Source organism: Palaemon carinicauda, chromosome 15, assembly GCF_036898095.1.
Source record: "Palaemon carinicauda isolate YSFRI2023 chromosome 15, ASM3689809v2, whole genome shotgun sequence".
Classification (NCBI taxonomy): Eukaryota; Metazoa; Arthropoda; class Malacostraca; order Decapoda; family Palaemonidae; genus Palaemon; species Palaemon carinicauda.
This window is the reverse complement of record NC_090739.1, coordinates 15,476,782-15,548,870: the sequence shown is the minus strand read 5'-3', so window position 1 is coordinate 15,548,870 and position 72,089 is coordinate 15,476,782. Positions and strand designations below refer to the sequence as shown.

At 39.4% G+C, this 72,089-nt stretch overlaps 2 long non-coding RNA genes across 3 annotated transcripts; one reads left to right on the top strand and one right to left on the bottom strand.

Annotated features, from left to right (window-relative positions):
• The first annotated feature begins 8,178 nt into the window (after nt 1-8,178).
• On the top strand, nt 8,179-31,506 carry LOC137654238 (uncharacterized). Its single transcript, XR_011046568.1, has 4 exons — nt 8,179-8,336; nt 24,317-24,407; nt 24,521-24,674; nt 31,259-31,506. It is a non-coding gene; the product is annotated as an uncharacterized lncRNA (long non-coding RNA).
• Nucleotides 31,507-36,152: 4,646 nt separating this feature from the next.
• LOC137654237 (uncharacterized) lies at nt 36,153-64,177 on the bottom strand. Of its 2 annotated transcripts, XR_011046566.1 has the most exons (4): nt 64,001-64,177; nt 38,543-38,780; nt 38,057-38,207; nt 36,153-36,192 (listed from the first exon to the last, which is right to left on the bottom strand). It is a non-coding gene; the product is annotated as an uncharacterized lncRNA (long non-coding RNA). The 2 variants fall into 2 exon arrangements; XR_011046567.1 differs by lacking the exon at nt 36,153-36,192 and having other exon boundaries at nt 38,052-38,207; nt 64,001-64,176.
• Nucleotides 64,178-72,089: the final 7,912 nt, after the last annotated feature.

Sequence of the window (72,089 nt, the reverse complement as noted above, 5' to 3'; positions counted from 1 at the left end):
AAAAATTCAGAGACGATGCGACTTTTCTAGGATCATGACCTGCGGGTGTACTGTCAGGATCCGCTCTGCGAATGAAGTAGGTGATTTTCGCTCTTAGTTGTTTCAGCGACAGGTCGCTACCCGATGTTTCTCCTTTGAAGAGTTGGCCTCCACCAAAGTCAGAAGTTCTACGAAGATAGACCTTGAGGCTCTCTACTGGACATAGAGAGGCATCTTCTTTCAGGGGGCAGATTCTCCAAGGGCCCCATCTTTTGGTGGGTAGTTCGTTTTTAGCGAGAAACGTCGGATCCGGGAAGAGGGTAAGGTCTCCTGAGTCTGTAAACAGAATGTGACCCTCGTCCCTTGATAATGCCACTATTTCGCTGACTCGGGCTCCTGAGGCAAGAGCAAAAAGAAATATAACCTTTTGAGTCGGATCCTTGAGAGGGCACGAATCGTTGTCCAAATTGGAGGCAAAATGGAGCACCTTGTCCAGGGACCAGGAGATAGGTTTTGGTGGGAGTGCTGGGCGTAGACGAGCGCATGCCTTCGGCAGTTTATTGAAGATGTCGCTGGACAGATCAATCTGGAAGGTGTACAGTAGTGGTCTAGTCAAGGCCGATTTGCAAGTAGAAATCGTGTTGGCTGCTAAGCCCTGTCCATGAAGGTGAATGAAGGAGGACATGCAAAAATCGATGGTGATTTCCGTAGGATTTTTCGCCTTGACGAATGAGACCCATTTTCTTCAGGATGATTCGTATTGCCGTCGTGTGGATTCGGTCTTGTATTCCTCGAGGAAGTCTAGACTTTTCTTTGAGATCCCAAACCTTTTCTTCGCGGCTAGGGAGAGAAAATCATGAGATGAAGGTCCCTGACTTTCGATGATGAAGCGAAGACAGTCGACTTCTGTACTTGCTGGGAGAGAACTGGGCCCGGGAGAGGGATCAGCGTGGGTTGTAGCTCCAGGACTAGGGGGTACCAGTTGCTCCGGGGCCACTTGGGAGCCACTAGGGCCGCTGTTCCTTTGAAGGTTCTCAGTTTGGAGAGGACTTTTAGCAGAAGGTTGGTGGGAGGGAACAGGTAGATCCTGGACCATCTGTTCCAATCCAGTGACATGGCATCCACTGCTTCTGCCTTGGGGTCCTCGTACGGGGCCACATATCGAGGAAGTTGATTGTTGTCGCTCGTTGCGAAGAGATCGATCTGAAGTTCTGGGACTTGGTGAGAGATGAAGGAGAAGGATCTTGCGTCTAGAGACCATTCCGACTCTATCGGGCTTGTTCGAGATAGAGCGTCCGCCGTCACGTTGCGGAATCCTTGTAGATGAACTGCAGACAGGTGCCATTTCTTCTTCTCTGCCAGACGGAAGATTGGGAGAAGCACCTGATTTATCTGGGGCGATCTTGAGCCTTGGCGATTGAGACATTGAACTACCACCGAGTTGTCCAGGGTTAGACGAATATGGATCGAGGGAGGCGGGGAAAGTTTCTTCAGAGTTAGAAGGACCGCCATGGCCTCCAAGATGTTGATGTGAAACGTCTTGAATAGGGGAGACCATGTTCCTTGAGCCTGTTTTTGGTGGGAGTGACCTCCCCAACCTTCCAGCGAAGCGTCCGTGTGGATGTTGAGTGATGGAGGTGGGTGTTGAAGAGGGATGGACCTTTTCAGGGCCTTTGCTTCCGACCACGGCTTTAGGAGTAACCGAAGTCTGTTTGGGAGCCATCTCTTGAGATCTCTTCGAGCGATGGATGCGGAACGTCTCCAGACTCCCGCGGCATCCTTTAGCTGTGCACGTAGCACTGGGTTTGTCACTGAGGCGAACTGTAGAGAGCCTAGAACTCGTTCCTGCTGACGTCTTGAGATCCGTTTGGATTTCAGCAGTCTTTTGACAGACCCTGCTTTTTCCTTCCTTTTCTTCTGGGGGATGGAAAGGCGGTGTGACTGAAGATTCCACTGGATTCCTAACCATTGGAACTTCTGAGCTGGAGAGAGGCGAGATTTCTTTCTGTTTACCTTGAATCCCAGGTGTTCTAAGAACTGGGTAACTTTGTTGCAGGATCTTAGACAATCTTCGGGCGATGGAGCCCAGACCAGCCAGTCGTCGAGGTAGGCCATCACCTGGACGCCGCGGAGACGAAGCTGTTGAACGATGGCGTCTGCCAGCTTTGTGAAGATCCGTGGGGCCACATTGAGGCCGAAGGGCATGGCCCTGAAAGTGTAGCTTTTCCTTTGGAGTCGAAATCCTAGGTAGGAGGAAGCGTGGTGGTTCATTGGAACGTGCCAGTAGGCATCCGCCAGGTCTATGGAGACCGTGTAGGAACCTTGAGGCAGAAGGGTCCTTATCTGTTGAAGAGTCAGCATCTTGAACTTGTTGTTTGCTATGAACTTGTTGAGGGGGGATAAGTCTAGAATGACTCTGAGTTTGTCGGAGTCCTTCTTTGGGATGCAAAAGTCTCCCTTGGAACCTGGTTGACTTTACCCTCCTTATCACCTTCTTGTTCAAGAGATCTAGGACATATTCTTCCAGAAGGGGGATTGATTGTTGGAAGAACTGCTGGAAGGTTGGGGGTGGTTGAATCCAGCTCCAGCCTAGACCCTTCTTGACGATGCTGTGTGCCCAGGGATCGAAGGTCCAACGATCCTGGAATTGGCAGTCTTTTCCCACCGGAAGCACTTCATTGCTTCTGGTTTCCCGAGGGTTTACTGCCTCGGCCGCTAGCTCCCCTTCCTCCTCTGCCTCTGGAGGGACGGCGAGATGCGTCTCTGCCTGCACCTCTGTTTGAGCCTCTACCTTTGGGACGAAAGGTAGTTGACTGTTGCTCGAAAGCAGGGGTGAAAACCGGCGACTGTGACAAGACCGGTTGGGTGACCAGCTGAAAGGTCTGCTGTGGCTGAGCTGCCACTTGGGGAGTAGCGGATCCCTGAAACTGCCGTCTCTGTTGACGTTGCTGAGGTTTTGGCTTAGTGGGTTTCCTCTTAGGTTGAGGGCCGTCGTCCTGAGAGGATTTTCTTTTCTTTGACATGCCCCACTTATGGAGAAGGTTCCTGTTCTCCGTGGCGACCTTGTCGGTGATCTCTTTCACAAGGGAGGAGGGAAAGAGGTGCTTACCCCAGATGTTGGAGGAAATCAGCCTCCGGGGTTCGTGTCTCACTGTGGCACTGGAGAACACGAATTCACGACAGGCTCTACGAGCCTTCGTGAAGCTGTACAGATCTTTTACTACGGTCGCCAAATGTGTTTTGGCGAGAACCATGTAGTAGTCAGGGACCCTAGTGTCACCGGCCATGACGTCGAGCTGTACATGGAGGGACATGGATGCGGCGAGCCTTTCCTTCGTGTCATGTTCCCGACGAAGGAGATGGTCATTAAGTTTCGGGAGGTCTTCGTTAAACTGACGGCCAGCGACGTCAGGTTCTAGTTTTCCTGCCACGAATGTATGCTGGACATCTTTCCAGTGTCTAACATCGGGGGGAGTAGTCAGGGAGAAGGGTCTGCACTCCAGTGCAGGGCAAGGTTTTCCTTCTTCCACTGCTTTATGTACCGCAGTGAAGGCCTTTTCCAAGAAGGGGAGGGTCGCATCGTCTGGTGCGACGTAGGTAGGGTGCTTCTTGCTAAGCGCCGGAAGTTTCGAGCAGGTAAAGCCCCTACTTTTTACTGTATTGGCCAGCATAGCCTGGGCCTTCGCGAGATCAAACACAATCACCTCCTTTGGTTCGGTCTCTTCTTTAGAGGCAGGTTCAGATTGAAGTCGGACGTAACAGTCCGGATAAGCCTCAAAGTTCGGGAAGAATTCCACTTCTTCCAGTACAATCGAGCCGATCTTTTCGCTGATGAAGATCTTGCCCGTTGTAATTGGCATGTGCTCGGCATACCTCCAGGGGTTGGTATCTGAGCATGCAGGGAGGTCCTTAACCGAAATCCTTTTCGGCTGCTTCGAACTTCCCATGTTGGACCTGAAGAACTCTTGTGTCTCACGGAGTTTCTTATCCATGAGAGCCTCGAGCATTCGGAACATCTCCTGGGCGGTGGATGGGGTGGGATCCGGGGTAGCGGATGTAGACGGGAGTGATACGTCCGTCAGTGTAGGAGTCGGTGTGGGGGTGGAAGGTGGAGCGACCTCCTGCTCCGACTCAGGGTATTCCACCTGGTCTTCCTCATAGTCCAGTTCTTCGCCCATGAGGTTCCTTTCCGTGTTCTCCAACACTTCCGACATACGTTCCGCGTTGTCTGCATCCAAACGGCACTCGTGCATGGACTGAGCCATGACTACATCAGGTTCCACATTTATCTGGACGGTGGGGATCTGATCCTTGGGGACCACAGAGTCTGGGGATGCCTTCGGGAAAAGCAAGGCTCTCAAGTCTTCGGTGGCAAGGTATGGTCCGGTGGCGTTCTTTTTGAAGCCACGCACCCACTTGCGTAGCTTCTCTCGAGAAGCGTCCCTAACCTTCGCTGAAGGAGGATTGTTGAACGCCTAGACCAGGCGGTCCTTGCAGACTGTACAGTTCTGCGGGTCCCAAAACTTCAGATCGCCTTTCTTGTTGGCGCAAGGGGCGTGGGTCCTACACGCCGTGTGCCCGTAGAAGTGCGGGCGCTTCACTCCACAGAAGCCGTGGTCGCATTTCACGTACTCCTCCTGTAAGAGAAAGAGAATATGAGTATGAGGAAGTCATACTAATGACTTATATTCCAAAGTTGAATATTAAAAGGTTAATTTTTAACTTAATCTTAAGTGATTATTAACATTATGATGTTAAAGAGTGGAGCGGGAAATGAAGTAGAGACACATACTCCGTGTAACCCGCCCGGCTGGTTACCGTAACCTTATCCATAGGCAATTTGTTTGTAGCCGAGGACACAAGGCAGAATTCTTCATAGATTGCCAGGGAGGCAAAGGGAATTCTAGTAGGAATTGCCTAAGATATAAATCTGGGACTGAGACCACTCAGACCATTAAATTGGGGGTGTAGAAGACCCCATAGGGTAACGGTTTCCGGCAACCAGCCGTGCTAAGATACACACAGCATGCTGGAAAATTGCGATATGCAAGAAGACAGCACGGCTACTGATAGAACGGTAAGACAATACCTATCTATTTATGTAGTCAAACCATCTGGTTGCAAAGTAGGGCTATCAGCATGGTGTTGATAGCTAGGAGAAGGGGTGCAAGTCTCTTGTCGCCTCCGGAATGCACCGGCAGACCGGCGGCACGCCGGAGGCCGCTCCAGCAGAGTTTCTGGCATTAGGGAAGACATATAGAGAAGTCAGGAGTAATGCCAGGATGGCAGCCGCCGGCACAGCAGCGGCGGCTTCGGCTGCCGGCTTGGTGACAGGGACAAAGGATAAGCTATAGCAAAACCGGACCGCCGGCACGCCGGGGGCCGGCCCGATGGACGGATGACCGAAGCTAGGAGGTATGAGGGTAGGCCATCGGCTGTAAACCGACGGGAGGCGGCAGCCCTCCGGCACACGGAAGACTGTCGGCCAGGGGGGGGGGACAAGGAATGTGTCACCAAGGGGGAAGGCGGTATCGCCGGCAGTAGAGGCGACAAGGGACCTGCACCAGGATAGTTAGAGAGACAGAAGGAGGGATGTAGGGGTAAGGACACGAACCCCAAGGCATCCCACCTGAATGGGTGTACCCATGATAGGGGCTAGCCCTATCACCCAATGGCAGTGGGCCGCAGGCGGCCGGGAGCCAGAGTAGCCCAAGGGAGGGCTAGGGAACACCCAAGAGGGGGGAGAACCCCTGCGGACAAAATGCATCCAGTGGCTAACCCCCATAGGACACTATGAAGGGTATATGTACCAGAGCGGACTGCACACAAGGACTCAAGATAGCCCTGTCACTCCACCCTAAGGAGGAGTTGTAGGACAGGGGACAGATGGGTATAGGCTAACCTAAGTATAGGCTAGGCCATACAAGGGATAGGTGGGGAGGGGAGAAGAAGCAGGGTCTTCCATAGGGGAGGCTCTGTACCAAAGCGGCCACCAAGAAAGGGAGGACGCTCCCTAGCCTAAGGTAGGCAGCCTGGCTGAGAACGGTGCATGGGTACCGTTTCAAGCAAGGCACAGAACTAGCTCCCCCCAAGGCCTAACCTAGAGCAGGGATGTTACACCCTAAGCTAGGAAGGTTGGAAGACTTATCGCAATTGCAAGGAAGGTCAGGTAACCTAACCTCAGCAATTGAGGAAGGGCAGGCCGTTCCTCATTCTCGGACGCAACCCTAAGGGGGGATCATTCCCTTAGGGAGGACAGAGAAGCGATAGGTACTCTGGTATGAGCTTGATCCCCTTACGTGGTAGGGGGAGCAAGGCTGCACAGAGGGAATGCCCTAAGGCAGGGGGTGAAGGGAGCATATAGGGGTCGTACATTTAGGTTAGGTTAGAAAGGCACACTATCAAACCTATCCCCTATATGGTCCCTGAAGGCGAAAACACTTGCATCACAGTAAACAGTAACATAAAATAATGCCACTATCTTCATAACTTAATCTAGGATCACTGTTAATATATCATGCATGAACACTGATGATAGGCGCTCTGGCCTAGGGGCTAAGCTAGCGACCTAGTATGGGGTCAGGCGATGACCGATAAATAAGCGTCAAAACACGATATATAAAGTTCCTAGCTATGAAGACTAAATAACTAATAGCATCAATTAGTTAATAAGGCCGGAATAAGCTGTACAGACTAGCTAAATAATGCATGCAATGTAACAGCGACGCCATAAAATGGCGTGTCCGGTAGCAGCACAGCTCTGCCAGAAAACATAAAATATCTCAAAGCAAAAGTTACTTTACGGTCAGAGCTTATTTAAACAATACTGGAACCTGGTACTCAACTTTCCAGAAGGCGGCGAGGCCGAGGGTAGAGACATAGCGAAGATGCAAGTCGATGAAATTAGCACAGGGAAAATCCGTCTTAGTAAGGCAAGCTACTATGAGAAGGATGAGGACGGACGTGACGTCATTTAGCAATGGCGCCCGTTTGTTTACATTTCGAGTACCAAAAGTAGCCACGGACGAGATTAGCTGTGGAACGGCTCCCCAGCTATTCTCCGCCCCTCCACATCGAAGTGTTAACTCTATTTGGGGTGCAGATAGCCATGTGGCGCATTAATACATGCGTCCCCTGTTGATATACGATGTCTTAAAGGGAAACCTTAAGGATACTCGCTCCAGAAGTTAGAATTCTGTGATAACCTGTGGTTAAATTCTCTGGGAATATCTAGTAGTTATTTACCCAAGGAAGCTACCAAAAATGAACCTTCCATCAGGACGCCATGGCTTGAGCCCAAAAAATGTAATTGTACTGTAATTAGTGTACATACACATAAATATACAGTAATTCAGTATATAAATTTGAATTATTCTTACAGTACTGTATTAAATACAGTAGTGTTGATACACATTTCTTTTTACTTGACAGGTTTTTGGAAGATTCTAACGAAGACATTAACTGTATTGCCCAGTAGGAACACAGTGCTCCCAGTTTTAATGCAGCAAAGGACAAGTAGGCTAACAGTGTATATTTTTGTCTAATTTAAATAAATGTAACCTAAGTTTTTTTTTGTTTGTTGCATGTCAAAATAGTTTACTGTTACTGCACTTGTGAAATATTACAGTAGTGTACTGTATGTTGCTTTAAATCCCATTCTAATAATTGTGCCATTTTGTCTTCCTCAGGTGTAGGCCTACGTTGATATAGTGCTGAAATACTGTGGGTCACATTCGGCCTGGCCTTATTTAAGCCAGCCAATCCTTGTGCACTCGTACGTTGCAATATGAAAATTTCTGTAGCCAGGGTGGCTGAAGGACTTTGCCGGCTAAAGATCTGATCAGTGGCGAATAGTGTATAGATACTGTACTGTGGAACTGCAGCACCCCATATTTTTACTCTGTATAACATTGAATATATTTCCCTTCATTCTTGTACAATTTATATTTAAGCCTAATGTCAAAACTACCCTTCACTTTATAAAAGTAGAAAATTGTAAAGAACTCTGCTTTTCGCAGTTCCATCTGTGTAGTGTTTAGCTGTTGTGTGCGTGCACTCATATGAAGCTGCATGCTAAGCTGAGAGGGGGAGAGAGCCCGATCTTCCCATGTGGAGGATGGCTTTTTCACTCGGTTCGTTGTGCTAGAAAATGGTGTTCCATATTATTGAATGTGATAGTGTAGAAATTGGTTATCCTACTTCCAACTATTCTATTTTTTTTCTATTTTACAGATTTGTTGGTTCTTGACAATTCCCAAGCATCATATGCAGAATGCAGTTTCAATGATGAAAACAATAAAAACTTCTAAAATGCACTATGAATGGACTAAGCTTGAACAGTAACAATTTAGGGTATAGTAAGTAAAAAAAGTTTGATTATGTTCTTTTAGGATTCTGTAAAGCTGCTGAAATTTTCTTATACGTACCTGTTTGTTTCCTTTTACATAGTAACAAAACAAAGGCTATGATTTTTCTGGAGCAGCAACCCCCTAATTTTAGCCACGAGACGCTACTTGTTCTGATGTAACTTTAGTGCAGACTCAAGAAAATTGTGAACTTAGCAAGGAAAGAGCCAGCAAAGGCTTCCAGGAAGTGGCTGAGGATGATGTCTTAGCCTTGATGGGCCTGATGAGGACCTGGCCTAATTAGTCCATTCAGAACAGTGGTAGCTAGTGTCTAGGCACTATGGAACTGCACCACGCCCTATTTTTTTATATTGGTAACATTCAATATAATTTTTTATTTCTTTCTTTATACTTGTATAATGTCTTTAAGCTTAATGTTGGTAGCACTTCCTCGGTTTATGAAAGTGTCCAAAAATCATTGTACGAAACTTTGCACTTGAAACAGTTCCAGCTGCATGGTGTTTGGTTATTGTGTGCTAGTGCACATGGGAAGTTGCCTGCGAGGCTAAGTTTGAAAGAACACTTGTTGCTCCCACAGTGCCGACCTTACCATGTTGGTGAAAGGTGTGTGTTTTTTTTTCATACTCCACATGTGCTAGAAAACCATGTGCCATATTTGTGAATGTGATTGTGTATCTAAATGGAAGACAGCCTGTGAATCGGGGTTTTCACACGCCCCTGATGTATACACGACACTCACGAGGTGCTCGCGCGAGGGTAGTAACCTCTGCATTCCATGCTTTCGTCTTTCTCTGGTATATTTGGAAGATTTATATCGGAAAAAGTGTAAAGGACTTTTTCACCGGGCGTCACAGGTCTCTCCCCAGAAATAGATTTTTCCTTTGTCAAAATCCTTTTTTTTTTTTTTTTTTTTTTTTTTTTTTTTTTTCTTGACAATTCATGACTACAATACATTAGACAGAATGCTGCTTTAACACTGAAATCAATAAAAAAAAAATTTCTAATAAGGGCAATGCATAAAGACAAAAACTCGAGTAAATGCACTTGAAGTACTTTCAGTGGAGGTTTTCTTCACTTGTCCTCCAAAGATCAAGGAAAATTGATATTTTTAGGCAAATTAGAATTACAATGGATTCAATTTTTAAATAATTGGATCAAGCTTGAACAATAACAAGGAAGGTTATAGCAATTAGAATTTTTTTCATTTTCTCAGAATTCTATAAATGGTCTGAATTTCTATATACCTGTTGGTTTCCTTGTACATGGCATATTGAAACGAGGCTACGATTTTACTGGAGCAGCACCTCCCAGTAATTTTAGCCACAAGCTGCTACTGTTTTAGAAAGTGAGGAAGAGGAGGACAGCAAGGCCAGTGAGAGAGGATGAAGGCATCACAATTGGAAAGCTGGCAGAATGTCACACATGGTAGTGAAAAAGGACAACAGCTTGGACCCCTCCGTCAATGGTTGAATGCCCAAATTTAATGCTTATGGACGAGAGTTCTTCAGCTAACAAATGTATCATGGATGATATAAAGAAGGCAGCAAAGCAGCTCCCATAATGGTCTTCATGCTCTGTGAAACGGCCAACACCTCCAAACAGATTTTCCTGGCCTCTTCCTTGGGGAGCTTCATTGGTTTCCAAAACCACAACCCCAAAGAAGGTTGGTAAAGGGTGCTGCTGCTCTTCTCATTTTTTTTTTGCTGCATTTTCTTTAATAACCCTGGATAGGCGTGGTGGGTTGTATATGACCTGAGGTTTAAAAAAAATTAAATAATTGACAATTTTTCATCCGTATTGGTTGCGAGTGATAACGACCTGCCAGACCTCAGTTCAGTGTGCACAGCAGTCGGGTGAGGACGCATTTCATCCCAGCTCTTTTCCTTGTGCTATTTCCGAGATGTCATCGGGTCGAGCTCGACCCATCAATACCTAATAAAGGTAAGTTGTGTAATATCAAATTTTATATAATTATCGAATGTGTAGTAGTGTTTAGGCGTGTATAAAAAAGGATTGTTGTAAAGTGTTTCTGAATGTCTTCTAACCCTTATGTTTTAATAAAATAGCTTATAATTTCTCCCATTTTTGTAAGTTTGTACCCTTACGACAACTTAATTATGATAATTTTTTTTTTTCTAATTGCAAAATAATCTAAATTTCATTCTATCTACCATAATATTTTTCTGCAAATCCTCGAACAATTATAAGTAAATGACTCGCTGATATTGACATATCTTTCTCCATTTCAGGTAGCAGATTTGACCTTCCAAGGTGATGTGGTTGGTGGCCATTTTGTGAGCAAATCCGACACTAAGCTGGCGTAGCTCTATGTATTCCTCTTTTATAAAATTTCTATTTTTATGCATAAATACCATGCTCAGCAATGGATATAAGGATTTGTCTTGAAAAAATCTATATAACTGCAAAAAAAAGCAAAAAAAAAATGCCCTTTTATAAAACATTACATTAAATATCCAAGAGCAGATTCTTTTACACATTTTTGTTGTACGATAATACAATATCCTGTAAAAATTTCAGCCACTAACTGTCATTTACCTACCACAAAAAATTTTTAAAAAGAGGATAGATTTTTAAACCAAAAGAACATTCAGTTTTTTTTCTCATTTCAGGAAACTTTCCCTTTTGGTTCCTCCCCACCGTGGATCTCAGCAAAAGGTGCTCAATTATCATAGAATAAGTGCTTAGAATAGTTTATTTCCATAAGTAGATTTTAGATGAATTTTTCTGTAAATTTTTTTTTCTTGTATTTTGTTTATTTGTAATGAATGTTTATTTTGGACTTGGCTTCTATTTACTTTTTTTTTGGAGATTAGAATATTTTTAAGTTTTTTTTTTTTTGCTATTAAAAGGATGTGAATTGATTTGTAAATTAATATTTTATGAATTTTTTTTGGACATCGGGTCGAGGTATTGATTTGTAAATTAATATTTTATGAATTTTTTTTTGGACCTCGGGTCGAGGTCGACAGACAATACCTATCTAAGGTGGTCAAATAACGATACCTATCCAGGATTTATCAAGTGCCCCTTTCAGTGGAAAGAATGTCTAAAGGTGACTTAAAAGGGTATGATTGGAATGGAAAGTGAACCTTTTTGTGTGGATTGAGGATCAGCATTGCAAGGGAATAGCCATAGTCTAGTTCATGATCTTGGAGAAAGCAGTCTTTGCTCCGCCATTTCACGAGATGAATCTTGGCCAACGTTGAACCAGTCAGTCCTATCTGCGCTGCATATGCCTTTTGAATTTTTTTTGGTCTGAAAATAACTGGCGAGTGCCTTTGCATACCACTAGGCAGCCTACAGTAAGATTGCCCTGCAGATCTAATAATATATCATAGAGGAGGGTTGTAAACCAGACCAATTTGGTGTATGGATGGAAATGGTGAGTTTCGAATATTTTTGTGATTGATTCAGTAAAGTATTAATATACATAACCCTTAACATAACTGTAAATGTAATATGCATACATAGTTGTACGTATAACTTTCAGTGGTCCCCTGCAGATCTTAATATATCATAGAGGAAGAAGGATTCAAACCAGAACAATTTTGGTATGTGGATGAAACTGGTGAGTTATGAACATTCTTGTGAAAATGATTCTCTATGTTTTAATATACATGATCCTTAATATAACTAAATGTAATATGCATACATAGTTGTACGTATAAATTTTATTGGTGTGCCATACAGTAATTTTGAAAGTTTACAAGTGTAGTAAAACTAATTTTAGTAAACTTTTATTACATTACAGTATATACAGTGCAGTACATATATATTTTATTGTTAAATGGTTTCTTTTGGAAGATACATAATTTTGACATTTGTTACTCATGAAAAATGCAGAGCTCTTGTTTCAGGGTAGGAAAGGACAGGTAGACTAAAAAGGTATACATTTTTTCGTGTCTACAATTGGAGTGCATGTATTTTCAGAATCTCTTAGTTCACTGCACTGGTCATTACAAAGAAATGTCTTTAAACCCGTACAATAATTTTTTTAAACCAATTATGTTTTATTGTGTGTGTAAATGCTGTGGGTCACATTCGGCCTGTCTTTCTTTACGAGCCGGCAAAGCACAGTGCACTCCAATGCTGTGACATGAACTAGCTGCCCATTTACTAGATACACAAGAAGGTTTTATGGTTGTCAAGTGTTCTTCCATAGCTGTTTTGATTAGTCAACCCTCCGTTATAGTGGTTTTGTTTTTTTTGGAACGCAAGGATCCACATAGCATTTGAATAGGTAACCTTTAAATACCGTATATTTCCGCGTATAAGGCGACCTTCATATAAGACGAGGTACAAAATTTGAGCAAATTTTTATGAATTTATCTCATATCGGTAGTATAAGACGACTGCTCAATCATAAAACCATCTGTGTATAGCCTAGACTAGCTTTTGCAACACCAGATATCTTATGGAATATAGGTTATGTAAAGATGATATTATTTACTGTATCCTTATAAATAAAAAATAAATGAAATAACAAAACAAATCCTTTATTGTTTTCCTAGAACACACGTCACGGTCGTCACCTACCCTGCATTGTTTTGTTTACACTCATCAGCTGCTCACATACGAAATGCCTGTTCCTCCTCTTTCTTCTTCTTCTATGTTCTTTGATGTTCTCTGCGAGTTTGTTATAAAAGCATAGGATAATGTAAAGGTGGAAAGTGTCATAAAATAATTTTAAAAATACAGGATCTCAAATGCCATGGATGGCAGTGAAGACGATTTATTGTATGAATGCGACGACAAAGCCAAAGTCGACTCGCCAGAACCGGACTGGAATCCTTACGATGATGGCGTATATGATGAATCTCGTGATATGTTCGAACAGCTTTCCGAAACACACTGATAACTGTGAGGAGTTTTAGTGGTGTTAGATTTATAAATGTCGCAGGTTTGATGTTTAATATTGATTGGAAATAAAGTTTTACAAATTTTTAGGTTTTAAATGCAATACTGTAATGTACCGTAATTTTTATTGAGAAATAAAGTTTGTACTGTTAGTAATCCAAAATTGTTATATACAGCTAAAAATAATTTTTAAACAAATAAATATGATATCCTATATGTTATTACTATCGTAATTAACACTAGCATTAAAATTACTGAAAGGTTAGCGAGAGAAAAAGTTGCTAACAACGCAACCAATACTCGATGTTTACATTTACGGTAAAAATTGTTTCATTACTTTCATTATACATTTATATATTAACCCTTTTACCCCCAGGCTATTTGGAAATTTCCAACCCTTAACTGGGGGTTAAGGGTTATTTTTTTCCCAGCGCATTTTGCAGTATATTTTTTTTTAAATTGCTCTAACAGACTTAATTTTTCTCAGAGACGTCAGGTTGGTCTCATTCTCTTGAAAAATGCCTGAATTTTCTCAAAAAAATATCAAAAATATGAAAAAAAATTTTAATAGTTACTTTGCAAGGACGTACCGGTACGTCCATGGAGGTAAAGAGATGGCTTTTGTGAAACGTAACAGTAAGTCCTTTGGGGGTAAAAGGGTTAATGTAAATCATTTCGTGTGTCGGTGGTTATTGCACCTCAACCTAGGCTAGGCTACTGATAAACCAGACATAGAATTCAAGGTGTGATTTTTATAACGGTAGTATAAGACGACCCCCCGTTATTAATGGTTAAATTTTGGAATATAGGGTCGTCTTATACGCGGAAATATACGGTAGGTTCAATTACTAGCGGTAAGGACTGCTGTGCACAAGCCAACATTTTTAAACTGCCCGCTCTTCTTTGCACCTGGCCTTTGTGCAATTTGCCTCCCTGCACAATGCCACTTCTGTCACACACACACACACACACACACACACACACACACACACACACACACACAGCATCTGTCATCACGAAAGTGTTTCCCACAAGTTTGTTCAAGTGCTTTTGTTTCATCAACTCCATGGCCATTAAGAGCTACTTCATCTTCGCAAGTTACCGCCAAGCAACAGAGGAAGGGAAGACTCTTAGGAAGATAGTTCTCAATAAGTGCAAGGAAGTTCTCTTAAGCAGCTGTAGGAGGACTTTTCAGGTTGGAAGAGAAGGTAAAAGAGAGAGAATTAAAGAACATTTGGGATGCCATGGCAGCAAGTGCCCCATGCACTGCAGAGATTGTGTCAAATGCGAGGGAAAAGAGCATGATCCAAATAGAAAATTTGTAGTTTTTTGTAGATCAAGGATCAGCATCACAAGGGAACATGGCTACTTTAATCATACGGAAAATAACCCACCATTTCGTGCAAGATGAACCTATGCCAACCACCAGTCAAGAGGGCACTTCTTCCGGCATATGCCTTTATAAGACTGTAAAGGCTGTTTTGAGAATTTTGAGATTTACATTGGAAACCTTGAGCGTTACAGCAGAGTCAGGCTTTAAGGACTCAAAGGCAGTGAAGGTTTTTCCATTGGAGCCCCTCAATATCATTAAGGAGTACAAACCAGAACAAATTTGGAATACGGATGAAACCGGTAAGAGCCCGATCTTCCCATGTTGTGGAGGGTTGATTTTTCACTCCATGTTTGTTGTGCCAGACAATGGTGTTCCATATTTTTGAATGTAATAGTGTAGAAATAGGTTATCCTACTTCCAACTTTTTTTTTTTTTTTCTCGACAATTCCCAAGCATCGGGCAGAATGCTGTTTCAATGGTGAAAACAATAAAAACTTCTAAAATGTGCCATGCATGGACTTAGCTTGAACAGTAATGATTAAGGGTATAGTAAGTAAAAAAAAGTTTGCTTTTGTTCTTTTAGGATTCTGTAAAGCTCCTGAAATTTGTGTATACCAGTTTCCTTTTACATAATAACAAAACAAAGGCTATGATTTTTCTGGAGCAGCACCCACCTAATTTTAGCCATGAGGTGCCACTTGTTCTGATGTAACTTTAATGCAGACTCAAGAAAATTGTGAACATAGCAAGAAGAGAGCCCGCAAAGGCTTCCAGGAAGTGGCTGAGGACGATATCTTGGCCTTGATGGGCATGACGAGGACCTGGTGTAATTAGTACAATCAGAACAAAGGCAGCTAGTGTCTAGGCCCCGTGGAACTACAACACGCCCTATTTTATATTGGTAACATTCATTTTTTTTTTCTTTCTTTCTTTATACTTTTATAATGTCTTAAGCATAATGACGGTAGCCATCCCTCAGTTTGTGGAAAAATATGCAAAAATCTTTCTGGGTCGACCTGTGACGCCCGGTGAAAAGGGTCCTTCTTTACGCTTTTCTGATATAAATCTTCCAAATATACCAGAGAAAGGTAAAAGCATGGAATGCAGAGGTTACTACCCTCGCGCGAGCACCTTGTGGGTGTCGTGTATAAAGCAGGGGCGTGTGAAAACCACTATTCACAGGCTGTCTTCCATTTAGATAATTCCTTCATCAGAGGGAAGGGCCATAACAGAGGCCCTAGAAACCACGCTTGGACCACGCCACCGACACCTAACGCGAGCGCCCTCTAGGACATCCTTCTGTTTTGGACTTGCTCGCTTGGTCGTATTTTTATGTGCTCTTGGTGTTTTTCCCGTTTTTGGATTTAATTCATCATGACTGAAGCTACTACTACACCTTTACCAATGTTAAGTACCATAGTTTGTTTTGACAGCTTTTCATAGTACCGGGCAGTTGTTCTCTTTCCAGTAGTGTGGTTTTTAATTATGGATCGACTTGCCCTTCCTCGGCGTCTGCAGCCATTGTTGTTTTGATTTGCCTAGCTGGAATTTCACGTTAATCTTGCCCATTTGGTACTCTGTCATCTAGGTTCTTGGTTAAGTCACTTACGATTTTTGAACCATTATTATTTTTATTATTGTTTTACTATGGTATTTTTGGCTAGCAAGTCCAATTTGGACGAACGAAGAATAACGTCCTTGGCTTTATTATAGTTTAAGTACCCGCCTCGGGAAAGCGTTCGTTAATAGACTATATCTTTATATTTTGTTACGCAGTCGTTATTCTTTGTTCGTGGTCATTACAATTTTATTATTCTTATATCATATTATAGTGTGTTTTTGGTTCTTTACAGTGTAACCATGAGAGCGTGAGCATGGAGTTCTCGTTTTCTGTTGCTACAGTCACGAGTTACCCTTTCTCTCGTTTTCTTTCTTAATCTCGAGTAGGAGATGTGGATTTCCCGTTTTCCGTTTTATACGCTCACGGGTTATCCCTCCCCCTTCTCCTACGGGTTTATGATATTTACGTTTTATATTATGTGGTTACTGATTAATATAGTTAGCATTATTAATAGGTCCCGTTCGTGTACGAGTCATTATTTTGGGCCAGCTTTATGCTGCCACCCGTAGTTCCGTCCTCTCCCCGCTCCGCCTTGGGAGTAGGTTCGGAACGTTCATCCTCTCCGCCTTGTTCTACTCTGCCATAAGGGATACTCATTGAGTTTGGAACCTATTCAGATATTTGGAGTGCAACGGTGACCCCCTGCACTCGGACTCCGGCTTTGGCCTTATGCACACGAACCTTTTCATTATTAATCACAATTTCATTATTATGGACCTTTTCACCGGACCTCCGGCTTCACCGGAGATCACCCAGACGATCAGCATTGAGGTTACCATTAACTTACCGCTGCTGTTTATAGTTACATATTACTTGGTTACAGACCTATCACTGCATCCTCTGCTTGTCCGTGGTTCCGCAGTGTACATAAGTTTATTTTGATTTTGTTTTAATATATTAATATGGAACTCTAGCTCTCAATTATGGAACCATGCTATGCACACATATTTAATATTATCTAGACTCTTTTGGTTGATCTGATTACTGACCAGTCTCTTAAGGAACATCCAGACTTATGTCTCCTTTCTTTTACAGAAAGTCCGCTGCGCTGCCAAGGGCTGCCCCGCTGCCTTTAATGATCCCGTGGGCCATGACCTATGCCGGTCCCATGCGCATTGCGCCATATCCTTCTCTCGGGAACCGGGACAAGCCTCCTACATGGTGTGGTTCCCGGAGTCGTGCACGCTCTGCTACGAGCTGTCCTCCCTACTCCTGAACGATGATGAAGTTGGTTCTAGTTTGTTCCTTTTTATCCTTTGGCGATTTAATTTGTTCTTCATATATGTATACATCGCTTATTGCGGAGAACGGTCTTCTCCTTCATCACTAATCCCCTCACCTCTTTCAGGCTAATGATGACACACTCCGGGCTGCAAGAGCTGCTCTCCGTCCTTGGGTGTCAGGCTTTGGAAGGAATGCTCCGTCTGGCGCACCCTATCTCCTCGACGTAGACATGGCTTCTCGTCTGTTCCCGGGCTCTACCACTGCAGCAGTTCCGCCGGAGACAGCGGCCCCGTTAATTGAGGCGGTTAGAGCAACCATCCCAACGGAAGAGGAAGCTTTATTGGCGGGGGACGTGTCCTCTCTAGATTTGGACATCGAACCCATGGACGAGCAGGTAGGTGGTACTGAGTTGGTGGATCCCCTTTTATCTCACTCCTTCCTCTACCTCTTCCTTCCTCGGCGCTGATAAGCCTACGGCTTCTCCTCGGGATCCCTCCGTCCCTGTACGACCCAAGGTGAAGCCACTACGTACCTTTAAGCCTTCAGCTTTGCCATTATCTGCGTCACCGGTCCCCGGACCATTAAATGATCCTGATGTTCATATTACTTTACGTAAAACCGTGACTGCTAAAAAGACAGTCAGCTAAGTCCAAGGCTTCGTCAGCGGGTAGTGCGCAGGATCCCTCCTTCCCCGTCGACCTGATCAGGGATATTGTTAAAGAGCAGATACAACAACATTCTAGGGCAAGCCAAGGAGCTATGACGGAGCTCAAAGATATGTTGGCGAATCTGATCCGTTCAGGAACTCAGATGCCTCCTCCTTAAGCCCCAGAAGCGTCGAAGTTACCCCCCTTCAATAAAAACAACCCATGGAGGTTTGCCTTGCATGCTCCATATATAGATGGTACCATAACTCTGGATGGCATAGGCATCCGCCCTCTAGAGGACCTAGAATTTTACCCTCCGGGACTAGAATTCCCTTTCAACGGCTTCGTCCGTTTGAAAGAGCATGCCTTGGTTAGGTTGGACAAGGTACCGAAGGAAACGGTAATATTTCCTAAAGAACAGGCCCAAGCTGTCTGGGCCAGGACGATGTCTGAATGGGGGTGCGCTAACTCCAAGCTCACCCCACACAAAGGGGCCTACATATTTACAACTGCTCCTGCTATTACCTTGCCTATTACGGATAAATTGACAGATCTCACTATTCAAGCTGTCAAAGAAGGTTCTGCCATGCCGGCTCTTAAAGAGACGGACCCCACCTCCATGCTCATCCCGAGTACCTCTACTACCTGGGACGATGCTTCCTCTACTTTCACAGTAGGGAAGTTAAACCCAGACTGCGCCTCTACTCTGTTTAACGAGAAGCTTCCCAAATTACCGGAGAACCTTCTCAGGACTGAGTTTGAGGCACGGAATAGGTTAGCTAGGTCTCTCCACTCCATTACCTCCGCAGAGTCCCTGGCCTCGCTTTATCCAACTGAGACCTTGTTTCGGATATTCACGAAGAACCTGTCTCTGTCTACCAAATCGACCTACATGATTTCTGGTTGGCTCGGGTTAGTTGTAGGAAATACGTTCTGTCTGAGGCCTCTATCAGACATGAACCGAACAGGCTGATAGTTTCCTCCTGCTGGGGTAAAACCCTCTTTCCTCCGGAGGAGGTGAACAAAGTTCTGCAGGACGCTGCGAGAGCAAAACAAAATTTGCAAATAAGGTGGGGCCTCACTGCCAAAAGGAAGGTCGAAGCCCAAAAGCAAGCTTTCTTCAAGAAGAAGCAGAGATTTACCCATTACAAGACGAACCGGGGTCGCTACCATCAATCGTCAGTTACCCACTCGTCATCACAGTCTCCCTCTGCTTCGACGTCTCAGCAACCGAATCCCCCTCAACAGGTGGTCTACCTCACTGCTCCCCCAGGTACACAACCCAACCCCGGTTGGATGCCCTCTCCTGCATACAACCCTAGTTACGAATCCTCAGGTTCCTTTCGTGGACACCAGAGAGGAAGCTACAGGGGTAGAGGACAGTTCTGCCAACGAGGTGGACCTAGGACAAGGGGTGCTCGGGGAGGGAAAGGACCTAGATTCACTCCCTCGTAATGATGTGGTCCCGGTAGGGGGGAGACTTTACCACTTTCGAGACCATTGGACCCTCAGTCCGTGGGCTCACAGCATAATCTCCAAAGGTTTGGGTTGGAAATGGTCACAGGGTTCTCCACCTCCACCAGTGACCTTCTTCCAGAAACCCCACTCCCATCCTGAAAGAGTACACCACAGAGTTACTCAAGAAGAAAGCAATCAAACGGGTTCGATCACTGAAGTTCCAAGGCCGCCTGTTTACAATTCCGAAGAAAGACTCGTCGGCATTGAGAGTGGTCCTGGACTTGTCAAAACTAAACTCTTACATTCTCTGCGACAAGTTCCGGTACGGACCTTACTTCCCCGTGGGGCCGTCACCACCTCTATCAATCTTACCGACGTCTATTACCATGTGCCCATAGCTCGAAACTTCTCTCCTTACCTAGGCAGGAAAGCCTTTGCGTTCAAAGTCATGCCCTTCGGTCTCAGCATTGCTCCCAGGATATTCACGAAACTGGGAGAGACAGTTAGAACAACTCAGGAACCAAGGGATACAGATCATAGCTTATCTGGACGATTGGCTCATTTGGGCTCGGTCGACCCTGGAATGCAACAGAGCTACGACGAAAGTACTTCGATTTCTCGCCAACCTGGGATTTCAGGTCAATCTCCAAAAGTCCCGCCTCCAACCATCAGGCCACTTCGAATGGTTAGGCATTCAGTGGGACCTTTCAAAGCACAAGCCATCCCTTCCTTCCAAAAAGGTAAGGGAAATAGCTTCAAAGATCAGGAATTTTCTCAAACACAAACAGGTGTCCAGAAGAGCCTTGGAAAGAATCCTCGCCCTTCTCCAATTCGCTTCAGTAACAGATCTCCTATTAAAAGCCAAACTCAGACATCAATCGAGTTTGGAGAAAGAGAGCTACAGTACCTTTAAGAGACAAGGTCTCGAAGATCCCCTCTGTCTTGAAAATGAGACTACGCCCATGGTCCGAACCGAGGAACCTCTCCAAATCGGGTCCTCTACAATTCCCACCTCCGCAAGTGACAGTTCATACAGACGCGTCTAAGTGGATGGGGGGGTTACTCCGAACATCAGATGTTTCAGGACTCTTGGTCACCCGCCATGAAACAGTTCCATATCAATGTTCTCGAAGCCATGGCAGTGTTCTTGACCCTGAAGAGAGAGACTCCTCTGAGGTCGACCCACATCTGAGTAGTGTCAGACAGCACAGCCGTAGTACACTGCGTCAACAGGGGAGGATCCAAGTCACCCAACCTGAAACAGGTCCTGGTCACTATCTTTGCCTTGGCAAAAGAAAAGAACTGGTTCCTGTCAGCAACTCACCTAGCAGGAGTCCAGAATGTGATAGCGGACTCACTATCCAGGAGTCCAGAATGTGATAGCGGACTCACTATCCAGGACGAAACCACTGGAATCAGAATGGTTCCTAGACATAAATTCATTCCGGTGGATACTCAGGCTGGTTCCGGGCCTCCAGGTAGATCTATTCGCAACTCAGCTGGATCACAAACTTCCTTGTTATGTGACCCCAAACCTGGACCCTCAGGCTTATGCAATGGACGCATTAACCCTGGATTAGAACCATTGGAAGATGATTTGCCTATTCCCTCCAGTGAATCTTCTAATGAAAGTTTTACACAAACTACGCTCTTTCCGAGGGGCAGTGGCTTTAGTAGCACCTCACTGGCCAAAGAGCAGTTGGTTTCCTCTCCTCCTAGAGTTGAAACTCAGTCCCTTCCGGATCCCATTCCCCAAACTGACCCAAGTAGTCCAAACTCAGTGTCAGATTCCTCAAGGATAGCCAAAACCCTAACTTTGTGGACTTCATGAAGTTTGCAGCTCGTAGAGACGCAAACATTGCCCCGGAAAATGTCCTCTTCATAGAATCAGACAAAAGGGACTCGACAATTTGTCAATATGATTCGGCCGTTAAGAAACTAGCAGATTTCTTAAAGAATTCAGACCATACTTGTATGTCTCCGAATTTAGCCATCTCTTTCTTTAGGTTCCTATTTGACAAAGGCCTAGCAGCTAGCACTATAACCACCAAGTCAGCTTTGAAGAAAATCTTCCTTGTTGGGTTTAACATTAACCTAGCTGATTCCTATTTCTCATCTATTCCAAAAGCGGTTCGTCCACAAAAGGTCTCTTGGTCTCTGAACGATGTCCTCAAACTTGCGTCAGACACGGACAATGAATCCTGCTCTTATATCACTCTTCTTAGAAATACTTTATTTCTAACGGCTTTGGCCTCAGGTGCTAGAATCTCAGAACTAGCAGCTCTCTCACAAAACTCCGAGAACATAGATTTCCTCCCTTCAGGCGAAGTACTTCTTTCTCCAGACAAAGCTTTCCTAGCTAAAAATGAGGATCCGCAAAATAGGTGGTCCCCTTGGAAGATTATTCCTCTTCCCCAGGATACTTCTCTGTGTCCAGTCACTACTCTCGGGGCCTTTTTAGCTAGAACTGCCACCCGCTCGTCTGGCCCCTTGTTTATCAGGGAACAAGGAGGTACTATTTCCATTCAAGGTATCAGACTACAAATCCTCTACTTCATTAAACATGCTAATCCGGAATCATTTCCCCATGCTCATGATATCCGGTCAGTAGCTACCTGCATCAATTACTTCCAGAACATGGATTTTGATGACCTTAAAAAATATACGGGTTGGAAATCTCCTATGGTTTTCAAACGCCACTATCTAAAGAACTTACAGGCCCTTAAATACCCAACGGTTGCAGCTGGGAGTCTTCTCTCCCCATTAATCTCTTGTTCTTCCTTTCTTCCATCTCTTCTCTTCTCCCTCCTACCCGCCACTCTCCTGGGTGGTTCGTTAGCCCTAAGATTATTACCATGTTTAATTCCTATGGTTTAACTGTTATTGTATTTACCGTTACTTTAATGTTTAGATATGCTTAGACATGTAAGATTTGATGCCTTTAGCGTTTGGACACTCGGATGTTTCCTTGTCTTCATATTTATTTAGCCTTACGTTCACTATATCCTTTGGCTAGTTTGTAATTTTATGTTTACTCACATTATTATATTATATAATTTTGTTACAGGGTGTTTGTATTCTCCTTATGTTATTACTTTATTGGGCTTGGAAGGTATTCTCTGGTACATTTTCACCGGGCGTCACAGGTCGACCCAGAAAAGGAATTTTGACGAAGGAAAAATCTATTTCTGGGGAGAGACTTGTGACGCCCGGTGAAACCCTTCCCTGTTATTTTGTACGGACCCACCCTTTCCTTTCCAAGCCATATGTTCTTGCAGAAGGATGTCCTAGAGGGCGCTCGTGTTGGGTGTCGGTGGCGTGGGCCAAGTGTGGTTTTTAGGGCCTCTGTTACGGCCCTTCCCTTTGATGAAGGAATTATCTAAATGGAAGACAGCCTGTGAATAGTGGTTTTCACATGCCCCTGATTTATACACGACACCCACAAGGTGCTCGCGCGAGGGTAGTAACCTCTGCATTCCATGCTTTTATCTTTCTCTGGTATATTTGGAAGATTTATATCAGAAAAGTGTAAAGAAGGACCCTTTTCACCGGGCGTCACAGGTCTCTCCCCAGAAATAGATTTTTCCTTCGTCAAAATCCCTTTTATGAAACTTTGCACTTAACAGTTCCAGCTGCATGGTGTTTGGTTACTGTGTGCTAGCACACATGGGAAGTTGCCTGCGAGGCTGAGTGAGAGAGAACACTTGTTGCTCCCGCAGTGCCGACCTTTGCATGTTGGTGAACGGTAGCTTTTTTTTTTATATTCCTCATGTCTTTTGCTAGAAAACCATGTGCCATATTCTTGAATGTGTGTAAATTTACGTTATTTTCCTACTTCCAGCTATTATATTAGATTCATTTTTTTTTTGGGGGGGGGGGTGGGGGGTTCTCTTGACAATTCCCATGACTACAATACATCAAAGACAGAATGCTGCTTTAACACTGAAATCAATATAAACTTTTCTAATAAGGGCAATGCATAGAGACTAGTACATGCACTTAAAGTACTTTAAGTGGAGAAAATTTCATCGGTTGTCCTCCAAAGATTGAGGATAATAGATATTTTTAGGCAAATTAGAATTAAGAATGGATTTAATTTTTAAATAATTGGATCAAGCTTGAACAGTAACAATGTAGGTTATAGTAAAGCAGAATTTTTTAATTTTCTTATAGGATTCTATAAATTGTCTTGAATTTCTATATACCTGTAGGTTTCCTTGTACACCATAGTAAATTGAGGCTACTATTTTACTGGAGCAGCACCTCCCAATAATTTTAGCCACAAACTGCTATTGGTTTAGATAGGGAGGAAGAGGAGGACAGCAAGGCTAGTGAGAGAGAGGATGAAGGCATCACAATTGAAAAGCTGGCAGAATGTCTCACATGGTGGTGAAAAAGGCCTACAGCTGGGACCTCTCCCTCAATGGTTGAATGCCCAAATTTAATGCTTATGGATGAGAGTTCTTTAGCCAAAAATATATCATGGATGATATAAAGAAGGCAGCAGAGCATCTCCCATAATGTTCTTAATGCTCCGTGAAATGGCCAACACCTTCTCCAAACAGATTTTCCTGAATCTTAAACCCCTTCTCTAACAACTCCAGTGAAGCTCCCACAAAGCATCGGGAGGGCAAGATTTTTTCAATAATTTTGGCAGCATTTAAAAATGTACAGTACAGAATACTGAAAGAAAATTAGGTACTCAACAGTAATACTGTAGGGTATTTGAAATATTTAAAGTACAATGTTGGATTAGTAATTTACATATGGAACACTTACATTATGATCAATGTTTGATTTTTCTTTACAGGACTGATGACTCGTCCACTAATACGTTCCATTTGTAACAGATTTATCCTCGTCCACCTCACAGACTGTGCCTCTTTGACGGATATCATCCGGTAAGTTGTCATTTATTTACATATTTTTGTAAATATTGTCAATTTCCTTTTTGTAAATACCATCCTTACATACCGTAAATTAGTATTTGTAACTAATTTTTTTTTTATTACAGGTGTGGATTTACTCAAGTTAAGTAAAGATTTTTACTGTACAGGACATGTACTGCATACGCAGTGTACACTTTACCTTCATTAAACGCTATAACTACTATGCCTTAAGGATTGTATCATGAGCCACGAGATTTCACTGTGTAAAACTTCATAATGGTAAGTGATGATGAACTGTGCTGGTCTGTTTTTTTTTTTCTTTTATATATATATATATATATATATATATATATATATATATATTTTACTGTTAGAAATTGCCACAATAAATATTCATAAACTTGTTGAAAATAATTATAGTACAGTACTAAAGGGATTTTGACGTAGGAAAAATCTATTTCTGGGCGAGAGACCTGTGCCGCCCAGTGAAATGCTCCTTTTACATCATTTCTAAGGTAAAAACTGCTATGAATTTACCAGAGAAAAAATTGTATAGGAATGCTAGGTTGAACCCAGCTCGCTCACCTAATAAGGTGTCAGTATAAATAACTGGGGCGTGATAAATCACAACTAGAGGTCTCGCACCATTTAGATAACTCCTGTCAACATCCCCGAACAGCGAGGAGCCGTTCAACAACCCAACTCCAATCGCTACTACGAACGAGCCCACCCACGCTAGTGACGTCACTCCTATAGCACCCCAGATTGGGGCCCGGAAGGGAGGGACGGGTGGGTTCACTGGGCGGCACAGGTCTCTCACCCAGAAATAGATTTTTCCTACGTCAAAATCTCTTTTCTGGCCTCTGACCTGTGCCGCCCAGTGAAATACTACCAGAGAATAGGGACCCAATATGGCTAACTACCTGGGGAGAAAATAACACAAAATAATAATACATGGTGTAGTTTAATAACAAACAGGAGGGATAGGAATCCCATAGGCAAGAGATCAACATGGTATGAGTGGACAATATCCTCTGAAAACAATAATAAAGTAACCCGAAGGCAAGTAATCCACAGGGTAAAATAGCAATAAAAACATGGTAAACAATCCCATAGGGATGGTAATAATTCAAGCATAATGTGAATATAGCAAAATACATATCAAAATTGAAATAAAATCAACTCGAGGGATAAGCACAGATGAAACCAAAACAATTGGTAGAATATATATCAATGAATAATAAAAATAATACACCATAGGGGTGTATGGCAAAGGATAACCAAACCAGGTAGGGACAATAAGAAGGCCAGGCAGGAGGGAAAGAGGACAGAGCAAGACTTAGTGATCAGGACTCAGAGCCTTCAGGAGGAACTACATTCCCAGCTGCTACTGTTGCAAATTCAAGAGCTTCTAAAGGTTTCAGGTAGTGGCGTTTAAAGACTTTAGGGACTTCCAACCCGTATATTTTGTGAGCTCATCAAATTTCATATGATGAAAGAAGTTAATTGAAGTAGCAACAGCTCGAATATCATGGACGTGTGGGAATGACTCAGGATTAGCTTGTTTTTATAAAATAAAGAATTTGTTGTCTAATTCCTGTAAGGGCAATAGTTCCTCCATTCTCTCTAATAAATAAGGGCCCTGTGGAAGTAGTGGAAGTTCTACTTAAGTAGGATTTCAGGGTGGTAACTGGACACAGGGATGGATCCCGAGGAAGTAGAACAATCTTCCAGGGGGACCACCTGTTTTGGGGGTCCTCATTTTTAGCCAGGAATACTTTGTTAGGGTAGAGAAGGACCTCACCCGAAGGGAGAAACTTGATATGACCTGGGTCTCTAGACAGGGCCGACAATTCTGAGATTCTAGAGCCAGAGGCGAGGCTCAAAAGAAAAAGTGTCTTTCTTAACAATGCCATATAGTTACAAGATTCATTCAAAGTGTCAGAGGCTAGCTTCAGGACATCGTTCAAGAACCAAGAAACTGCGCTAGGGCGAGTTGATGGTTTCAGTCTGGCACAAGCTCTTGGAATGGAAGAGAAGTATGAATCCATCAGGTCAATGTCAAAACCGACATGGAAGATCTTTTTCAAGGCTGATTTGATCGTGGTAATCGTGTTGGCTGCTAGGCCCGATTCAAAAAGAGTTCTAAAGAATGTCAGTCAGGTTCGTCGTCATTTTCTCAACTTGAGTCTTTCAAAAACTTTGCCAGTTTTTTGACGGCCGAGTCATATTGACGGAGAGTGGATTCTTTTGTCTGATTCCAGGAATAGGGTATTCAGAGGATCGATGTTTGCACCCTTTTGAGCTGCGAACTTAATGAAGTCCATAAAGTTAGGGCATTCAGAATCCTTGAGGAAGCTAACACATGCGCGTTTGTACTACTTGTGTTAGAACAGGATTGGGTATCCGCCGGGGGCGGAGGCCTAGCTCTAGTAACAAGGGGAACCAGTTGCTTCTGGGCCAGTTGGGGGCTATCAGAGCCACTCGGCCCTTGAAAGATCTGAGCTTGTGCAGTACTTTCAGCAGGAGATTTATCGGAGGAAACAGATAAATCGTCTTCCAAGTGTTCCAGTCTATTGACATAGCGTCCATGGCATAAGCCTGAGGGTCCAGGTTGGGGGCTACATAACATTCTAGTTTGCGATTGGATTCCGTCGCAAACAGATCCACCTGGAGACCCGGGACCTGAGATAAGATCCATTGGAAGGATCGATTGTCCAGTGACCACTCCGACTCCAACGGGGTCGCCCGGGAAAGTGCGTCCGCCACTACATTCCGGACTCCCGCCAGGTGGACTGCTGATAAATGCCCCTTGTATGACGTTGCCATGGAGAAAATAGCCAACATAATGTTGTTCATGTGGGCTAACCTTGAGCCTCCTCTGTTGATGCAGTGAACTATGACTGCGCTGTCGAGGACCAGTCTGATATGGAGATTCCTGGCTGGGTTGAGACGTTTTAGGGTAAGCAAGACTGCCATGGCCTCTAGGACATTTAGGTGCACTTGTTGAAATATCGGAGACCATAACCCTTGGACTTTCTTGTGTTGAGAGTAACCTCCCCACCCTGTGAGGGAGGCGTTTGTTTGAACGACGAGTCCCGGGGCAGGATATTGGAAAGGAAGTGACTTGGAAGGATTCTTGACCTTCGTCCAAGACTTTTCCTCAGGATTGGGGGAAGGCGAGCTCTCCTGTCTCGACATTTCTTGGTCGCTCTGGAGCGCCACACTCTGTTTATGTCCTTTAGTTTGGACTTTAGGACGATGTCTGTGACGGAGGCGAACTGTAAGGAACCTAGTATTCTCTTCTGGTTCCTTCTGGATGTCAACTTGTCTCTTGAGAAACTGTTTCGTGTTCCTCGCTATTTCCTTCCTTTTGGCTTTGGGCAGGCACAATGTATGGGAATTGAGGTCCCATTGTAGCCCCAGCCACTGAAACTTGGTCTCCGGGACCAGGCGGGATTTCTCGAGGTTGACCTGAAATCCTTAACGTCGAAGGAAGGAGAGGGCCTTGTTCGTCGCCGTGTGGCAGTTCCGGACGTTGTTCGACCAGATCAGCCAATCGTCGAGATAAGCCACTACTTACTGGGGAACCTCTTCAGAATGGTTTGTGTATGCTTTGAAAAATATTTAGTGGGAAGGAAGGAAAAAATATTATCTGTCCCCTATAGGGTGGAGGTGGACAATTAAAAAGTAGTTTTCGTATAGATTACGCTGCATCGAGATTTTGTAACCATCTAAGTTCTATTTTATCAATATTTTCTTACAGTACAGGTATTGCTCGACTTACGACCGAGTTAGGGACCGAGAGGTGAGTCGTAAGTCGAGTTGGCCGTATGTCGAACTAGAAAAGTGAAGTTTCCGTAGATTTATTTTGATACGTTATGATTCGGCAATCATCTGGATCATATTTTGTCAATATTTTCTTACTGTCTATCATTATTCCATTTTCTGATTTCATAGGATATCATATGCTCTATAAATGCATTATTGTATTCTATTCATCAATTTTGGAAGCATTTTACAATCGAGTACTGAAAATTTTGTTTACCTTTGGTTATGATCAGCTGATCTGAAAGTGCCGCTACCTACCGTATCAAAATATGGCGTACATACGTATGGCATATTTTTTTATCATTTCTTAACTTATTAGAAATATTTTCATGATGAATATTACATTAACGCCAATATGTTACAGGAAATCAGTTTCCATACAGTTCGTCTAATCATTAGGTATAATGCGAAATCGTTGTAACTCTTTCTGTGTGCGCGCGCGCTCGCTCTCGCATACCGGTAGATCATTTTTAAAGCTTCATGCAGTATTGTAGTTCAATATTAAGCCTTTATATTTCATTAGACATTACTGTGTTTAATTGTGTTATATTAAAGAACGTTTATATTTTATTTTTCAAATTCTTGAGCATATCAATAATCAACAAATACTTTTAATTTACTTTCGGTTGGCATCAGCTGATCTCAAGGTCACGCTGCCGTATTACTATTATGAGCACATACATATAGTGCGAATAACACTGATTTATATAATTTTCTTGACATTCAAAATTTCTTCATAATGCATATTACATCAGCGCCAATATGTTATAGGGTATCACATTTTCCATACAGTTCGTTTATAGACCTTATTATTATTTATAAAAGGAATACGCTCTCTCTCTCTCTCTCTCTCTCTCTCTCTCTCTCTCTCTCTCTCTCTCTCTCTCTCTCTCTCTCTCTCTCTCTGTGCATTTAGTTTTTAATTCAGTTGTATCTTCATATTTTTTTTTGAAAATTATTAAAAAATTCTATATATCATTCGATGTTTCGATTATGGGAATAGTAACGCATCGGAAGGAAATCACTTGAATTGCCTCTCGCCTTCCGCCAGAAATATGACGTCATCAGACTTTTTTTTCTTAAATTTACGGTAAGTTGTACTAATCTTATAACTAATGATACAGACCACTAAAACACTTGATATCGTTACTGGGTGTTTCGATGATGGGAATGCTGTAATAAGATTACTCGGTAACAATGAAAGGAAATCATTCGGTTTGTCAGCGCGCTTCCGCCAGATACATGACGTCACAAGTCACGTGACGTACAGTAATCTCTACGAAGAATGACTTGCAAAATATGTAAATTCATTTTCTTTGTTTCTCGCAAGAAATGAAAAGAAAATACTAACTTAACAAACAAGAGTATTTTATTTTTATAATGTAAAAGGAAGTATATTATTTTAGAGAAAATATTTGCCCTAAAAGTATATTTTCTTTAGATAAACATCGATCCATTATCAGAGATTAAAAAAGTAGCGTACAGTCAAATTTACGCTATGTAGTACTCATGACAACCGATACAGACCCTCAAAATACTTTGTATCGTTATTTAATATTTTGATAATGGAAATACTAATATTAATCGTTAGCCTATTGGAAGGAAATCACTGTATTGCCTGGACGCTTTCCGCCGGTGATGTGACGTCACCAGACATATAATATGAACTCGACAGATATTAAAAGTTTTCTTAATGTATTTTTAACTGAAAATAAATACTGAATATTAACAATAAAAGAAAATAATAATTTACCAAGATAAATCAGTTTATATGTATACAAGAAAATAGATTATTTTCAAGGAAATATTCGTCCTATTTCCGATAAACTTGTGACGTCATCACCCTGAAAATATGGTTGTAAAGTCGAATAGTCGTATGTCGCATAGGTCGTAAGTCGAGCAATACCTGTATACCATTATTTCCTTTTCTTGTTTCATAGGATATCATATGCTCTATTACAGCATTTTTTTTTATTCTATTTTTCAACTTTGGAAGTAATTTAACAGTAAACAATTACCAACTATTTTTGTTAACCTTTGGCTGTGATCAGCAGGGAGATACAATATCAGAAGATTGTGCACATAATAGCAAGGGTTATTGTTTATAGAATTTCGTAATTTATTCAAAATACCATCATGATGAGTATTACGTCAGCAACAATATGTTTTCATAGTTTTATAGCCACTGTTATTAGTTACACGAACACGCGCTCATTCTATGTGCGAGCGTGTGCGGGTAGTTCACTTTTCAAGCTTCATACGGCGTTTAATTTTTGGTTCATTATTAAGCCTTCGTAAGTTCTTATTGAAATTAATATGAAAGTACGATTGTGTCGGGATATGAAATAAAAAACTAAAAAACCTTGGTTTTTTGTAAAAGAAAAAAAAATTATAGAAATTGGGTTGACAAATTTGGTTAAAAATTGTGCGGAGGATTTGAGTACCTTCTGGTGATGATTATCCTTGGGAAATTATTATATCAGTGTCTGCTGTGTTCTCTCTGCCTGCTGAAAAAGAGAGATAATTAGTGTCTACACTCCATCTGGCAGCACTTTGTTGCCAGATCCCTACCTGTGGTTTTCTTGTCTCGGACATCATCAATCTTTATGCTCGCTACTCATTGGGATCTGGTATCACCATTTTCCCGTTGAGCATGTTCGATAGTTTGGACAGAGCCGTACTGCCTAATATGCAATGCCACCAATACAGTGAGAGAAAGGGTGCTTAGCGGCTGTAAAGTGTTCTGTTTAACAAGAAACATAGGCCAAAATATTAATTGTGAAGGTTCCTAATTAAAATAAGTAGGGTATCTATTGACTTAATATGGTTGTGCAGTACATGCAATTTTAAATTTTCAAATCCTGATAGTTTAAGGCCTAATAATTCAAGAATGATAAAACTAATATAAATATATCATGGTAAATAGAGAAGTTTGGCTGCTTGTTTTTATGTTACTCCACTTAAGTAAATTGTATTTATATTAATTTTTGTAAATCTTGTGAATTTGTAATTTATTTTGAGGATTATTACAGCTACAGATGGAGAGTGATACTTGAAACATAACAATTATGGAGATTGTCAAACTTTATGCAAGAAATGCTAATTGAGAAGTTAACAAATAAACCACCGTTTTGAAGGACAAACTTAAAATTCGATGAACTTGACTAACTGGAGGTATGATAATTTTAATGTTTTCAGTCTAAGGTAAGTTACTCATTTATTTTTAGTGGCTATAGAGTATTGTATATATTTATTTTATTTTGATTTTTCTTCACTACTGTACATAATGAAGTTAAAGGGTATTACAAAGAAAACTTAGCTTCTGTAACCATGGTTCTGTAGACTTGGTGCTTGCACTACTACTGTAGAAAGTAAATTGATGCATAGTCCTTGCGTGACATTTAGGAAAAAGTAATTTGAAGCAATTGTCAGTTTAAATACAATTTAAAGGCCTAATATTTTATGCAAAGAAAACTTTGTGAAAGTGAAACTGCTAATATATGTGATTCATAAAAAGGCAGGATTTGCACACTACCAGATTTTCAATTAAGTAATTTGATTTTGTTTGATGGACTAATGTACCTTTCCATATTTTATGGGAAAATGCTAGCTTAGTTAAGTGCATGGTGTTCGCTATTAATGAGTATTTGATGAACTTGTTCTTAACTTGCACACATTATGATGTAAGCTCCTAAAATAATTGTAATTCTGATATATTTACTGAGTTATTGTTTCGGAGCAATAACGATGTTAAATAACTTTTGCATATTTTTTTCCCTAAAATCTGTGGATAAAAGGGCTTCAAAGATATGCTTCGGTAGTCAGTTAGATTATTGCTAAAGCCAGTGTCTAACCAGAAGGACAAATAAATCTATAGCACCACCCCATCAGAGGAAACACGTAATGTAGAGCCAATCATGGTTGACTTATTTTTAAGTGGCCAGTAACTGTACTATTTTTAAGTTTGGTTGGTAATTCATCTTAAAGTAAGGGTGTTTTAGTGAACTTCCTACAGTAAGTTTATTCAACTTTTTACTTCCATGTTCCATCAGTTTGATTTAGGTAAGATAGTACATTAAATAATGCAAATACTGATTTTTTCATCAGTAATTTTCTGAAGTATAAGAAATACTTGGGTTTCATTTGGGGCATCAAATTGCTTGATTAATGGTGGTTGGTTTTGCCTGTGGTGTCCATCTGCTGGGATAGTACGGCTTACAGGAGGCATGATCTAGCTAATGGCTAATACTATTAATTGAGGTAATAAAGGGACATTTATTGTATAATAGTATTTTTTTTCAACTTAAAATCGCTCTGAATAAGGTCTATATTTTTTTGTTAAATGTAAATGTATCTTAGTATTTTAGGCACTATATGGGGTGAGTCTGTTTGTGTTCTGCAAGCAGCAATCTGTAGACATTATCTTGCATCCTTTCAGGCCCTAACTGCATTGATTTCTATCCTTCCAAGATCACTTATCAGTCAACCTGTCCTTTCAGCCCAAATTCTTAAATCCAATCTTGGTATTTTAAGGGTCTTATGAACGTTACATTGCTCAGAAGATCAAGTCACAACTGATAACTCCCTGTCCTTCTTTTGACTTACTGTATATTTCTGATGACCTTCAGATAAGACGAGGTGAAGAATTAGGGCAAATTTTAATGAATTTAGGTCATCTGTTCTATGAGAAGACTATGATGAATCCATCAGTCTCTAGGCTAGCTTTTGCTGTATTTATTATTATTGTTATTATTACTTGTAAAGCTACAACCCAAGATGGAAAAGCAAGATGCTATAAGCCCAGGGGCCCCAACAGGGAAAATACCCCAGTGAGGGAAGGAAACCAGGAAAAATAAAATGTTTTTTTAAACTTTTTATACTTTTTATAGTTTATATAGGAAATATTTATTTAAATGTTACAAGAGGAAGAGTAATGAGATGGAATAGTGTGCTAGACTGTACCCTCAAGCAAGAGAACTCTAACCCAAGACAGTGGAAAACCGATACAGAGGCTATAGCACTACCCAAGACTAGAGAACAATGGATTGATTTTGGAGTGTCCTTCTCCTAGAAGAGCTGCTTACCATAGCTAGTGTCTCTTCTACCCTTACCAAGAGGAAAGTAGCCACTGGACAATCACAGTGCAGTAGTTAACCCCTTGGGTGAAGAAGAATTGTTTGGTAATCTCAGTGTTGTCAGGTTATGAGGAGAGAGGAGAATCTTTAAAGAATAGGCCCAGACTATTCGAGGTGTGTGTGTGTAGGCGAAGGGAAAGTGAACCGTAACTAGAGAGCCTATGTAGTAGTCTGGCCAGTCAAGGGACTCAACTCTCTAGCTGTAGTCTCATCAGTGTATATAGGCCGGTTTACTCAGAAAACTGAAATAAATTAAAGGTGAGTTTTATATCATGCTTTCCCTAAACATGTTGCCTAAAACAGAAACCATTGTTTTGTTTACATTTCATCGGCAATCATTAAAAACACACACATTTACATATCTATACTGTTTATATAGGTTAGCTTTTGCAGTAATAGTACACCTTACTAAAAAGGATTGGTTACTACTGTATGTAAAGATGTTTATCAGTAATATTATATTTAATTTGTCCATATAAGTTCAAAATAAATTATAAGCGATTTTGTCATTGTTTAAGTTTTTCATTGCAGATCATAGCGAATAAATAAGTGCATGTACAGTAACATATCAAAGAGGAAACTAATGATACTAAAAGTTAAAGATATTACAAAAATATTACTTATCAGTTATTGTTTAGTCAAAATAATAAACTATTGCTAATGACAGTGTGGTATGATTCTTTTTACAAATGATAATTGTACATTTCATTTGCATGATATTTTACCTTTCTTATTTCGTATCTCAATGAGTTGCTGCTAAAACGGCTGAGTCGTCTGCATAAGCCGCTGCTGCCCTCGACGTGTCGTCTGGATGAATCGCCACTGCAATGGCCGTGTCGTCTGGACGTGTCGCTGCTGCCATCGATGTGGAGTATGGATGAGAGAAGCTGCTGCTAAGTGCGGTTTGGACGAGAAGCTGCTGCAATGGCCGTGGCATCTGGACGAGTCGCTGCTACCATCGATGTGGAGTATGGATGAGAAGCTGCTGCAAAGTGTGGTTTGGATGAGAAGCTGCTGCAAAGTGTGGTTTGGATGAGAAGCTGCTGCAAAGTGTGGTTTGGATGAGAAGCTGCTGCCATGGACGTGGAGTCTGGATGATACGCTGCTACAAAGTGTGATCTGGATGAGTTGCTGCTGCAATGGCTGTCATTATCTGGATGAGTCGCTGCGTCAATGGCTGTGGTGTCTGGATTAATGGATGAGAGTCACTGCTGCCATGGATGTGTGTGGTCTGGATGAGTTGCTGCTGCAATGGCTGTCATTGTCTTGATGCGTCGCTGCTGCAATGCTGTGGTGTCCTGATGAGTCACTGCTGCCATGAATGTGGCATCTGGTTGATACACTGCAACAAAGTGTGGTCTGCATGGTACGCTGCTGTGATGGCTGTATCCAGACGCTGTAATGGCCGTGTCATCTGGATAGGTTACTGCTGCAATAGCCGTTGCATCTGGGTGGGTTGCTGCTGCAATGGTCCTGTCGTCAGGGTGAGGCTACCCTCGACATGTCGTCTGAACAAGTCACTCGCCGCTGCAGTGCTCGTGGCTTCTGGATGAGTTGCTGCTACAATGGCAGTGTCATCTGGATGGGTTGCTGTTGTAAAGTATGGCCAGGCTGAGTTGTCTTGATGCATCGCCGCTGCAATGGCCGTATAGTTTGGATGAGTCGCTGCTGCTATCGACGTGGAGTATGGATGAGAAGCTGCTGCAATGGTGGTAGCATCTCAATAAGTCTGTGCTGCCATCGACGCAGCATCTAGATGAGAAGCTGCTGCAAAATATGGTCTAGATGAGTTGCTGCTTCAATGGCCATGTTGTCTGGATGAGTCTTTGCTGCCATAGATGTGGAGTATGGATGAGAAACTGCTGTAAAGTGAGGTTTGGTTAAGTCGCTGCTGCAATGACAGTGTCGTACAGAGTTACTGTTGCCATCAACGTGGCGCCTGGATGGGTTGCTGCTGTAATGTTCATGGCATCTCAATGAATCGCTACTTCAACGGCCGTGTCGCCTGGATGGATCGCTGCTGCCATTGACTTAGTGTCTGGATAAGAAGCTGCTGCAAAATATGGTCTGGATGAGTCGCTGCTTCAATGGCTTAGTTGTCTTGATGCATCGCTGCTGCAATGGCCATGGCGGTTAGGGAATTGTATGAGTTGCCGCTGCAATGGCTGCCGCTGCAATGGCTGTCGTCGTCTTAATGCGTAGCTGCTGCAATGGAAAAGTCGCTGCTTTAATGGCCGTGGTGTCTGGATTAGTCTGATGGGTCACTGCTGCCATGGCGTCGAGTATGGATGAGAAGCTGCTGCCAATTATGGTCTGGAGGAGTTGCTGCTGTAATGGCAGTGTTGTCTGGACAAGTCGCTGCTGCAATGGCCGTGTACGTGCCTGTGGATGAATTGCTGCTGTGAAATGTGCTCCAATCGTCTGGATAAATTTGCCGCTGTGGAAGTTGCTGTGTTCCTGTGTTGTCTGGATGAATTGTTACTGCTACAGAATATTCCTACAGATCTGGATGAATTCCTGCTGCGCAACATGCCCGTGTTGTCTTGATGAATTGTTGATGCAAAATGTGCTGATGAAAATATTGTGGATGAATTGCTGCTGCGAAACATGTTCCGGTCATCTGGATAAATTGTTGATGTTGGTGATGAAAATTGACATTGCTCCTCTCAAACATGTTTCATCATCTGGTTAAAATTTTCTTAAGGATATGGAAATTATATCTAGATTACTTGCTGCTGTTCGATTTGAAATGTAGCATCTGGATGAAGTTATTCTGCTGAGAATGAGTTCTTGCTTTATATACTGATGTTGACAATTATTTGAAGTTGGTGCTGGAAAGTAATTAGCAATTTAGTTTTTGGATATTATGAACGTGAGAAAAACAGTCACCCATTTTTTACAACTGAAATAAAGTAAAGAAATATTATAACTTAAATTTTTTTTACCTTATGCTAAACTAACAGAGGCAGCTTAATTAGGGAGGAACACTCTTCCTTTGGGTGAAATTATTAAAAATGTTCAGAAGCTGTAAAAAAAAAGTTATACATGGTGCATTATAAATGAAAAATAATTATTTACCAAGGAAGTCAAGCAGTTTGCTTAGAAGGAGAAAAGAAAATATAGATTTAGAGCAACTAAGTCTGGCCAGTGAACTGACTAACTTCAATGTATTGTTGTAATTGGGATTTCTGGGAGGTCCAGAGAACTCTTAGAGGCTCCTGGAGGTATGAGGTAAGAAAGCCAAGCTTAGTGTGAGTGTACAAGCAGGAGGTAAAAATAGATCCATCATCAGAGCTGCCTCATATTGGGGGAATGGCAGCCTTAACCGTAGGATTGCGTATGGAGACGCTTTTAATAGGTGATATCTCCAAAAGTAAAAGTCATCCCACTAAAGTCAGTCATATGAAACTCCCCCATTCAAAACTCAAGTAGTAGGCAAGGTATCTATCACAAGCGTAGACTTGGGATCTCCAGATATGTAGTTCACTATGTTGATGATACATTATCAAATTATGATCAATCAACAACTAAATTATGGCCTTTGTCCTTCATACCTGGAGTCTCAGAAAGCTCAAGATGCAAAGGAGCAAGATGGGGGAAAACTTTTAACGCAGAAAAGAGCTTGGACTTTTACCTTTTACCATCATTGAGGGAAGACAACAAAGGAGAAACTCTTATATCATTTCTTGCCTTTGAGAACGATCTCTCTCTTTCCCACTGGGGGGAGGAAAGGTACTTCTTAAGATACTCACATCGAGATTCCACAGACAGTCTTTGCCATACCATTAGGAGGCAGAAAGGATACCGATCATCATCAACTAAAGTCATGAACATGCCACGAGGGCCTCCATCACATACGGGGCAAGAATGCACGATACTTGAGGCACTAGCCAATATTAACAACAACTGCAGCACAGAAAACAATAAGCAGGATTAGTGACATTGATAGAGAAAAGACACTAAGCTCGCAATAAGGGTAATCCAGTGTGGATGATGTAAGTCGTGATCATAGAAGAGATGAAGAAAGACCTGTCACAGTGACCAGGACAAAAACGAAGCCTACCTTGCAGCAACGCATAACACTGCCAAGCAGTGGAGTTACTTGTTAACCAATTATGATGCAACTAAACACTTTCTTCTTTATAGTTTGGTCATAGGAAATGGAACTATGAGTTACCCATTTAAATGACTCAGAAATTTGTATCCACGAAGGAATAAACATTATATTAAAAAACAATGTGTGGGTAAATCAATTTGTGGGTTAATTTCAAATCAGGAGCCTTCCTCTCACTGTATTGAGTAGAATAAGAAACCAGAAGATTTAGCCCATGGTTTTTAATGTAACTACATCAAACAAAATCAAAACTAACCAGAACTTAGCATAAAACAGCTTGTTAATTCAGATTTTTTTTTTGAACTATTTTCAATTCTGTCAACTCACAAATTTGTTTCAGCTACAAAACTTTCAATTTTTCCTCTTCTGTAACTACTTAAACAACCTAAAGTTAAATACTGAATGGGCATTTAGTATTCAATTTTTTATGTTTTTGACACAGTAAGACTAATTTCAAATTCATCAAAATGAATATTTTCAACTGAATGTAAGTTTAAGCTATAACAATTTAGAAAAACATAAGTTTAAACTTGAATTTAATAAATATGAATGCACATCACATACATAATTGTCTGCTTTACCTCTACTTGCCCTTCCAGGATTACTGGATTTCCCAAGAGTTTAGTTTTCTACCAAATATTCTTTTTGGTTGCATTTTCCTCAATCCCCAGTGACCTAGGAGTGCAACTTCCTAGCTTCAGTTTATGTACTCCAATTCTGCTACTTTGTGACCTGGAAAAAAATAAATGTACAGTATGATACAAACTACCTTGTTTCATAAACTGGCATAACCAAAATTAAGTTTCAGTGCCAAGTTGACAAAGATTCTTCATTACTTATTTACTAGCTTTTTAATCAATTTTCTTCATATAATTTGGAAGAACTTGAGACTTTGTAGAGCACTATTATAACTTCAGAAAGGAAATTTCTAATCAAAGAATTGTTAAAAAAAAATTACTCAACAGTTAAAAAAACCTTACAAAATTTAAATACATTTCCCTGGATTTAATTCTTGGAAGCAACCAAAAAAAAAAAAAAAAAAAAGGAAGTTTTCCGATAATACTTACTCTACATGCTCAGAACAGAAACGGCTTTTGAAATTCACACCTGCCATATCTGATGGCCAGGTAAGTTGGCCTACCAGTATCAGATCTGTAAGTTACTTTTTAATTCTCCTTTAAGTAATTCATTTGCCAGCATCCAACAACTCCGCCTTTAACAGGTATGACAAGCTCCTCCGATAATGATGTGGGTGCTGGAAGCTTCAAATTCTCTTGTATGGAAGTTTACACTTTAGATAGGAGTCTGTAAACAAAAGGAATGTGCCAAATTAATTCAGTGTAGCAATTCTGCTGGGTGTTACACAAGTAGCATACAATTCTTGAACATTTTTTTTTTCAGAGGCATGATGAATTTATTATCAAGGAAATTTATAATTTTGATTTTAAATAAAATAAGTTTTTTTTTTTTTTTTTGGGGGGGGCATGTGTATTCAGATATGAAAATTTTGTTTACTTTAGCATACTTCATATAAAATTTATGAGTGATAAAAATAAACTCATGATTTTAGTATATACCACTTATTAGTGATAAAAGAATTAAGTAAATTTTGAACCTGAAGGTAAAATTGTGTTGCATAGTGAATCAATTGTAAGAGTTAATTCAATTAAACAAAATCAGTAATAGATTGATTTACGTCCATAACGCCAACAAGCCCGTGATAACCTGATTGGGCTTTTTTACCATGTGGTTTGGATATTTCTCAAAACTGGTATAACAAGAACTAATGAAACAAGACGACTAATCAATAGCAGGGGAAAAATATTAAAGGGATTTTGACGAAGGAAAAATCTATTTCTGGGGAGAGACCTGTGTCGCCCGGTGAAAAGGTCCTTCTTGTCACTTTTCTGATATAATAACTTCCAAATATACTGTACCAGAGAAAGTTAAAGCATGGAATGCAGAGGTTACTACCCTCGCGCGAGCACCCTTAAGGGCGTCGTGTATAAAGATATGGCGTGTGAAAACCATTAAACACAGGCCGTCTTCCATTTAGAGGATTCCTTCGTCAATGTATAGGGGGAGCCGACACAGCGGAGTGAACCGTACCAACCTGAACCACCTCACCGACGCCCGACACTAGCGCCATCTGACATCCTTCTGTCTGAATAATGGCTTGGAAAGGAAAGGGAAGGGAAAACAGGGTAGGGTTTCACCGGGCGACACAGGTCTCTCCCCAGAAATAGATTTTTCCTTCGTCAAAATCCCTTTTCTGGGTCGACCTGTGTCGCCCGGTGAAAATATACAAGAGAATGCCTTCCAAGCCCAAGAAATATAATGAACAAGGGGAATTAAACAACATCATATATACCTGTGGAGGTTTACTAAATGAAATGTAGAAATAAAACAGAATAATTCCCAAACAATCTTAAGTATAAATAGTAACATTGTCATGGCAACCTATGAGTGAAACAGAACAATTCAATTCTCAAAAAGCCTTAATTATAAAATGGAAATATTGTCATGTATACCTATGAGAGCAGAATGTCTCGACATAAATGCAGATCTCAACAAACCTTAGAATAAATGGTAATCAACAGTAAAATACTTAAGGATAAGGGCAAATACAGCTCATAGGGACTGACAAATGATGAACAACGTAACAATGACATAACATGAGATATTAAGGGGCTAAATCCGATCCACCGAGGTGAGGGGCATCGTGGTGAGAGGGGCAGGCAGGAGGGAGAAGGAGAGTTGGAAGAAAGGTAAGAGGTTAATCTGGGGAGATTACACTCCCAGCTGCTATAGTAGGGTATTTTAGGGCCTGTAAGTTCTTTAAATAGTGGCGTTTAAAAACCATAGGAGATTTCCAACCTGTATACTTTTTGAGTTCATCAAAATCCATATTGTGGAAGTAATTGATGGAGGTTGCCACTGCTCGGATATCATGTGCATGGGGGAATGATGCCGGGTTGGCTTGCTTAATAAAGTAAAGAATCTGTTGTCTAATACCTTGGATATAGTACCGCCTTGTTCCCTGACAAACAAGGGGCCAGATGAGCGTGTAGCAGTTCTAGCTAAAAAGGCCCGAAATGTGACTATTGGACACAGAGAAACATCAAGTGGAAGAGGGATAATCTTCCAAGGGGACCATCTATTCTGAGGGTCTTCATTTTTAGCTAGGGAAGCTCTATCTGGGGAGAGTAGGACTTCTCCTGACGGAAGGAAATCTAGGTTTTCAGGTTTACGGGAGTGGGCTGCTAATTCTGAAATTCTGGCACCTGAGGCCATGGCTGTAAGAAACAGGGTCTTTCTAAGGAGAGAAATGTAGGAGCAGAATTCGTTATCGGTGTCTGATGCTAGTTTCAATACATCGTTTAGGTACCATGAGACCTTTTGTGGACGGATGGAAGGTCTAAGCAGAGCACAGGCTTTTGGTATGGATGAAAAATATGAATCTGCAAGGTTGATATTGAAGCCTACCTGAAAGATCTTTTTCAGGGCTGATTTAATTGTAGTGATAGTACTAGCTTCCAGGCCCTTGTTAAATAGGGACCTAGAAAATGAAATAGCAAAGTTAGGGGTCATTCGAGTAACGTCTGAACTTTTAAAAATTCTGCTAGTTTCTTAACAGCCGAATCATATTGCCCAAGGGTTGAGTCCCTCTTATCTGATTCGATAAAGAGGACATTTTCCGGGTCGATGTTTGCATCCTTGTGGGCTGCAAATTTCATGAAATCCACAAAGTTAAGGTTTGTGCTATTCTTGAGGAATCTGACACAGTCTGTGTTTGGACCACTTGTGTCAGCTTGGGGTATGGGATCCGGAAGGGGCAAGTTTCAACTCTAGGAGAGGAAACCAATTGCTCTTTGGCCAGTTTGGGGCCACCAAAGCTACTGCTCCTTTGAATGAGCGCAGTTTGGGTAATACTTTCATCAGAAGATTCACTGGAGGGAATAGGTAAATCTTCTTCCTATGGTTCCAGTCCAGGGTTAATGCGTCTGTAGCATAAGCCTGAGGGTCCAGGTTCGGAGCCACATAGCAAGGAAGCGTGTGGTTGAGCTGTGTCGCAAACAAGTCTACCTGGAGACCCGGAACCAGCCTGGATATCCACCGGAATTAATTCATGTCTAGGGACCTTTCTGATTCCAGTGGTTTCGTCCTGGATAGGGCGTCCGCTATAACGTTCTGGACTCCTGCCAGGTGAGTTGCTGACAGAAACCAGTTCTTTTCTGTTGCCAAGGTGAAAATCATTACCAGGATCTGATTCAGGTTGGGAGATTTTGATCCACCTCTGTTTATGCAGTGGACTACTGCCGTGCTGTCTGAGACTACCCTGACATGAGTTGCCTTTGGAGGGGATAGCCGTTTTAAGGTTAGGAATACCGCCATGGCCTCCGACACGTTTATGTGGAATTGTTTCATAGTGGGGGACCAGGAGCCCTGAAACATGCGGTGTTGAGAGTGGCCCCCCAACCACTGAGAGACGCGTCTGTGTGAATCGTCACTTGGGGAGGGGGAAACTGCAGAGGAACTGATTTGGATAGGTTCTCTGGTTTTGACCATGGCCAGAGTCTCTTTATTAATATTGAGGGGATCGCTGATATTTTGTCCCTTAGGCGAGTTGTTGCTCTCTTCCTCCAAACTCGGTTGATGTCCTTTAGTTTGGCTTTTAGTAAGAGGTCTATGACCGAGGCGAATTGAAGCAAGCCGAGAACTCTTTCTAAGGCTCTTCTTGACACCTGTTTGTTTTTGATAAACCGTTTTGTCTTCGATGCTATCTCGATGACTTTTTTGGGAGGAAGAGATAGTTTGTGATTTGTGAGGTCCCAGTGAATGCCTAGCCATTCGAATTGGCTTGCTGGTTGTAGGCGTGATTTCAGCAAGTTGACTTAAAATCCCAGTTTGTGTAGGAACTGAACCACCTTGGTTGTAGCCTTGTGGCATTCCTGAACTGTTTGTGCCCAAATGAGCCAGTCGTCCAGGTAAGCTATCAGCATAATTCCCTGACTCCTGAGCTGTTCTAACACTGTCTCCCCCAACTTTGTGAATATTCTGGGGGTGATGTTGAGGCCGAAGGGCATCACTTTGAACGCATAGGATTTCTTGCCTAGGCGGAATCCGAGGTAGGGGGAGAAGTTTCTTGCTACCGGGACGTTATAATAGGCGTCGGTAAGATCGATAGAGGTGGTGACGGCCCCACGGGGAAGTAAGGTCTGCACCCGAGAGACAGTCAGTATACGGAACCTGTTGCAAAGAATGTAGGAATTCAATTTTGACAGGTCCAGAACTACTCTTAAGGCGTTCGAATTCTTTTTCGGAACCGTGAACAGGCGTCCTTGAAATTTCAATGATCGTACTCTATGGCTTTCTTCTTTAGTAGGTCTTTCGTGTACTCCTCTAGAATTGGAGTGGGCTTCTGAAAGAAGGTCACTGTCGGGGGTGGGGAACCCTGTGACCACTTCCAGCCCAGGCCTTTGGAGACTATACTGTGGGCCCAAGGACTGAAGGTCCATTGGTCTCGAAATCGGTATAGTCTCCCTCCTACTTGATCCGTCTCATTGGTTTGGGTTAAATTTCGCCCCTCTTCCTCCTCGGGAACCTCTGGCTCTAGGTCCGCCTCGTTGACGGAACTGACCTCTAGCCCTGTTGCCTAGGGTATCCTCGAAAGGACCCTGAGGCTTCGAAAGCTTGATTGAAAGCAGGAGAGGTCATCCATGTGGCCATAGAAGCAGGTTGGGTACCTTGAGGGGCCGGAACAAACACGATCTGTTGAGGAGGGGTGGCCTTGGAGGTAGACGGGGTCGAAGACTGTGAACCGGGAGATTGGCGATGCTGGCCACGACCGGTTTTATATGGGGTGTAGAATCTCTGTTTCTTCTTTGAGAAATGTTGCCTCATAACAGGCTCAAACTTACGTTTGCTAGAGAGGCCCCATCTGACTTGGAGGTTTTGGTTAGCCCTCGCAGCGTCTTGGAGGACTTTATCCATTTACTCCTGAGGGAAGAGAGATTTACCCCAACAGAAAGAGGTAATAAGTCTGTTAGGCTTGTGCCTAATAGAAGCCTCTGCGAGAACATGTTTCCTGCAGTTCGTTCTTGCAGTCCAAAAGTCATGTACAGTAAGTCTATTTGAAAAGTCTGTAGAAGACTTTTCGCCAGTACCCGAAAGATTGGTTCATCACTATAAAGGGAGGCTATCAACTCAGAGGATGCAAGAGAGTTAAGTGATCTTGCTAGAATATTCCTTGTCTCAAAACTCCGTTCTCAGCAAGTGATCCGGGAGCTTAGGGAGTCTCTCTGAAAAGAGGGAGGAGGCACAGTCTGGGTCGAGTTTACCCACAGTAAAGGTTGTCGGGGCATCTTGCCAAAAATTGCTTAGGGCTGGCATAAGGAGAGAGGTGGGGTCCGTCTCCTTAAGGGTTGGCATAGGGAGGCCGTCCTTGATGGCTTGGACGGTCAACTCCGCTACTTTGTCAATAAGAGGAGCAGGGATAGTCGGAGGTGATGTAAATATGGTGTAAGAACCTTTATGGGAGGTTAACTTAAGAGTCAACGCATCCCCATTCCGAGAGTGTACGAGCCCAGACAGCTTGGGCTTGTTCCTTAGGAAATATCACCATCTCCTTTGGCACTTTGTCCATTCGGACGAGGGCATGTTCTCTCAGGCGAACGAACCCATTGAAAGGAAACTGGAGGTCAGGGGGGTAGAACTCCAGGTCTTCCAAAGGGCGGGTACCCAAACCTTCAAGAGTCAAGGTGCCGTCCAGGTAAGGAGCATGTCGAGCAAACCGCCAAGGGTTGTTCTTATTGAACGGCGGTAGCTTTGAGGTGTCAGGGCCTACGGGCGGAGCTGGTTGCGATCCGGAACGGAGAAGACTAGCCACCATGTCTTTGAGCTCCGTCATTACAGCAGTGTGTTTCTCCAGTCTTGTCTCCACCATTTCCTGCCAAATCCTGAGACCCAGGACCGGAGGCTGGATCTGGCCGCCTTGAGGGACTCCTCGTCAGCCTGAAAGAGGAGGGTAACGTTAGAACGAACTAGAAAGGAACGGAATAATAAGAGACTAGTTAAAATCAGTTTATAAATTATTGAACTCGTCCATAAACAAAGAAATCCCAAAACAACAATAACAGTATGAATGGTACTATTGAGAAGTCTTACCTCATCATTGAGGAGAAGGGACGAGAGCTCATAGCAGAGCGAGCAAGATTCCGGGAACCAGACCATATAAGGGGTCTGGCCTGCTTCCCGGGCGAAGGAGATCGCACAGTGGGCATGGGATCGGCAGACGTCATGGCCCACCGGATCCGTAAATGTCGCCGAGCAACCCTTGGAGGCACAGCGAACTTTCTGTAATATAAAGAATTATATAAGTACATGAACTCCCGGAAGGCTCTAACTTAACCTAAAGGTAAGGTAATATGCTTAACAGTAAGAGCTAAGGCTAAAGGGGTGTTCTATATGATGTGTATTAATAGGTTCGTGAATTTTATAGGGAACCGGAGCTCCTCCGTAATTACTGCATCGAGAATAGGATATTGATGTAAAAAAGGGATACTCCATAGCGCGCTGGAGTTCCCGGAGCGTGAATTCACGAGGAACCGGAGCTCCTAAGTAATTGCTGTAAAATACATTGAACTTAGGCGTAGTGGCAAAGATGGAAAGCTCCGTAGTGCGCCGGAGTTCGGGGGGGGGGGGGGGATGTGGCCCTTGATATAAAAGATCTCCGGATAAGATCTCTGGTAGGTAGCCTACCGGAGTATAAAAAGGGGAGGGCGGAGAATAGGGTTCGTTGTGTGATGGGGCCGTAGCCGGAGTCAAGGTGCTGAAGGCCATCGAGGGGAGGGATTCCCAGTCGAAGGGGAGCACCGGAGTAATAGGAAAGTAATGTGTTCCCAGCTCAAGTACGCTAACGGAAAACCATAGCAGAGCTCCGGAATAGCGGGGTCCAGACCCAAGCTGCCCAGGCCGGAGCGGAGAAATAGGGTGGGACTATGAGGGAGGGGGTACAACGTGGCAGCTAAAAAGCAGGCCAAGCTAACCTAGAATAGGAGACTAACACGACAGGGCCTAAATTAAAAAATAATAATCACTAGCCTATTAGAAAGAACAAAGTAACCTAGCTAAAATAATGAATAATCCCAGAAGGGGAGAGATAGAGAGGAGGAGAACCAGCATCTGAGAGGAAAATATTCCGAAACAGTAATGAAACAGAAAACGGGAAACTCCAGCCTCTCACACTCGAAAGGTTACTAAGCTCGATCTAGAATAAAACACGAATCTAACAAAATCAAGTAACACATCTGTCGTAAAAGTACATGAAATAAAATGTATGTAACGAAGAATAGCAAAAGGGAAAATAGACACTCTGAACGGATGTAAAGTACGAAGAAAAACTCTTAACGAGCTAACTCCAACCCGCTGGGTAGGATACTAAACTATAATAAAACGCCGAACGCTATTCTTCGTTAACACAAGAGACCGACTCGGAAGCGACTCATAAAATACTTAAAAGTAAAAATAGCAGTTCTAAATGAATGGCACACGGCCAATTAATCTAACTTAAGATTAATAAGAACCTAGCATGACATTAAATACCCGAAGGCATGAAACAAAGCGTGATGAAGGAACGCGTAGGTGACGCGGGACGGCATCAAGCCGAACGCACTAAAACACACGCAATATGTAAATAAGGCGTACAAGCCCGGGCAAAAAATAATGCCAAAACAATCTATGGTATTTAACATTGGTGCAAGTGGAAGGAGCGCTTCAGCCATGGTGAAGTAATCCAAAAAACAGGGAAAAAAGCACACACAAAAAACAAAGGTAGCGTCGCGATACGAGTCCAAAAGAAGGATGTCAGATGGCGCTAGTGTCGGGTGTCGGTGAGGTGGTTCAGGTTGGTACGGTTCACGCCGCTGTGTCGGCTCCCCCTATACATTGACGAAGGAATCCTCTAAATGGAAGACGGCCTGTGTTTAGTGGTTTTCACACGCCCTATCTTTATACACGACGCCCTTAGTGGTGCTCGCGCTAGGGTAGTAACCTCTGCATTCCATGCTTCAACTTTTTCTGGTATATTTGGAAGTTATTATATCAGAAAAGTGACAAGAAGGACCTTTTCACCGGGCGACACAGGTCGACCCAGAAAAAGAATTTATCTCCCAAGTTTCTATCAATGCTAATCTCCCAATTGTCAACTATAAATAAAAATAGACCAAGATTTTTAAGAATCCAATACTGGATTCTATAAGGCCGAATTCATACGATCTCGTAAAACCTAATTTATCAATCCATAAATATGTAAATTTAATTGCCTGAAGTTAAGTTTTGGGGATACCAAAGTTTCTTAGATGTTGAATTTTCATTGTTTCACCTTCCGTTATAAAAGGTGAAACGACAAAAATGAAAATTCAACATCTAATGAACTTGGATATGGTATCCCCCAAATAAACTTTCAGGAAATTAAATTTACATATTTATGGATTGATAAATTAGGTTTTAAGAGATCGTATGAATTCTGCCTATACAATCCAGTATTGGAAAAGCATGCAATGTGCAAGGTGTGTGAAAGTAGCCAAAGAATATAGAAAATCCAAAAAGGTAGATAAGATTTTCGTATTGGGCTTTTACCATGGGGTTTAGAAATTTCTCAAAACTGGTATAACAAGAACTAATGAAACGGGACTAGTTAATGGCGGGGGAAAAAAGGTTATAAGAATTTAGTCTCCCAAGTATCTATTAACGCTGATCTCTCAAAGGTCTAAAAACCATAAACAAAATTGACTACACTAAGAGATTTTAAAAGTCCACATCTCCAGCAAACAGTTATCAGAATCCACTAGTGAACAATAATGATCAGTAATTACGTCCGAAGTGGGAACACTGCGGTACGGTCAAACAATTTAAGCACCTCACTGCCGAGTGCCGTGCCGGGCAAGAACAGAGACCGGCGACAGGCACTGGGGTGACTTTTACGGAGTCGTTTTTTTTCATTAATATTGCTTTTACTATCTCTTAAAATTATAGTATAATGTTTTGGGCACATTTTCGTGTACTTAGTCTATCTCAAAATCATGGCTATCACGCATTCCCCAGTAGTCAGTAGTGTAGCAATTATAAAGCTTCAGAGTAATTTCTTGATTTTCATTTTCAATCTTTGTTACAATGATTTCCTACTAAAACTTTCAAGACGCCAAAACTACACATTTTACTGTGTGCGTGTAGAAACAGTTTTAAACTTTGCCTTTCAATCTTTGCTCAGTGAACAAACAAACACTATCTAGTGGGTGAGGTAGGTAGCATTGTTAGTTGCTAGGTCTTTGCCTATGGTTTCAAAGTTGGCGTAATCGCCAGTCACTGCTGCCACTTATATCAGTCTGGTAAATATTTCATTAGATGTTAACTCCCTGGTAGCACCCTAATAACTTTAATCCTCTGCCATCCATGGAATGCATAGGGCTTCAACGAATTCATGCTATACCTCTTTCCTGTGCCATCTGAGATCAACCCAATTTTGTTAAATTATAGAAAATTAAGATTGATAGATTTATTGTAAGAAAATTAAGAACCTAGATTAGTCCCTTGTGACAAATTTATAACATGCAATCACGTAGCCTACCCTAAAAATCTAGAACTCTTGCTAATTTAGGACCCTCTTTCAGTTTACCCTCGCTGTACTAATTTATCCTATTATTTTCAATCACATAGATATTACATATATAAAAAGTTTGAATTTCAAAGCATTGGAATTCAACTAGTCTCGTACCAGAACGGGCTTTCATAACAGCTATTGAGGCAAGAAGTTAAAATATTAAAAGCCCCCAAGGGTTATACTTACAGAAAACAATAAAAAGCTAAGCAGAAAACAGAATTAAAGGCAAGTCGTATGTATTAGATAAAATGGTATTTTGAAATTTTCAATAAGGAATCATGGTTGATTAAAAAACTGACATTACCAAATAACCAAAAAATTTAAAATTTTAAGACCAAAGCGAAAGATTTTTTTTTTACAAAAGGGGCAATTTTTATCGCCCTCAAATTTATCTAATCTTTGTCCAGAGTATTAAATCTTCTGTGGCAGTTATATTTCCAATATATGTTTGCGTATTTTTAGTCTCACACCCCTGCACTGTAGGCCTTCATGTTATGTAATCATTTGGAGTTGATGGAATTTTAGTGGGAACGCTTAATTGGTTTCGAGCACAATAAAAAAAAAATAATATAAAACCTTGATTTCCTAAAAATTAGAATACTTTAAATTAAAGCGGAGAATTAGAACAGTTAAAATTCAAACAAGTTAGTTTTAAAGATCAGACCAATTGAGGAATGTTTGTTCATGATTATATATGGGTAAAAAATGTTGTTTATTAAAATTTGGAGGGTTTACGACATTTAAAAATTTTAAGCCTCTATCCAAGAGTGAAAGTTCGCCAGTAAGAATGAATTTGCTTCTGAAATGTTTTAGCTTACTAATAATAATAGTTATTTCCCTACTTAATTTCTGCACGGAATAAAGTTAGGACTACAGCCAGCATATAATTCTATCAAACCACTACATTTCCCGGCCATTGTGAAATGGTTTCCTTCAACAATTCTTGCGAACCCAATAATTTAGTCGCCGTAAGATTTGCATACAATTACCCTCGAATTTGATTTATTAATTTTACCCCAATATTTTTATTATTCGTAAAAACAAGGGCTTTGTACTAAGATAATGTTAATGACCTTAATTTTTTTCATCTTAATCAGTTAATTTTCATTTAGGTATCTGCAGGCAAAAACTAAAATTCGTAATTTGCTTTCTATTAATAATTCAATACCGTGCGCCCCAAATGCTTATCAAAATTTTGTTGATATTTTAGTGTCCATTTCTATCTAAGACAGGAACACTATTCGAAGCACTTTCTGCCATTTATTCATTGTTGTCTTACTGATGATTTTCACAACAGTTAATAATCCGATGCTATTGACTAAAATTTCTTAACTTGATATAAACTAGAATAAAACATTCTATGCCACTTTCAAACCTCAATGAAAAATATACCATTACAATGATAAACTACGGTTATACGAACTTAGTCACCCAGCTAAATCACACCCCACTCCAATTTCCACAACCCATACGATTAAGAATCTTGATATTCCTTTACATATTTTCTGTCCTTATTTCAATTATTTTTCTTCCTCATTCTAATTAATTTTTTTCCCCTTATTCCAATTATTTTCAAACCAAGTTCGAAGCAGTTTAGAATTAACACGCAATCTTTATAACCCGGAACTACACGCAAATTCAGTAAAATTTATCATTGCCGTTTCAAAGCTATCAATTACAAAGTAGGAATTCTATCCCCCGAGTAGGCTACCTATTTGAAAATAGCTAAATGAATCACTGGAAAATTTATTTTCGATTTTGTCTATATGACCTCGCGATGGAATCGGAATGGGTATTTGAATTTCTAAAGAAGTTAATTAGATTTGAGAAATATAGTATCTAAGTAAAATACTGAAATGTGTGCAGCTCCGAACCAAATGGGCGCAGCAAAGAATCCAGTAATTCTATAAAGAATCTCTCGAATTCATATAAATTATATTACATATGGAGCAAATCTACTTATGTTAATTATCTCGGGGCTTCCTATATCTTCTCTGGAACTCAAAATCAGTACTAATATATTACGAAAGTGGATCAGAATTCAATGAATCCACGTTTTATTTAATGTCCTAATAACAGATTTACCATCAATCGTTACCATTCAGCAACTCGTTAGCGCGAATAACAAGTAGATAACTAATTACTAGGCTCAATCCTTCTGTAATACAGCTTTTGAGTTTAAGTATAAACGAAAAATGGTACGATAAGGATTTCTATAAACTAGTTGTTACTATGCGTATTAGGATTTCAATAAAGAACGGAATTAGTTTTCATGGCTTACGATAACAGCAGTACCGCTTATACACGACTTCAGAATGAGCTGCTACACATTTGAATCCAATGTTATTACTGAAAGTAAGAACGATAAGAAACTAAGACTTAACCAACCAGAATATGAAATTATGTAAATCCTTTAAATAAATAACAGGCAAAAAGAGCATACACGGTATCACCTTCCATAAACATTTATCTGGTTAGATAATTTTAAATTATATTTCTTTGGCATTTTAAACAATGCTACGCAATTAAGTTTAAGAAACAAAAATCAATATAGCGGTCTGCACCTAAACTCTTTTTACTAGTGTTATTTCCTAAAACAACAATCCTTAAATACAGCTTAAGAATTCCTTTCAAGGCAACTCTTAGCATTCTTGCCGAACTTTGAAACTACAGTAGAACCCTCAATCTCTTCCCAACTGCTCTATTCTCAAACTAACACCCAACTTTCCTTACTAACTCTCAACAAGATTAACTGGTAACGCACACTTTCACCTTAAGCTCTTTGCTATGTACATTTAATAGTACTTCACACAATTTTCCTTCAGCCCACCCTTACAAACGATTAATATACTACTACCTGCTAAAAGTGAAATATTGGCTCATTTATCTTGAAGGGAGCTGTAAGAAGCCCTACTGACCATCAAGAAAAATTAACAGCTTAAGTTTTTGTAATATGAAAGGATCTCTAACAACACAGCGACGTAAACATTTTATATGGCAGTTAAATACTGAAAACCAATGGTGATTAACGTACAACTTTCACGCTTGGAGACAGGCAGATATGGAATCAGCAACCTCGGATAATCTTAATACGGTAGAAATGAAATCGCCAATAAAACGATGTCACGTTGTCACGAAACTTAATTTCCAGCCACTGAACAGATTTCAGTTCACCGCCTAATATTTCTCTTCAAATTGTACAGAATTAATTACGCTTAAACTTCCAAGTATTTTTTCAGGTAAACTTTAGTAACCAAATTTAATTGATTAGGAGTTGATTTAAGATAATTTAAAATGCCCACAAGGTTCTATAGTCACCAGTCTAGTTAGTGAAAATCAAAAACTCTTGTTTAGGATATACTGTAATTAAATACTTCCCACATTCAACCCCAAAACCGTTACATTCATCTTATGTGCTTTACAACGTTAACTTTTATACCAATGTCATTGAATGAAGAAAAAATCAGAATTACGGCCCTTTCAAGTTACTTATTTTTTCCCAAAGGCAAATACTAATCATCATGAAAATTATTCACAATAAAACATAGCAAATTAAATCTGAAAGATAGAAAATAACAGTGCGATATCATATGACAATCTCTATAATACTTCTAAAAACAAAATGGAAAAGCTTTTAAGGAAACAGCTTTGCAAAGACTGGGTTATCTTTGCTTTATTACCGTTATATATGTAAACACCTTATTTTCTAACACCTACAAGCAAATTTTGTTGAATTTATGGATTTGATATATGCATTTGGGCTATATAGCCTGACAATGTGTCCTACGAGGCTATTAAATTCTAAAATGCAACTAGAGGATGTATAGTAAAAAGTGTACGGAACATGCCTTAACAACGCAACCTTTAAAATAAGTTATTTGCATTGCCACAGCCTATAATAACCCCTACAAATAGGAAAGGCAGATAGTTTACCTGTGGTTTTTTGGATTTCCTAACAAAAAACATTTGCGTGTCTATAAGCTAAGTGAAACTATTCAACGAAATACTTACTCCCTTAACCATATTTTCTAAAATGGCTAAACTCTTTAACTACCCTTCAATTACCAGCCGTTTGACTCTCCTTCCATTAGGCATAATGTAGAGTTCATTTGAGCCTCCACGACCGAAAATTTGGCCTGGGAAACCATTCATCACCTATGTGAAACTTAGGGCAAAACCTTCCTTCAAAGTTGTATTATTACATTAAAGTTATTTGTTAGCTCTATTGTCGATTGCAAGAAAAATGCATTTAAAGTAAGATTATCTTTGTTATCCCAACAGTTTCAGATAATCAAGGTGAATACGATATTTTATCAACTTTTCATAGTTCGAGGCCTTATCCGAACTTTGGTGCATTTTACATTAGAAATCCACATTTTTTTTTTTTAAATTACTCACACCAACTATAAACAATTTTGTTGTATGTTGTCTTGAAGCCCGTGATATAACTAATTTAAATATTCGTAAAGATTAAGTGACTAGTTTGCTTTTACTTCCAGGTAAATTGTTTCTTGCAGTACATTTTTAAAGATTTTACAAAGAAAGGTAAACATTTCTGATCAAGGGAATTTGTGTGATAATCCAATGGGATTCCGAATGGAGAATGTCCTCGGAAATGACTTTCTGTAAAAACGTGGTGGGAGGCAGAGAAAAGATACAGAGAAGAAAATTGATGAGATAATGACAAATAAAAACATGGATGCAGAGGAAAAAGCTCAAATTAAATGATGTTAAAACAGAATGTGTGTTTTTTGGCACAAAGGTGGCTTTGAAGAATTACCAGTTAATTCAAAGTATAAAAATTGGTGATGCTGATGTTGGGATTGTGCCTGTTGTGAAAAATTTGGGTGTACTGATAGATTGTAATTTGTCAATGAGGGACCAAATTGTGAACACAGTGAAAGTGTGTAACTATCACCTGAGAAACATAGCGTTTATTAGAAAATATTTAACAGAGGGCAGTACAAAAATTTTAGTGATGAGTCATGTAATATCAAGGCTTGATTATTCCAATTCTCTGTACTACAAATTGCCCAATACACTACTAAGAAAGCTTCAAAATGTGCAAAACCGGGCGGCTAGACTGATAAAAGGCATTAAACTAAGGGAGAGAATAACTCCTGCATTGATCGATCTACATTGGTTACCTGTTAAGGCTAGGATTGAATTTAAAATTTGCTTGTTGACTCACAAAGCACTTACAAGTGATAAGCCTAAATATCTTCGTGATTGCTTGGTCACCTACCCTGAAGCTACCAGCGCCGCTGTAAGAGTTAGACATACTGATGACCCACAGACTATTCGAAATTAGTGTGAATCATGCAATAGGAGGAAGAACGTTCAGCTATGCTGCACCGAGACTCTTTAACCCTTTTACCCCCAAAGGACGTACTGGTACGTTTCACAAAACTCACCCACTTACCCCAAACACTTTAATAAAATAATAAATGCGATACCATTTAACGACCTTCCACTCGATGTCAAGAATAGCAATAATGTGGCAGCTTTCAAGAAAAACCTGAAGACTTATCTTTTTAGAAAGTGTTATAATAGTGACCTGAAAACTGTTAAGCCTGAATACAAATGCTAACGAAATAACTGATAACGATACAGAGCAAAATACTAACTGGAAAGATATTATTTTTTCACACACCAAGGCCCGCCTGAACAGACCTTTAGTGTCTGATGGAGGGCGAGAAATAAACCCGTAAAAAGTAAAGAATGGTGATTGACTTAAATGATTATTGATAATGATTATGGGATTATGACTGTGATAATTGCACTGACGAGGACAGATGCCATTCACAGAAATAACTAGAAGGAACGTAAAAGGAAATTTAAACTGATAATGACAGTGATGCAAGTGATGAAGTCCCGTTCACAGAAATTTATAAAAGGCAAACTTAACTGTTGGATAAAATCCCCTCGACAACATTTGATGAAAAAAAAATCACAAAAAGGCATTAAACAGCAAATCGTCAACAGGATAAGTATATTTAAATTATTCCGACGATGATCCCGATTGGAAACCAGATAAAATTGCAGCTCAAGAAATACTAATGAACAGCTTGCGCCAATAAAATAACAGTCCGACTAAAGTTTTGCGCAGGACTTTACAGACCAGGATTAATTCAACAGACGACCCTGCCCGAGAGCTTTTGGGCAGACGAACCTGAGATCTTACGAGAACCATCAAAACAAAACAAATAAACCGAAAATGAATTGTCACTTGTCCCAAACTGATCTTCCAGTGGTGGCAAAACTTCAAGATTTTTACAAAGAGGGTGGGGGGGGGACTGGATTATGGTAGTAAGGTATCGTGCAAAAAAAGTACCTGCGACACCCATTTCAGTTCAACCTTACTACTGCAAGTAAGAGTACTATATTAAAGTAATTTTGAAACATCAAGGCAATCACTATTTACAACCAAAGCCAAACAATGCGAAATTGTGAAATTTATTTTAAACTAAATTAAGGATAACTCAGCATATAACCAAAAATACTACAATTATATCATTCCTCGAGGTCTGAACTCTTATGCATACGTTGTAGTTATTGAAATACTTACACATTTATTCAACTGGTTTGATAATTTTACTATTATCACTCCTTTGAAGTACAATGGCATTTGTTGCGTAATATAGAGTATCAAATTCAAGGAATACAGCGGTCTGCACTCTAACAAATTTTCTACTAATGTTACTTAATACTAATGATCCCCAAGCAGTGCTGAAGACTTCCTTTCAAATTAACTTTTTTATTTTCTTACCGCTCCGATAAATCTAGAAGACTAAACTCTGGGACTCGCCTTCAGTTTTATTACCAACTACCATTCAGTCCTTACTAAACCACACTTAATTAACACTAGCTCAACACTGTCTTCCATGTTCTGCTCTTTGTCGTTACTTAAATTCCTTTTCATGCCACCCTCAAAACAGCTAATATAATAAATCATTTTAAAACTTTTTAAGGGATCTGAAGACATCCTACAGTCCCAAGAAAAATTATGAACAGCCAAGCCTTCAGTTTTCTTAAATGATTGGATCACTATACCAACTTTGGCGTCCATTATAACATTCCACGTATTGCATTTTTTCAACACTAAACCATATAGCATTTAAAATGAAAATAAAATTTCAAATGGTACTTAATTGAAATAGGTTTCTAAGCAAACCAACTCCCAAATTTAGTTTTTCAAGAACTAGTATATGGAATCTTTAAAATACCAGTGAAAATTAAAAATCTGTTTCAGATTTACTGTAACTACTTAACACTATAAGATTAAACCAATATACCCTGGCAAGATAAGCTTAGTTCTTTATGGACATTAATTATTCTCCAATGCCATTCAGGTAATAAACCAGAATCACGTGCCTTTAAAGTTCATCGAATTCTTATTCTTAGAGGCAAATACACATTACCTAACTAAGATTAGTTACAATTTAATGCTCAAGATTAAATGTCTGAAAAAAAAATTCATGATCAATATCAAATTACCAGTTTAATCCGTATCATAATTCCTAAGCATAGAAAACCTTAAAAGTTTAGTTAGCTTAGTTACTTACAAAGCCTGGCCCGTAAAATTCGACAAAATTTATTGCACTTACGGAGTTTATCTATGCTTGTGGACTGTAGTACCACGCTCATGATTGTAAGACAACTTCAAGCCCACATGCAATGACGGGAAACCCCTTCAGTTAAACTATGAAGTAGCGGTTAAAAGAAATATGACAGCAAAATGGTGAAGTGAAGCGAGAACAGGTAAAGTCGGGGGAACGTTGCCAAGACCCATGATGTATCTATGGACTGCATGAGGAGCACAAACGGCACTATCCCCCATCCACCCGTCGGGTGACACGTTGCCACTTAATATTTTCTAATTACAACGCAAGAGACTAATCGTATATCGCACAGGAACCAAATCAACCGCTCTGCCTGACAACCACACACTACTGGACAGTATATCTGTACCGAGAGGAACACCAGTTTTTTTTTCTTTAAATAAAGTTCTTTCGCTCTCGTATGCTTTACAAACAAAGAGAGAGGGGTATAAACCGGTCTAACCAATCCACACATCGACATTGAAAAGCATACTTGTCTGTTGCTGGAGCTTTTTCAAGAACTGTTCCTTGGGGTGATAACGTGTTTATCAGACAATACAAGTGAACCGTCGATAAATACTTAAGAAAAAAAAAAAAAAAAAAAAACACGCACAGTAAGGACGTTTTCGAGTTGTGTACTAAGCTGCTGCCTATACTAGAAGGATGGTTTAACTGAACGATTGCTGAAAGCCACCTAATGGCCAAGACTACTGGCCTTCAAACTGCTTGTTATCGTAAACTGAAATATCTATTTAGCTATTTATTCAATTATTTTAGAAAGTGATTATGCTATTGTAGGTGAAATACTTTAAATAGCAAATTCTTTTTTTTTTTTTCAATTTATGTTGGTTCCTTACCCAAATTTACTTTACATTTTTCACTATGGGTCCCGCAATATTGGAATTTGTTTTATTTTAAAAGGAACGAAACAGTAATTCGATCACTGGTCCGAGTCTAATGCCAATAGAGAATCATTTATTAGTTACCCCTTGACTAAAACTACCTAAATCCTAACATCCATCAACAGTAGTTAGATTACCAGAACCTTTTATAATTGCTCTCATAAATAGAAATATACAAAGTTAACCCCGCCAACACTTAAAACCTGTAACCGCTTATTGTATAACAGCCAATCCCATTAGGGTGTACAAAAAGTGAAATGAATAGAAACTATGAAGAGAAATATTTATATACCTACTTCCATAACCTAATTTTCATACGTTAGTCTTTAGATTTCAAGTTGCTGAAAATATACAGCAACTACCCTTCCATTACAGGTTTTGTTTCACAGAACTTGAGGAATTTGAGTTAAGGACCTTGTGCCGTGGACACTGGCGTGGGAGACCATTCACCGCCCATACGTAACTGAGAGCAAAGTCAAAGTTGCACTATTACGTAAAGCTTAGTCCCTTAGGGGTTGACAGCATGGTGGATTTAAGCAGGAACAGAGGTATCAGAATGTTAAAAATAAATCAGATATGACCAGATATACTGTGTAACAACCTTAAGTGATTCATACAATTCCCACTTTTAAGCGAACAGATTAAAAAAAATACTCAAGGGTAAACTTGAGGAAAAATTTTAGAATACTAAAAACGCTAAAACTGTTTGGTAGGGATTTCCCTTTTGACACTACCATGTTTTTCTTCCTCAAGCAGCCTTCCTTATCGGTTTCTCCACTTACATAGCTTGCAAAATTTGCACGTTAAAGCTAACTTTAGTTTCCTTTAAACAGTTTTAAATGTAGAGGTAAAACGATCACTTCGGATCACTTTAACCGAAACGCTTGTTCTTACTGGTACATTTCTTTGAAGATGTAAAGAAGCACTATATAGCAGTGGCCTAAATGAGATTTTTCCGTACCATAAACACGGAGAAGTTCTACCCTTCAATAACACTTACTTGTGTGCACATTCACCGTTACCTGCCAACCTCTAAAATTTTTGAATTCTCTTTCATTATAGCCAAAGTTTCCATAAAACACTTACAGCCCTAGCCCCCACGCTTTGGGTCGACTGTAGTAATACGCTTCAAGCTAAAAATAATTTTAGTATTTAAATTTAACTCATTTTATAGTCTTTGATTAAAACCTCACCCTCTAAGGATTTGCCTCCCATGCAATAAGACTTTTGGGTGGGTTTACTTTTACTACAAAAACTGCCGTTTTTTTTCACGAACATTATCCCCCATTTATACCATCTAAATACGTTAAACATGTAAAACCCTAAGTAACCGCTGTGGCAGAAGTTATTAAAAAATATTTACTAAGTATAATTGTTGTGTTGAGTTATAGGTTACCATTTGAAATGCACTTTCGAGGACTAATGTGCGTGCGAGCCGTTAATGCAAACAGGAAAAGGCTTGTGCTAGTTTACTTGTTTTGGGTTTAATTCAACCCTCCACTGAAGTCGAGTGAACTACTACTCGCGCGGGTCCATAATCAATAATCTAACGAAACATTTTCATTATATCTTGTACAATTCCTTGATTGTAGCATCTTCCAAATCATATGATCTTGTGAAAAGTAATGTCTTTAGTTTCTTCTTAAATCCAATTGCTCCCCTTTGGTCCTTCCTTTCAGTTGGCAGTTTATTATAATGTCTAGGCGCACAGTAGCTAAAAGCCCTTTCACGAAATTTACTATTTGTTCTTGGTTCAGATAGTCTATGTTTGTCACTCATGTCTTTTATGGTAACAATTATTTCTAGTTCTAGTTTGTTCAGGCATTCTTTTAGATATTTTGGTTCAGTATCTTAAACGTTAGTAAGAGTAGATTGTATTCAGTTTTCGCCTTTACCGACAGCCAGTGTAATTTAATTAGTGCAGTGGTAATTCCATCTTATTGTGTAGTCCTTTTATTAATCTAGCGGCTCTGTTTTGTACTCTCTGAATTTTCTTCAGCTGATAATTTGGTAAGCCATAGAATAGCGAGTTGCATTAATCAATTCTTGAAAATATGTATGAAAACACAGGATGGTCTATTAACAGTGCAGGGAAGAGCGAGTGATAAAATATGAAAACCGTTACAGTGTGCGAGCGTGAATGAAACACGTGCAGTACTTAAAAATTAACGTTATTGCGAAAACGCTGATTGTTAACTAGCTACAAACGAAGATTTTCAAAATAGGGATATTCTTCAAAGTATCACAAGTTTCCAAGGTAATAAATATTTCATATAACTATACACATCCTCAGATTTTTTAGGTTAGGACTTTTATCCCTACCTAAAGGACCATTGTATTTTGCGTTGAATCTATTACATCCCATAATAATAAAACCCTGAAAACACTTTAGTTTGTTTCGTATTAATAGTTTCGTATTATAAAATAGACAGTCTATAGAAAACTAAAACTTCGAAATATAGAATATCCAATACGGTATAATATGCTGCATTTAAACATTCTTAAAAACTACGCAAGATTTCTCAACGTTTCAGAATCTTCCGTGATTCACTATAGCCAATGACTTTAGACCTTGTTTTTAGCCTAATGCCCCCCCCCCCCCCCCACACACACAATTTACGAGTGCTTTTGTTAGAAAAATTAAGAATACCACGTTCGAATGGGGAAACTTTAGTATCCTGCTCATTTCTACTGGCAGGCTGGTCGTATATATTGTAATTAAAAATTCTACAAAGCTGTAGTTCGTCCTATGCTTTTGGGCGACAAAAAAATATTGCCAAGAACAAAATCCTATAATAAATTTTACCTTAAGAAGAACGCCTACTAAGGCCTTCAATAATTGTTTTTCGTTAAGTTATAACAAGAAACAAACCAGATAAATCATGAATTTGGGAAACCAGTATCTAACGGGACCTCCCTCCCCTTCAACACCTTTGGAATAATAATATACCTTACATAGATACATTGGCTTTTAGAGATCATGCCTATTACAGTACTCTAATTCTTGTGAAGTGTATTTTTTACCCTGTCCTTCACTCGAAGGCACCCAGCAAGACACTGACCATTATCATTACTTCAATGAATAAGAATATTTCAGTCATATCCACACTACTGCTTTAATAGAATTCAACTTTATTTATCTTCGCGCTTTATTTATGAACAATATGACTACAGTAAAGCTACCTGTGAATCATTTTTATCTCTATACTTTGAAGACAAGACTTAAAACTTCAGTTACCTGCATTTGAGTAATCGAATTCCCTTAAATCGGCAGATTTCCTTTTAAAATAGTTTATATCGATTACTTACCTCTCGTAACTATATTTTATTCCTTACAAGTTCAGTTGCCTTACTAACCTCTGAAAATCTTGCTCCTTATATCCTTACCCTTTTGATAGTTCTCCCTACCAGACATGCCTTTCATTAACAGATAAGTGCCTTACATTGCGATTACTTTTAAACAATACCTTCTACCCTAACAGATTATAATATTCATCCTTATTACTAAAGCAATATTTAATATTTTACTAACGTACAAAATATTCAATCATCTTGTAGAAGCTTGGTTTTAATTCTCACGTCACTAATTTTTTTTTTTTTTCGAAAGGCGAATTTATGCTGTATGCAGTGTTTGACTTTCGATAAATGAAAATGATCCGTCTTCTTTTGACTTTGTTTCCCGAGTGGATCACACTATCCCCTTACCCTACGGTTATCACTCAACTATAGGAAACTTAGACTAAATTACTATAGTAAACCAAACCTAAATTATTGTGCAAGTGTTTGTTTTCAGCGACTTGAAAAAAAAATTAAAACTTAACCAGGCAGGCATTTCGAAAGTATTTTGAACTTCCTTATCCTAATAAAAATAACAAAATAACGCTAGTACTTTTGACCCTATGCAAACTACCAAACTACTACAATTTAATGAACGGCTATGACTATACTTTCCAAGAGGCATCAAGATCACATCTAACAAACCTATGACTAATTACTCCATCTGAAGTTAGGGCAATTTACCTAGGAATTTGGATATAATTTTGGTATTAATTTGCGCAATCATACCATATTCAGTACAATGTATCCATATTAGATTATTATCGACTTTGAGTTTGAAAATCAAGTGACAAATGTCTTTTTTCTTACTGGTTTCTAGCGATATCCATATAACTAACTCGCGTGTTAAAAAATATGCATTACTCTAAATTAATGAGACATTATAAAAATTAAGTAAGGTAATAGTTCCTTCATCCATATACAGGATAGAAACTGGAAAAAAAAAACTGCTTAAAGGGAAACTTCATGATATCCCTATTCACTTTACTATTCAACAGTGAGACATTACGCCATCGTCCTTTAACTACCTGGCAATTAGCTTTCATTACATTAAAATTACACAAAACATTAAAAATGAATATCAGTTCCCCATTTTCACAAAACTAAATTACATTAAAGACTCATAATGGATTTCTTTGAATTTTCAAATCCTACTAAATCATTTATAAAGGTCACTCTACCACTATTACACGTTATTGCTTTATCTTATGACAAGACTATATCACCTCTACAAAACCGAGTTGTTACAACCTTTCAAAATTGTTATCTACCTTACATGCTTAATCACATTTAATGTTAAAACCAGCATCTATTTACATGTAATATTGAATTCCACCCAAACAGCTTTTGCATTCGTAGATAATTTATTAATCTTATTTTCGATTTTCCGTACAAAATCCCGCCATCATGAGTGAAGTTCCTACCGAAGATTTACCTTCAATAGTACCTTATATCATTTCAAGATTAGCTTTTCAAATAGACAACTATCTTCTCAAACAAACACTTTAAATTCCCAATTCCTTCCTTCCGTATCACATGTTCAAACCCCGCCTAAGTTCCATATCACTCAAGGTCACTATTTGGCTTATCAAGATTCTAATTTACCACCAAAATTACTGTTTCCCAGTTTCTACATTCACTTGGCTCCGTGCTTCGAATAAAATGTACTCTTCGCCTTAACTCTCATAATTACCAACCACCCAATACCAGCATTTCAAATTTGAACCAAATTAGTGAAATACTAACGAGTTTTACAGTAAAATTCCACAAAGTGGATTAACCAGAAGGAAAAGCACATCTATCTAAACTTACACTATACAATCTTGTACCATAGCCTTTTGTCAGCTAAATGTTAAATTTACCATAAACAGTTTATACTGTATTTGTCCTGCCTAAGGAATTACCACATAAGCATTGAGTGCTAGATTTCTTTATGAAAACCCCTTTGTATTATGAACCTACCGGATCTTCGTTTGCAAGGTCGCACCATTAAAATAGAAACGCAAGCTATGTATTCAGTGCAATACATACTATCCAAAGGAGATCACCTATTGTCTATTTACGAACATGTTTAAAGTCACAACTACGCGTCAACGAATCCCTTTGAAAGTTGTTCCAAACCCTAAAGTTAAGCTGAGAACTAAGTTAGACATTTCATGTTAAAATGTGATGAATTTGAGATAATTTTGATAAAATTGTATTACATTAATGAACTATACATTACGTAATAGCTCTTTAACGACCACGAAAATAAAGCTAGGTTTGCTCTTGCACATTTTTCCCAAAATTATCAGTAAAATTATAGAAAACTTATTTACATTTCTAGTAGAAAAACAACTTAGCCTAAAGTAAATAGTATGCTTTAAACGAATTCGAACTATTTTCACGGTAAATAAACCATTCTCCCCAATCCAAGTGGGAACCTGTGACTTCGGGTGGGAGAAAACAGGAAAAAGGGTTATTCTAACACTTTCGAGATTCGTAATAGGTCACATAACCTAACAATCACCCCACGTAACCTAAATAGTAATTCCCAGGTCGATAACCTAACGAATTCCCTTCCCAGATCACAAACCTGGCCAGGGGGGTCCCTTCTTCCACGGACCCTCCCCCTTTCCCAAGTCACAAACCTGCATGGGTCACAGACCTAACCAAGGGGCATGCCCCCGGACCCCTCTCCCCAAGTCACAAACCTACCCAGGTCACAGACCTAGCCGATGGGCAAGGCTCCCTTCCCTACCCAGGTCACAATGTATGCACAAACGTAGGAATAGGTGCGGATACATTTGGTTTGTAAAATTTAAAGTTTCATAAAATTTTTAGGGTATTAGGCCAATATTGTGTAATTTTTCGTGGATTTAGTATGCGTCCCAAAGAATAATGCACATAGAAGAAAAGGACAGTTTTACCATTAACGATTCTACAGTCTGATTTTCCCCAAACAAATCTCCCGGTTCCCACTGGGTGACACCCATTACTGTAAGATATATTAGGATATATCTTATTTACTCTTTACTTGTGACGGAAATAATGCTAATTTGAGTTTTACTATATAAACCCGTATACCTTTATCAGTAAAGCTTTGAACATGATTTTCTATAATACCGAATTATATTCTTGCACCTACAAATAACTATTCTATATAGCCAACAATATAGTTTGATACAGTCTAGACAGTCATTATTTACATACAAATTTATTTACTCACAAGCAACAAGTAATCTAGTCTTCACCTGCAATATAGAAGACAACAGTAGCGTAAACCGAGCGTTAATAGAAATTAATACGGATATAACCATGGAGGTATAGGCTACCCAATTATCCACCAAGAGCATCAAGAGTAAAGACCATTACTAAGTCAAATACATCGAATACTATTCCCATAACCTAATAAAGAATCTTTAACAAATGCCATTACAAATAACTTCAATTTCCAGTTACCCCTCCTAAGTCAGTTTCCCACCTGCTCAGATGTGCATTAAACATGGATGGTAAAGTTTAATTCTCCACCAAACAAACATCTTTGGGCACTGCTGGCGTTAGCGTAGTTAAGACATTTTGGTAATTAACTCCCTCCCCCACAGGTCTATAGTTTGTTAACGCTAAAATAGGCCACCGGTTCCTCGTCAATCTTCTATTAGTCACCCTAAGGTCAGGCTAACAAATTTCATAACATTATCGAACACTTCATGCCTTAACAAATTAACTTCAATAACAGTATAACTTAATTACCACAATTTAATCTTCAGAAGAGCGATTAACTTAACTACGTATGTGACCACCAACCCACAGCCATTGTGAGATAAGGCCTAAAATTAATCCGAAAATACTCAAAACGTTAAGGAATTCATCTATATATACTTACGAAACTAATAGAAAACAAAAACCATTAAAGTCTACCTCACACTGGAAACAAAATTACCGCATATGTCATTTGAAATTCATGGCAACCAAATACCATTAGTACTGTTCATAATGTGTCTTTCGTATAACACCACAGCCATCATAGGCTAAACACAGACCTACCTTCGTCAATTCTCAATTTTGGAAATCCTTATTTAAACTTTTTCTTGAAACACCTTTACTGCCTGTAACCAAACCATCAAAACAAGACGCCATTTTGAAAACAGCTGTAATGACACGGCTTCTCTATAGCAGAATTCAGCCAATCATGAGCCTTTTCGTCAATCTTTTTCGCAACGTCACAAGAAAACGGCTTGTGATTGGTTAGCTGACTAACAAGGAATCTTCAGTGAATACAGTTTCACTTGGATGGGAACTCATTCAACTCAGTTCCCAAAAACAACACTGACATCTGTTGGTAAAGGTGAAATAACAATAATGCATGGACCGTCGGGAACAATGAAATCGTAACACGAAGTAACCAATAAGAAAATGACGAACTAATTTGGCATTTTGACAAGTAGGAGTTAGTGAAAATGTACACTACAACTACATTATATTGTTCATTCTTAGAACATTTTATTTAGCAACTTTTAACATAGAATTTCATATATCTTAATACTTGGGAATAAAATTTGCTACCTCGAATCTAAAAATTCCCACCCATAAGATTTAACGAATAAATTATCAGATGATGTTACAAATGGAAATACAGATATTGTATTATTTCAATTTTGATTAAGAATTACCGATGAAAATTGCAGTCATGTTTGTATCCTCATTAAAATTTCTTTCATGCAATAAATCATGTATCACTAAATGAGTTCTCTCTCTCTCTCTCTCTCTCTCTCTCTCTCTCTCTCTCTCTCTCTCTCTCTCTCTCTCTCTGTATATATATATATATATATATATATATATATATCTATATATATATATATATATCTATATATATATATATATATATATATATATATATATATATATATATATACACACACACATATATATATATATATACACAGTAGAACATATATATACCTATAGATACTTGATGTACATTATCTTTTTAGCCTACTACCTTAGCTATAACTATAGTTGGGAAAGCAGGAATCATAAGTACAAGGGCTCGAAGGATAAAATAGCCCAGTGAGGAGAGGGGATACGGAAATAATGTATAATAAATACGTATATCCATTTATCTTTAAGATTAAATAATATAAATGTGTATATATACACACACACACACACACACACACACACACACACACACATATATATATATATATATATATATATATATATATATATATATATATATATATATATATATATCAGGAAATGGTTGAATGGTTCGCACGGGAGGGAAGAAAGGTTGGATTGGTGATCAACAAGAGAAAGACGCAGATTCAGAGTGGTGATCAGACGAACTGCTTCATTGTTCATTGGAGGAGTAATATTACCCAACTCAAACTCTTTCAAATATTTAGGAACCATCATTACCAGCAATGCATCACTAGTTACAGAATTCAAGGAGAGAACAGGGAACGCTAAAAACAGTTTGGAGGTCAAATAGAATATCAGTTCACAGCAAAATCAAAATATACATTTCACATTAAGAAAGATAGTAAATTATGGGCACCAGTCATGGTACAGCATTGTAACAGCTGATGTAGAATTTCTTGCCTTTTGAGAAAATAGCATTGAGAGGGATTTTGGGAATAAAAATGTGGTAGCAGCATATAACAAATGCGGGAATTCCCGACGTGGTAGGGGTGCCCAATGTGAACGATAGACCAATAGATTATCAAGAAGGATGGAGCATATTTTAAGAAGGGAAGACGAGTTGGTCCAAGATGTACCTGGATGGAAGCCGCTGGGCAGGAGAGGGCGTGGTAGAAACTTGGCTAATAACAATGAGCTTGGAGGTTGCATATGAGAATTGGGTTGAGCTGAGAGAGGCGGCACAGGAAAGAGACATATGGCGTGAATTCAGGAGGCCCTTTGTATCCCGTGGATGCCAGAGGAGTAAGTGAAGTCATATATATATATATATATATATATATATATATATATATATATATATATATATATACTGTATAAATATATATATATATATATATATATATATATATATATGTGTGTGTGTGTATGTGTGTATGTGTGCGTTTGTGTGTCTAATTGTTTTTGAATTGCTAAGAATAAGAAAGTGTACATAAAATTAATGAAGTTATATTTTATAATGATAATAGAGACATTTGCATCAGCACATACACACACACGTGTAAATATATATATATATATATATATATATATATATATATATATATATATATATATATACATATATATATACATATACACACACACACACACACACACACACATATATATATATATATATATATATATATATATATATATATATATATATATACATATATATAAAGTGTGTATATTTATGCTCGGTGAAAGTTCCATGCACTACACTAATTGTGAAGTTCCGGTCTCATAATCCTTTCAAATGTCTACTAAACTTGATTTAATTTCATTAGAGTTGTATACCAGCCCATCAATCTTAACCTATTCCGAGTGGTGATCGTTGGCGGGCTGGCAGAAGGCATAAAGGACCCCATTTTTATCTATTATTGGGATGTGAATATTGTAAATTTAGTCAAACAAACCAATTTGTAGCATCACAGGCAATGGTAGATAGCATTCTCGAGGGAGAATGAATAACTTATTTCATTCACGTTTACAGAAATACCTAGATGTGGCTTCAATCGAAGTTAAGAACATAAAAGTACGCCACAGTAAATGACATCCTTATACATCTATCTATATACCAAAGCACTTCCCCCAATTTTGGGGGGTAGCCTACATCAGGTGTACGTGTTATACATATTGAATTTATTTGTAATTCATGTCCAAATTACAACAACATAAAACAAACTTTAATTGTAATTGAGTGGGGATACTTTAACGTGGTGAAAAGGTTTGTGTATCGCCATGATCACCTCAGTTGTACTAGTCAGGGACCCCATACTAGGTTGGTTTGCTGTGACCGATCAGACCAAATCCTACCACCATTATCAATTCATAGTGGTCAACGTAGTGATGAAAACTGGACAAACCAAAGACATGATTAAGGACATATCTAAGGCCTTTGTAATACAGTGGACTAGAGACGTCTGTATTTGTTGTTGTAACTGAAAGAAAAACAAACCTGTCAGTAGCCTATATGGAAGAGAGAATCATAATAGAAACGAGAAACGATAGTCACAAATAACTCCAAGTCAAACGTTTCCTAAGCGAGGTAAAGTATATGAATAACACATATGAATTATATGTATCAAAGCGTCAACTTTTCTTTTAAAGGTATTTAAAAAAGTTTTACCTTCTGCTTTTATGTATTAGCTACACTAATCACGACCGCTATTTATATCTAACCAACCTCTTATTTCGACTCAGAAAACTTTATCAGAAATGTTAGACATAACAATGGAAAATGGGGCACTTTTTATGCAAAATTACACACAAGCAAGTACGCATCCACACACAGACAATATATATATATATATATATATATATATATATATATATATATATATATATATATATATATATGAAAAAGAATAATTAATTATAATTCGTAAAAATGCTTCTGGTATATGAAAAAATCAGACATTACTTTTAAGGATGGGCAAGACATAGCGTAAAATAAAAATAAAACAATTAAAAATAAAAAGAAGCTGATAATTGCGATATAGTCTGGAATTATGACTAGGTCATCTATGATTAGATGTATTAAAAGGCATTTTCCTCTAGATGAATCTACTTTATCATTAGCTAGTGTAATATTCAAGAAATACCTCGCTAATGATATTTCGGTGATTATCTGTGTATTTAAAGATGTGTAAACATAAGTACAATAATTAATGAAAGTGTTACCCATCAAAGTTCTCTGAACAAAGAAGCTTCTTAAAGAGAGAAAACGAAAAATTTGACGTCATTTTCTGAGCAAAGGATCTTCAAGCCTGGGAACGAACAATTCCAGCGATATCTGGCATATCCGACCGACAGAAAATAGTTAATATGAATGAACTATTATAGGATATTCTATCTTAAGTTTTATAAATATATTCATATAATCTATACACGTGACAAGTGGAACTAACTATATTTAAATTACTATCTTCAGAAATTACGAGCTTATAATCTGGCAAAAAGAGATAAAGCTTGGGGTTTCTGGAAGACGTGTCTGGCAGTACGTAAAAATGGCTGGTCTAACACCGAAAGTGAAACCCAAGTATCAACAAAACTCATCGAATGCATAAACATTAATTTCATGGAGAGGGAGTAAATCAAATGTTTTACATTTGGATTCTATTAGCTCATTTATTAAGCATATTTGAATATTGTGTTCCCTACCTAAATTATAACTTCCTTCTTAATATTTCCTTTTGTGAGAGTTGGTAATGTTGGCCAAACCGAGGAGGAAGCAGTTGATTAATTTGAATATGGATAGCATTCTGAGAGAGTCTTGCTTAATGGATTGGGTTTTAAATATGTGCTAGAGTTTTAATTACAACACGAAAAGGTAATGTAAATTGTTCTATTGTATTGCTATCATATTCCTGAGTACCTTTCTTTAAGGCTTGTTAGTGGGATGAAAACGAAAAATATGACGTCATTTTCTGAGCAAAGGATCTTCAAAACTGTGAACGATCAATTCTAGTGGTATCTGGCATATCCCACCAATAAAAATAGTTAATACGAATGAAATATTATAGAAGGTTCTTTCTAAGTTTTATAAATATTTCCAGATATTATATGCATAATGACAATAGAAATTACTAAATTTAAATTATCACCCATGGATATTACGGGTTTATAATTGGGCCAAAAGAGATAAAATATGGGGTTTCTGGAGGACGTGTCTGGCAGTATGTAAAAATGGCTGAACTGACAGCGAAAGTGAAACCCAATTACCAACAAAAATCACCGAAGGTATAAACATTGATTTCACAGTGAAGGAGTAATTCATATGGGTTTACAGTTATATTCTATTAGCTTTATAATATAGAATATTTTAGTATTGTGTTCCGCACCTGAATTATAACTTTCTTCTTAGTATTGTTTTTTGTGGAAGTTGGGGAGGTTGGCCATACTGAGGAGGAAGCAGGCGATTACTTTGAACAATCGTGGCGTTCGAGTTACCCTTGCTTTAGAGTATGGGTTTTAAATAGGGTATAGAATTCTAATTACTATACAAAGAGGAAATGCAATTTGATCTATTGTATTGCTATCATATTTCTGAGTAGCTTTCTTTAAGGCTTCTTAATCAGATGAAAACGATAAATATTACGTCATTTTCTGAGCAAAGGATCTTAAAGTCTGAGAACGGACAATTCTAGCGGTATCTGGCATATCCCATCTACAAAACATAATCAATAAGAATGATATAGTATAGAAGGCCCTAATCAAGTTTTATAAATATTTTTTATACACTATGCACAGTGACAATAGGAAATGACTGTAGTTTAATTATCATCTTTAGAAATTACAAGCTTATAATTGGGCACAAGGAGATAATAAACTTAGGGGTTTCTACAATACGGGTCTGGCAGTACGTAAAAATGACTGTCCTGACACCGACAAGGAACGCCAAAATTAAAATACCAACGAAAATCTCCGAAGGCATAAACATTGATTTCATAGGAAGGTAGTAATTCAAATATGATTACATTTGCATCTTATTAGATTACTGGTAAAGCATATTTGAATATTGAGTTCCCTATCTGAATTACAACTCCCTTCTTATTATTGCTTTATGTGGAAGTTGGTAGTGTTGGCCATACTGAGGAGGGAGTAGATGTTTATTTTGAATATGGGTCTTTCTCAGAAAACATTTCCTTTATGGTTTGTGTTTTAATTATGTGCTAGAATTCTAATTATAATAATAATAATAATATTATTATTATTATCATTATTTATTAGCGATACTACAACCCTAGTTGGAGAAGCAGGATGCAATTTGCCTATTTTTGTTGCTATCATATTCCCGAGTACCTTTTTAAAGCTTTCAAAGTTTAGTCCTATTTTTCCTAATGAATCTTGACAATAATAAATGGATGATAACTTTTTAAAATTCCATGTAATGGTTTTCATCGATTACCTAATAAGGGAACCGAATTAATTGGTGTGGGTAGTATACAGAAATAATAGCATCTCTTGAGAGAGAGAGAGAGAGAGAGAGAGAGAGAGAGAGAGAGAGAGAGAGAGAGAGAGAGAGAGAGAGAGAGAGAGAATGATATAATTAAGGTCAACGGATTTTAAAAACCTTATGATCAACGATCAGTATGGTGGAACTGATATTATAATACTTCAAACCCTTCAGATAAACTTGGGTACATATGTCAGGATAAGATACTGGTTATAAAAACATAACTTCCACCAATTTTGAAAAACCTTAAAAACAAAGGAATCATGATAATTCATGAAACAGCAGTAAGGACAAAACATCAATGACCTGACTGAAAGACAACAATATTCGTGTACCGAAATACTGAGTAAAGTATTTTGATTTAATCCTTTGTTATGAGGAGATCCCTGTGATAAAAGGTCGACAGAAAACGTACAAAGGAATATTTTAACGAATAAATTATGCTGTTCATTCACAAATAATGCAATGTATAATGATAAATAAATTATATTGAGAAAATAAAATTGAAATTACATAAACGTATTAATGGATTAAATTGAAAACTACCATGAAATGAAACAGAAATTTGTAAGAAGAATCAGCAAGAAATGGCAGTGGCTTAAAAATAGGAATAACCAAAGGTCACTGCTGCATTCAATAAAAGTAGTGAATTATGAACGAACCTCTTGTGTTGAAAACTTCCAAAACATTTGTTACTTCAACCACCTACAAGGAGGGCTCATTAGCACATGTCAAAACCTCCCACATTATCTAATTTACACTCACTCCCCTTACAGAGAATAGTCTCAGAATTAATACTCTTGATTTTTGCCTATTATGTCGAGGTGAGATTACTGGAATCATGCAAATTTCCACTTGACTGTACCCAATACAGTCGACTAACGAACAGATACATAATAAACCGCCAAGGCCAATAGAGGTAAAATGTACGTTCATGTGATTGAGACCAGATTGCTTTACCTCTAGCGGAGATCTAACCCGGGTCCTCTCACTAGTAAGGCAAGCATAAAGCCCATAAAATTTAGATACACAATTTAAGCTGCAGCTTAGATATCGTTGATTATTAAATGAAAGATACTATTTCTAATGAATGAAAGAATGAATGCCACAAATATAGTTCATGGCCCATTTTCCTTCTCTCACAGTTGGTGGTTCATTTTTTTAATCATATATTTCTCTATGATTAGATGCATTAAAAAGGCATTTACCTCTAGATGAATCTACTTTATCATTAGCTAGTGTAATATTCAAAAAATACCTCGCTAGTGACATTTCGGTGATTATCTGTGTATTTAAAGCTGTGTAAACATAGGTACAATAATTAATGAAAGTGTTACCCATCAAAGTTCTCTAAACAAAGAAGCTTCTTAAAAAGAGAAAACAAAAAATTTGACGTCATTTTCTAAGCAAAGGATCTTCAAGCCTGGGAACGAACAATTCCAGTGATATCTGGCATATCCCACCCACAGAAAATAGTTAATATGAATGAACTATTATAGGAGATTCTATCTCAAGTTTTATAAATATATTCATATAATCTATACACGGGACAAGTGAAACTAACTATATTCAAATTACGATCTTCAGAAATTACGAGCTAATAATTTGGCAAAAAGAGATAAAACTTGGGGTTTCTGGAAGACGTGTCTGGCAGTACGTAAAAATGGCTGATCCAACACCGAAAGTGAAACCCAAGTACCAACAAAACTCATCGAATGCATAAACATTAACTTCATGGAGAGGGAGTAAATCAAATGTTTTTACATTTGGATTCTATTAGCTCATTGATTAAGTATATTTGAATATTTTGTTCCCTACCTGAATTATAACTTCCTTCTTAATATTTCCTTTTGTGAAAGTTGGTAATGTTGGCCAAACTGAGGAGGAAGCAGTTGATTAATTTGAATATGGATAGCATTCTGAGAGAGTCTTGCTTAATGGATTGGGTTTTAAATATGTGCTAGAGTTTTAATTACAACACAAAAAGGT